This window comes from Rhinoraja longicauda, chromosome 11 (assembly GCF_053455715.1).
Source record: "Rhinoraja longicauda isolate Sanriku21f chromosome 11, sRhiLon1.1, whole genome shotgun sequence".
NCBI classification, from domain to species: Eukaryota; Metazoa; Chordata; class Chondrichthyes; order Rajiformes; family Arhynchobatidae; genus Rhinoraja; species Rhinoraja longicauda.
Window position 1 is genome coordinate 34,523,187 of NC_135963.1, and position 72,089 is coordinate 34,595,275.

General features: G+C 44.0%; 2 protein-coding genes across 2 annotated transcripts; one reads left to right on the forward strand and one right to left on the reverse strand.

The window, feature by feature from the left end:
• The first annotated feature begins 2,023 nt into the window (after positions 1 to 2,023).
• Positions 2,024 to 36,669, forward strand: LOC144597790 (guanine nucleotide-binding protein G(I)/G(S)/G(O) subunit gamma-12-like). The gene is made up of 3 exons (XM_078407385.1): positions 2,024 to 2,175; positions 27,450 to 27,557; positions 31,350 to 36,669. Exons 2-3 carry the CDS (start codon positions 27,477 to 27,479, stop codon positions 31,473 to 31,475), a joined length of 207 nt encoding a protein of 68 aa, XP_078263511.1. The 5' UTR covers positions 2,024 to 2,175; positions 27,450 to 27,476; the 3' UTR covers positions 31,476 to 36,669.
• A 14,971-nt stretch (positions 36,670 to 51,640) lies between these two features.
• Positions 51,641 to 53,512, reverse strand: LOC144597792 (growth arrest and DNA damage-inducible protein GADD45 alpha-like). Its single transcript, XM_078407388.1, has 4 exons — positions 53,402 to 53,512; positions 53,025 to 53,126; positions 52,692 to 52,905; positions 51,641 to 52,270 (listed from the first exon to the last, which is right to left on the reverse strand). Exons 1-4 carry the CDS (start codon positions 53,440 to 53,442, stop codon positions 52,160 to 52,162), a joined length of 468 nt encoding a protein of 155 aa, XP_078263514.1. The 5' UTR covers positions 53,443 to 53,512; the 3' UTR covers positions 51,641 to 52,159.
• Positions 53,513 to 72,089: the final 18,577 nt, after the last annotated feature.

A 72,089-nucleotide genomic window follows, 5' to 3' on the forward strand; every position in this document is an offset into this window, starting at 1 on the left:
AGAGATGCTGCCTGACCTGGTGATTTACTCCACCACTCTGTCTATTTGAATTGTATTCATGCTTTTGTACCACGTCAGGCAGCATTGGTCATTTTAGTGGCTGCCAAGGGTTTTTAACTAATCAATTCACCAATTCAAATTTTCTTGGTTCTAAGTATAAAGTTAAATGTCGTTTCAATTATATTGTGGATACAGTAGAGTTCTATTGTTTGCAAATGCCTAATCTCTGCTTCCATGACTTTTTAAAATAAAACAAAAAGAGATACAGCTCATGGAGGTGAAATTAAAATTAACAGAGAAAGCAAAGAACAGTTCATTAAATATTTTCAATTGGCCTGATACAGAGTGAATATCTAGTGCAAATATTCAATCAATAACATCCAAAGTTTAAAGATCACGAAGCAGCAACTCTTCAAGAAATAGCTATAAATGTCAACTGTCAACTTTTCCAAGAAGTTGAACAAAAATAATTGTTTGCAAACATTTTATATATGAAGAAATCGCAGAGAGTTGTGAACATGCTTTAATCCCCTGTCTATATGTATTGTATTGTACTGCACTGTCTAATTGTATTGTGCTGTGTCGTATGGACTGCACTGTCAACCCCTGTCTATATGTTTTGCATTTGTATTGCACTGTGGCCCCCCGAGGCATTCTGTTTCGTCCCATTCGTTGCATGGTCTATAAGGAGTGGAATGACAAATAAATTATCTATCTATCTATTGTCTATCTAACACTGCCTAGTCTAGCACACAGAATCTGCTTATTAAAATGGCGCTGAAATTTACCCATGACCTACTACGGTTTTTAGAGTCGAGTGGTCCATCTTGCTCCTCTATTATCTTTGGTTGTAAACTGCCCAAGTGAAATAGTTCCTTCCTTTCTACACATTTCATCTGCAGTTCCTTCCTACACGTTTCTGGACACTCACATTTCGGAGGATCTCACATGGTCCACGAACACTGCGGCACTGGTCAAGAAAGCGCAGCAACAACTGTTCTACCTGAGAACACTGAAAAAGTCTGGTCTGCCCCAACAGCTGCTGACGACCTTCTACCGCTGCACCATAGAGAGCATCCTAACGCATGGCATCCCTGTGTGGTATCTCAGCTGCACGGAGGCAGAGAGGAGAGCTCTTCAGCGGGTAGTCCATAGAGCTCAGAAGACTATCGGAACACAGCTACCAACCTTGGAGGGCATCTACAACACACGATGCCTCAGAAAAGCCACCAGCATTCACAAAGACTCCTCACACCCCTGCAACAGTCTGTTCGAACTTCTACTATCGGGCAGACGCTACAAGGCCGCCTACGCCCGCACCTCCAGACTCAGGAACAGCTTCATCCCCAGGGCCATAGCTGCTGTGAACCGGTCCTGCTGAGCCGGATGGACACATCGCACAGCGAACCCGCACAGCGAACCGGCTTTCTCCATCGCTGCTCCCACCCTCTGGAACTCATTACCCCAAACCGTCAGAGACTCCTCCTCACTCACCACATTCAAAACATCACTGAAGTCTCACTTGTTCAACACCGCCGTCAATCATTGACCGTCGCTCCACCTTATTCTTCCTTTTGTGTTCGTTTATTTATTTATCTTTATGTTATATCTAATATGTAAAGCATCTTTGGGTTTCTAGAAAAGCGCTATATAAATGTAATGCATTATTATTATTATTATTATTATTATTATTATTATTATTATCTACTTGAACTTCATACTGTTTTAAAACTGTTTCTAATTTTGTTTCACTGGGTTGTCTAAATTTATACTGATTAGCTAATTAATTTATTGCATCGTATGGAAGGCGCATTCCCAATCTCGTTGTACCCCTGTACCATGACAATAAAGATGTATTGCATTGTATTGTACGCAGTCATTCTCTTGGTTCTCCGTCGGGGGGCGCTGATAGGCTGGCGTTCATCGCTTCGTGCCTGTCAGTCCTCCGGAGGAGTTCCCGGCTATCCCGGCAGGCCGCGCGGTTGGGCGTCGCGTTGGGAGCGAGGCTGGGGCCGGGGTGAGAGGTCGGCAGCGCTGACGTTGACGCTGAGCGGCGAACGTCAACTGACTGGTGTTCCTGACAAAACACCGAGAGTGAAGGCGGCTGCGACGACGGCGGCGCGAGAGTCGGAAGCGGCCGGCGGACAACTTCACATAAAAAGCATTTCGGCGGAGGTAGGTTTTTATACTTTCCTGCCATCCTTGAAAAGCAGGATTTGTGACTAGTTGGAGGGCCGAGCGTTGGGTTGTGACACAGCTTGGAATTACTCACCTCGGGCGGCGCGGATCCCCGGGGTCGCAGCGGGGGAGTCCAGGCTGAGGACGGAACAGACGTCGCCCCGGCCGCTCACTACTTCCGACATAACTCCGTTCCTTTATTTAACGTGGATTTTCAGCTCAAATAAAATTAGAATCGACTTAAATAACATCCGATGAGCTAATTCTCTGCGTAGTTACATATTTTGGATGTGAATAATCGTGCTTCAATTTTCGCGTGATTGCTGCGATAATGCGAGGTGCATTTGCATTAAAACACTGAGAGATACTTCCCATTAATATTGCTGGTTTCACTTCTTACGATAAACTTTCGTTTGTGCTGCCTGCGCACAAGACACACGTGATCTAGTTTGCTATGGATTAATTTTGGGGCGTTTAATTCCGGTTTCTTACAAAGTTGTTGAGCTGAAAACGCGTTTGACAGACTACAAATCGATATCTAATTGTTTCTCAGGGTGATTATTTTAAATAAGATATAGTATTACGGGTTTACTTTTTTTTTAAAATTTGCTGTTGCTTGGTAAATGTAAGACATGTAATGTATCTTTGATTATTACTCCTTTACCAGTTTAGTTTACTATTGTCACATGTATTGAGGTACAGTGAAAAGCTTTTGTTCGTATGCAATCCACTCAAAGAAAAGACTACACATTACATGAATGTATCAAGCCATCCATGGTATTTATTCACAAAATGCTGGAGTAACTCAGCAGGTCAGGCCGCATCTCGGGAGAGAAGGAATGGGTGACGTTTCGGGTCGAGACCCTTCTTCAGTCTGAAGAAGGGTTTCGACCCGAAACGTCACCCATTCCTTCTCTCCCGAGATGTTGCCTGACCTGCTGAGTTACTCCAACATTTTGTGAATAAATACCTTCGATTTGTACCAGCATCTGCAGTTCTTTTCTTAAGCCATCCATGGTGCACATTTAGTACAGGATTGGGGGATTGCACATAAGGTCAAAGGGCGTGATGCACGACTCACTCAAGCCATCTGGAGTACATGGCAGCTTCCGGCATACACTTGTAACGCGTGCAACATGTATGTTCTTACCTTAAAAACTGCTAAAATGGTAAATATTTGTGCTGTAAAAAATTGTGAGGCGGCAGGAGATGGGTGCTTGAAGCGAGCGCCGGTTGGAGGTGGAGGAGCGATCACTGGTGGCGAGGATGGAGATGTAGAGGGAAAAAGCTGGAGAAGAAGCTGGAGGATCCGGCGGAGGAAGAGGAACAGGGAGAAGGGCTACAAAACCTGCGGACGCAAGAAGCAGCTGGGAAGATGTCTGGCCAGCTGGCGGGAGAAGGAAAACGCGGCCGGGAAGGGAGGCAGGAGAGCAGGGCCGAGAAACAGAGGGCCACCGACTGGTCGGTGGGGGGGCGAAGAGGAGGAGGAGGAGAAAATGGGGTTGAGCGAGCTGGGAGAGGAGCAGTGGGAAGAACCTGAGCTGAGGGGCCTGGAGGGTCTGCAGGGGCAGAAGCAGTGAGTGCTGGACGTCGGCGACCCACCGGGGCCTGAGGGCAAAGAGCCCAGCGAGCTGTGCTCGATGGCCTTGGAGGAGGTGGTTGAAGAGGAGGAGGAGCGGAGTGCCGAGCCCGAGGAGGAGGAAGAGGCGGGGAGAGGTTGATCGGCAGCCTGGCTGACGGAGAGGGCGACCGGGGAGGGCTGGAGAGCTAACAGGAACGGCGAGGGTCCGAAAAGCCGCGGGAGGCAAGGCGCGGAACAGGGGAGAGGTGGCGGGACACTCGGAGCACCGGGAGGGAGCCGGAGACGTGCTGATGGGAGAAGGCCAACCGGAGGGTGCGGGGGAAGCCGAGCTGCAGCAAAGTGCAGCCGCAACATTCAACTGTAACACCCTCTCCCCTGTTCCGCGCCTTTGGAAGTCGTTCCAAACGTAAAATAGAAGAGAAAGACTAAGTAAATATCCCAACTCTTCAATGCATTGATGCTGCGACAGAAAACGGGCCCGCTGTACTGCCAGCCACAGTAAGTGCTTACCTGAAGTTCACCACTTGCACTCCAGATGGTGTGGCGTGGCAACAGTATGGGTCAGGGGTCGTGACATCACCTGCCATGCAACCCCATAACATTGAAGTCTGACAAAGTCTGAGTAAAGATAATTCAGAGGTCTCCAAAGAGGTAGGTGAGAGATCAGGACTGTACCGTAGTTGATGAGAGGACCATTCAGTTGCCTGATAACAGCTAGGAAGAAACTGTTCCTGAATCTGGAGATATGCATTTTCAAACTTCTGCATCTCTTGCCTGATGGGAGAGAGGAGGATAGGGAGTGACTGAGGTGAGACTGGACCTTGATTATGCTGGCGATCTTGTCAAGGCAATGTGAAGTGTAGATGGAGTCAATGGGAGGGATGCTTGTTTATTTTTTTGTAGATACACAATATTGTATTAAGTTGATTAGACTTGGGGAAATGACATTTTACAAATAAAACTTTGAACGTATTGCCTGAAGCTTATTGCTAAACATTTTTTAGTCATACATTAGCATACATTAGCAAAAATGCTGATGGCTTATTTAAGCATTTATTTTGAGGTTTGGACAATTACACTAAAATAAGAAACTATAACAAGACATGCTTTGGTTTAAATGCTTTTACAATTCTTAACATTAATTTTTGATAATTCATTTGCAAAAAAACACAAAAGGTTTTGATCCTTTGTATCATTCCATAGTTACCTAAGCCTGTAGGCAGCTTCTCTTTGTCATTGTTTGTTTTTTGTTTGATAAATAGCATTTTAACTATTTTATTTCATACATTTCAGAAATGTATGAACTTTAGTTGTATGAAATGTTAGAACTTTATTTTAGTTACAACTTACCTATCATCACTGCTAAATGTTTAACCAAATTGAAAAGAGCAGAATAAAAAATATCACAAGTTGATATTTTTCCTTTAAGGTCATCTGGAATGTAAAGAATATCACTGTCGTGTGAGTCGGGAGGCTAAAACAAAGTTGATTCACATTGTGAATCATAACAGATGTTTAAATATTTATTAAAATTTAGTTAGTTTAATAAAGAACATTTGAAAAAAGCCTTAGGATTAAGTTTTGCCAGTGGTGTAGATATAATGCAGACCTGGTTTCCAACCTTGATTTTTTTTCAAGCACCAGGAAATCCATATTTCCCAGAGGTAATCCACACATGTAAGTAAATCTCCTCTTCAGAGCACTCAGCAAGAAATCAGCAAATGCAATTTTAAAATTGTCAGATACTACTACATTTTTTAAAGTGATAGAGACAACACCCAAATGAAGCAGTGGTAGAAATGCTATCCATTTTCTTTCCCTTGATCTCCAGTGCCACCATCTTAATTGTTTTTTGTGCGGTAAATGGCCAGAGGTATAGGGAAATTCCAGGGAGTGTTAATGCCATCTGCTTTAATCATGTATCATGAAGGGCTTATGTTAGTGCTGCATAATTATAGGATTACTGCATTTGTCGTTTTAGTGCTATTTGGGCAATGCAGGCTTTCAGCTCATTTTACTAATTAGACCACCATTCCTTTGCCCAAACTGCAATTCGTGCTTGAGAAAACCCAGTACATGTAGTGCATCCTTTATTAGATTTAAATGACACTCTGAATTTGTAGACATTTTTTAGGCCTGAACCTGCTGTTTGAAAATAGTTACACAAAAAGGTTTAAGTTGTAGATGGCCATATAAAGAGTGTTCAACTGTTTAAACCATGGACTGGCATGTATTGGCACACTTCAGTTCCACTCCAAGTCTTTGTCCTTTCTCTCTTTTTCCTCAACAGTTAAATTTAGTCATAGAGAGCAATTTAGACACATTGGTTCCACTTATTCCTTTAATACCTGAGCATTTTGAAAGTTGGGTTGGGTGGGCATTGTAATGGTAGGGCATGCATCATGCCAAGTGACAGTGTAAAATGCTTGCAACAATGATTTTATAAGTATTTGTAATTTGAAAAAAATCCCATTTTAATTCCTTTGTACAAAAAAAAATTCCAGGCACCATCCTGATCGAGGATCTTGTGAGAGTTTTCCTTGCAACCTTTTCAAGTAAAGTGGACTGAATGTCTTTTGTTAAACTTTTATTTTTGGATCCTGAGATGAGGTACTGTGCCAAATAATGCCAACCACCATCGGCCAGCGTCCCCCATGACAATGGGGTTTCAGTATCTATGAAACAAATTGTTTTTAGTCTGAGCAAATTAACTTTATAATATAATTCAAGCTTTAAACTGTTATTAAACACTTTTTTTCATTTTGTTCTGCTGGAACCGTGTCCTATTTTTGATACTATTGACAAGAGTATTCCTATATTTTATTAGCTGCCCTTACGTCTTCCAGCCATTCTTCAGTCCAATAAGCACATGCTTTTAAATGGATGCAGCAACCAACTTGTTTTGCTACGTGGTGAGAGATGGGTACGATAAAGAGAATATCTGCTATTTCATGTGGCCAGAGTTACTGTGAGTTGTGTCTAGTTGTCAAATGGGTTAATGGGGACAGGGTGATTATACTTTGTGTTATGTGTTGCTGAGAGCAGGACTGAGAGACCTGTCAGCAGGTCAGGCTGCACTAAAGGAGACGGAAAAAATTAAGGCAATGACATGGATGGATGGTCATTTCTGGTGCAGACAGATTAAATGAGTTACCTTAAGTTGAAAATTCAATATTGAATCTGTAAGGCTGCAATTTGGCCGGATGGAAAATGAGGTATTGTTTCTTAAGTTTGCGATGGGCTTCATTTTAACAGTGGAGAAGGCTGCAGACAAATTTGTCAGAATGTGGTTGGGTTGGAGAATTAATGTATGTAGAAACATAGAAAATAGGTGCAGGAGGAGGCCATTTGGTCCTTCGAGCCAGCACCGCCATTCATTGTGATCATGGCTGATCATTCACAATCAGTAACCAGTGCCTGCCTTCTCGCCATATCCCTTAATTCCACTAGCCCGCAGAGCTCCATCTCACTCTCTTTTAAATTCATCCAGTGAATTGGACTCTACCGCCTTCTGTGGCAGAGAATTCCACAAATTCACAACTCTGGGTGAAAACGTTTTTTTCTCACCTCAGTTTTAAATGGCCTCCCCTTTATTCTAAGACTGGTTCTGGACTCCCCCAACATTGGCAAACATTTTTCCTGCATCTTGCTTGTCCAGTCCTTTTATAATTTTATGTTTCTATAAGATCCCCTCTCATCCTTCTAAATTCCAGTGAATTCAAGCCCAATCTTTCCTCATATGACAGTCCCGCCATCCCAGGCATTAACCTCGTGAACCTATGCTGCACCGCCTCAATAGCAAGGATGTCCTTCCTCAAATTAGGAGACCAAAACTGCACACAATACTCCAGATGTGGTCTCACCAGGGCCCAATACAACTGCTGAAGAACTTCTTTACTCCTATACTCAAATCCTCTCATTATGACGGCCAACATGCCGTTAGCTTTCTTCACTGCCTGCTGTACCTGCATGTTTACTTTCAGTGACAGGTGTACAAGGACACCCAGGCCTCATTGTACTTCCCTTTTACCTAATTTGACACCATTGAGATAATAATCTGCCTCCTTGTGTTTGTCGCCAAAGTGGATAAACCTTACATTTATCAACATTATACTGCATCTGCCCACTCAATCAACCTGTCCAAGTCACCCTACAACCTCCAAATGACTATATATATATTTATAAAACCAAAACTCAGATCTTGTATTTATGTACGTATGTGTGTGTGTATATATACATTTTTTTCTGAGATTTGTCATAGGTACGTCAAAACAGTAAACGATAGCGTCACAATTTTAGCACCACCTTAATCACCATTGTCCTGACGACTTTATAACTGTTTTATTTAAATTGGTCTTATATTTGTAAAGTTTAAAGTTAAAAAATTACCTTTCTAACCGATTTCTTAAAGGTCCACAGCGTGTGACGTCACAATGGGTCACGTACTTTAATTGCACCCGCCCATCGAGCAGTGCGGCACCTGAGACGAGAAAGAAGATGGGGACGGGGCCAGTAGCTCTCTCTCCCCCCGGCCCCGGGAGAGACTCCGAGCAGGAGGGAGATGGTCGTCCACCCCGTCGACTGATCCTTCCCCTCCGTCTCCTCGAGCGCCCGCTTCAACCGACGGCGTCGTCGTGTCCCCGCTCCCGCCTGGGCCAAGCGTGACGAGAGCATCGGGAGAGGGGGGAGGAGGAAGGGGGTGGAGTGGGTGAATGAGGATGGAGTGGGTGAGGGGGGATGGGAGGAGGAGAAGGGGGGATGGAGTGGGTGAGGGGGAGGAGGAATGGAGTGGGTGGGGGGGAAGGATGAGGGGGAAAGGAGAGGGATTGGAGTGGGTGAGGGAGGGAGGGAGGGGTGGGGGGGAAGGAGGAGGGTGATTGAGTGGGTGCAGGGGGGTGGAGTGGGTGGGGGAGGGGGAAGGAGTGGGGGAGGGGTATGGAGTGGGTGAGGGGGGATGGTGTGGGTAAGGAGGGTGGGGAGGAGGAGGGGGGTGGAGTGGGTGAGGAGGAAGGGGGATGGAGTGGGTGGGGGTCAGGAGGATGGGGATGGAGTGAGGGAGGAAGGGGGCAGTGTAGTGGGGGAGATGGACTGGGTGAGAGAGAGGGGGGATTGACGGGGAGGGAGGGGGCTTGGAGTGGGGGGGATAGAAAGGGTGAGGGAGGGGGGGATGGAGTAGGTAAGAGAGGAGGTATGGAGCTGGTGAGGGAGGGGGGCGAAGGGAGGGGGTGGAGTGGGTGAGAGAAGGGTGTATGGAGTGGGTGAGTTGGGGGCGTGGAGTGGGTGAGGGGGAATGAAGTGGGTGACGGGGAGGGGATGACGAGAGCATCAGCGGAGGGGGTTGGGGGGGAGGAGGAGATGGGGGATGGAGTGGGAGGAGGAGGGGGGGGTGGAGTGGGTAAGGAGGGAGGAGGGGCGTGGAGTGGGGGAGAGATGGAGTAGGTCAACTCCGGCACGTACTCAGTTGGGGAGGGTTGCCAAGTTGTCTTCAGCTCCAACCACGCGCTCGATGCCCGATTGGGGGGTGGGGAGGGGGAAGTAGGGGTGGGGTAGGCAGGCATTGAGTGGGGGGGGGAGGAGGGAAATTGCATGGGGAGGGTGAGGGAGCAAATCCGTTAGGGAGCTAAACCAATACAGGAGAGGCTTTGAGTCCGTGGCTCGCTCTCGCTGCAGCGCTGGCGCCGGCGCCACGGGGCCAAAATCAGTGACACCCTGTCCCCTTCCCTGTCCCCCTCTACGAGGAATGGGACCAACGGGTCCACTTGGTCTACTATATTACTAAAACTCTCATCTTGAGGGTATGTGGACATATTTGTTGTGGAAATACAGCCAAAACGGTACACGATAACACAACAATTTTAGGCCCACCTTACTCACCATTGTCCTGGGGTTCAAATGTTTGTTATGTTTTAAACGTTTTTCACTTTTTAAACTTTAAAAATCACTTTCTAAAGTTTAAAAAATCACTTTTCCGTTCCCCTGGCGGTCAGCCATGTTCAATGTCACAATGGGAAACCAACAGGCCCACATGTACATCACAATGGGAACCCAACGCGTCCGTGCCTGCGCAGTTGGGGCCCGTTGATCTGATACTTACTTAAGATGGCCGCCGGATCCATGCATGCGCAGAACAAACGGATCTGCACCTGCGCAGTTGGGACCCATTGATCTAATACTTACGTAAGATGGCCACCAGATCCACGCGTGCACAGAACCCAACAGGTCCGCGCCCGTGCAGTTGGGGCCCAATGATGTTGGGGAGGGGGGGGGGGGGAGGGTAGGGTCGAAGACCAATGCAGGAGAGGTTTGGGGGAGTTTTGAGGGGGGGGTCTAGTGGGAGAGGGGGGCGGGATGGTGGGGGGAGGGGAGGGTGCTGGACCAATACAGGAGAGGTTTGGGGGAGTTTTAAGGGGGGAGGAGAGGGTGCTGGACCAATGCAGGAAACGTTTGGGCCCAACGAGTCCACTTGGTCTCGTATATAGTAAATAGTTGCGGCCCCAACACCAAGCCTTGCGGCACTCCATTCGCCACTGCCTGCCATTCTGAAAAGTACCTGTGTATTCCTACTCTTTGCTTCCTGTCTGCCAACCTATTCTCCTACCCCCAAAACCATGTGCTCTAATTTTGCCCACTAATCTCCTGTGTGGGACCATATCAAAGACTTTCTGAAGTCCAGGAAACTCGTCTGGAGAGCCTCATGACAGTGGTAGGGAAACTCATGTCAGTGATAGGGAAACTTTTGGAGAGAATTCTTTGTGATTGGATTTGCTCCCTTTTGAAAGAGAATGGGCTAATTAGGGACAGTCAGCATGTCTTTGTAAGTGGCAGGCTGTACCTCACTAACTTGATTGAGTTTTTTGAGATGATAAAGGAGATTGATGAAGGTAGGGCAGTGGATGTTGTGTACATGGATTTTAGAAAGGCTTTTTATAAGGTCTGTCATGGTAGGCTGAAGATTAAGATGTACCGGGTTCACAATGACTTGGTCATATGTATTTAGAACTGGTTTAGTCGTAGAAGACAGTTGTGATGGAAGATAGATATTCTGGCTGGAAGTCTGTGACCAGTGGCATTCCACAGGGATCTGTGCTGGGACCACTGCTGTTTGTGATATGTATAAATGACTCAGATGTACACGTAGATGGGTTGGTAAGTAAGTTTGCTGCCAACATAAAATTTGCAGACATTGAGGAAGGCAGTTGGAATATACAGCAGTATGAATAGAGAAATGGCAGATGGAGTTTAACCCGAGCAAGTCAAACTGTTGCACTTTGGGAGGTTGAATATAAGGAGAGAGTATATAGTTAATGGCAAGACCCTTAACAGCATTGGTATGCAAAGGGATCTTGGAGTCCAAGTTCATAGAGCTCAAAGTGGCAACACATGTTAATAGAGTGGTAAAGAAGGCATATGATGCCTGCATTACTAGGGGCATTGAGTACAAGTCAGGAAGTCATGATACAGCTCTATAGGACTTTGATTAGGCTGCATTCGGATTATTGCGTCCCATTACAGGAAAGATGTGAAAGCTTTGGAGAGGGGGCAGAGGATTTTACCAACATGCTGCCTGGATTAGAGGGCTTCAGCTACAGGGGCAGATTGGATAGACTTCAGTTGTTTTCTCTGAAACATCAGTTAAGGGGAGACTTGGTACAAGGATATATATTATGATGGGTATGGATAAAGTAGACAGTCAGAGCCTTTTTCCCAGGGTGGAAATGGGCATAGTTATAAGTTGGGTGGGGGAAAGTTTAATGGAGATGTGCAGGGCAAGTTTTTTTACAAAGGGTGGTGGGGTCCTGGAATGCTTTGCCTGGGGTGGTAGTGCAGGCATATACAATATTGGCGTGTAAGAGTCTTCTGGATAGGCACATGGATATGCGAACAAGAGGAGTTGAGTATAGGAGCAAAGAGGTCCTTCTGCAGTTGTACAGGGCCCTGGTGAGACCGCACCTGGAGTACTGTGTGCAGTTTTGGTCTCCAAATTTGAGGAAGGATATTCTTGCTTTGGGGGCGTGCAGCGTAGGTTTACTAGGTTAATTCCCGGAATGGCGGGACCATCATTTGTTGAAAGACTGGAGCGACTAGGCTTGTATACACTGGAATTTAGAAGGATGAGAGGGGATCTTATTGAAACATATAAGATTATTAAGGGGTTGGACATGTTAGAGGCAGGAAACATGTTCCCAATTTGGGGGAGTCCAGAACCAGGGGCCACCGTTTAAGAATAAGGGGTTGGCCATTTAGAACGGAGATGAGGAAAAACTTTTTCAGTCGGAGAGTTGTAAATCTGTGGAATTCTCTACCTCAGAAGGCAGTGGAGGCCAATTCTCTGAATGCATTCAAGAGAGAGCTAGATAGAGCTCTTAAGGATAGCGGAGTCGGGGGGTATGGGGAGAATGCAGGAATGGGGTACTGATTGAGAATGATCAGCCATGATCACATTGAATGGTGGTGATGGCTCGAAGGGCCGAATGGCCTACTCCTGCACATATTGTCTATTGTCTAAAGCAGAACCATGTGTGGAATAAAATTTGAATAATCTGCAATCCCATTAGGTTTACTAGGTTAATTCCCGGAATGGCGGGACTGTCATATGTTGAAAGACTGGAGCGACACGGCTTGTATACACTGGAATTTAGAAGGATGGGAGGAGATCTTATCAAAACGTATAAGATTATTAAGGGGTTGGACACGTTCGAGGCAGGAAACATGTTCCCAATGTTGGGGGAGTCCAGAACAAGGGGCCACAGTTTAAGAATAAGGGGTTGGTCCATTTAGAACTGAGATGAGGAAAAACTTTTTCAGTCAGAGTTGTGAATCTGTGGAATTCTCTGCCTCAGAAGGCAGTTGAGGCCAATTCTCTGAATGCATTCAAGAGAGAGCTAGATAGAGCTCTTAAGGATAGCGGAGTCAGGGGGTATGGGGAGAAGGCAGGAACAGGGTACTGATTGAGAATGATCAGCCATGAATGGCGGTGCTGGCTCGAAGGGCCGAATGGCCTCCTCCTGCACCTATTGTCTATTGACATTGTGGGCCAAAGCACTTGTTACTGTGCTGTACTGTTCCATGTTGAAATATTTTTAACTGCAACTCTCAGATCTGCTCCTCTTCTATCGCTTCCCACTGAGTCACTCTGAACTCTTGCACGTTCTTTAGCAATTGAAGCAATCAAGCAACTCACTACCTGCCACGCTTTGTCATTCCCCTCCACTCTTCCAGCTTTCTTCCCCCCCCCCCCCCCCCCCCCCCCATGATCAATCTGAAGAAGAGTCCGACCGGCTCAAAGTCAGCTGTTCAAGGTCTACGGGGATTTGCCTTGGCCCACTGGGTTACTCCAGTATTTTGCATCTAAATTATGCATATGAACCATTGTTTATATTTGATCCGTGTGCAAGACTTCAGGTCGAAGAGAACGACCGTGCTAGGAAGTGTTTTTTTGACATTAAGTGCAAGAAAAAAAAATCACATTATGCTCAAAAACACAAGAAGTTTGTACTTCTACGAATGACCTAAATTTGGCAATAATGTGAGCATGAGATAATGTTTTGGTCTGTTCTCATTATTTGGTGCCTAGATTAACTTTTTCTCCGTGTTGTGCAACAGTAATAAGGAATGGCTTCATTATGCAGTACTGTTTGAATATGATGTGTTCATTTTTAATCCTCAAAGCTCTAAACTAAATGTCACAGTAAACCTCAATTGCTTGATTCAACACAGGGTGAAGGATGAGATTTCTCAATCTCCACGACAATCTTCCTTATCCTCTCCTAAAATTAGTTGTCTCCAAAATCTTGCCTCTGCTATCATATCCTCTTGTGTAAATTCATGGTTATTCCTCAATCTTCTTGTCTCAATTGTTAACCCTCAAAATGTAGTCCCTTACCAGTTTATCAGTAATGACTGCCAGCATTTCGCTGAAACCTACATTAAGATCCAAATAATCCATCTAAATCTGTGTTTTTTGGTTGTCTGGTTTGTGTGGTTTTAAAAGCCAAACTCATAATTTGGTTTTACTGACCTGATAGCAGAAATAATTTGGTCTTTGAAATTAGTAAACCGTTTTTGCTGCATGTGTATTTGTCATCCAGCTGATTCTTCTCGACACGTGTTCGGAAGCAACATGCGACTTGTTCATTTGCATGGCACTGTTGAATTTTATTTGAAGTTGCATTTTTTTCCCAGTTATTAAGTTAAACTATGTTCTCATTATCCCGTTCTTATATAAATACTAATCCTTTACTGTTGAGAGTTTTAGATTACTGGTGCATTTAGTAGTTAGTGCAAATCTTGTGGGTGTACTATTTGTCATGGTTAGATGCTATCAATACACTGAAATCCTGTTTACAATTTATTGCAGTTGATAACATGGAGAATAATCACACTTCAAAAGCAGAAATTTTAGGATTTGTTGACATTTGTGATTGAATTGGCATTACACAATTTGCTTACAACTATTGTATCTGCATTATTCTGAAAAATGAACTCTTATTCCAAAAAGGTAAAAAATAAATTGGATGGTATTCTGGATCTGTTCCATCCAGTGAATGATTGCCTAATAACTATAGTAGGATTGTTAGTCCTGACTTTATTTGTTCACCTAAATCTGTTGATGGATAAAACAAAGTTCCCACTTTGGGTTAGGAATCATGCTTCCTTGCTGTAATCCACATGAAACTCCAGCCCCACACTACATCAGTGAATCAATTATGAGGACAATAAATGGAGTGTCAGCCATGCTCACATCCTCAGAATAAATAAAAGCTTTGGTGCTGGTTGTGTATACTTAAAACATTTGGATATTTTTCCTCTGTGTTCAGTATTACCCTCTTCTCTTATGCAAAACTGTATTTATCAACGGTTAACATTATTTGGTGTTATAATTCTTCAAGGAATGGGTGACGTTTCTCTGTGAGGAAGGGTCTCAACCTGAAAAGTCATCCATTCCTTCTCTCCAGATATGCTGCCTGTCCCTTTGAGTTCTCCAGTATTTTGTCTTTCTTTGATTTAAGCCAGCATCTGCAGTTCCTTCCTACACATGCTGATGAAAGGTCTTTAACCTGAAATGTTAACTGTTTCTCTTTCCATAGTTGTTGCCTAACCAGCTAAGTGTTTCCAGCATTTTCTATAGACAATAGGTGCTGGAGGAGGCCATTCGGCCCTTCGAGCCAGCACCGCCATTCAATGTGATCATGGCTGATCATTCTCAACCAGTACCCCGTTCCTGCCTTCTCCCCATACCCCCTGACTCTGCTATCCTTAAGAGCTCTATCCAGCCTATTTGGCTTTAAATAGGTTCTTTGATTAACACCTGTGGTGTGTGTGTGAAATGAGCTGCCAGGTGAGATAGTTGAGGCAGGTATTATAACAACATTTAAAAGGCATTTAGACAGGTAGATGGATAGGAAAGGTTTAGAGGGATACTAGACCAAGTGGACCCGCTGGGCCCAAACATCTCCTGCATTGGTGCAGTACCCTTTCCTCCCCCCTGCCCCCTCACCCCTTCCCCCCCCCCCCCCCTGCCCCCTCACCCCTCCCCCCCTCACCCCTTCCCCCCCACCCCTGTCCCCTCCCCCCTGCCCTTTCCTGCCCCCTTCCCCCTCAAACCCCCTTATCCCCCCCCTCCCTCCCTAAGAGATAGATTTAAACTTTAAAATGTGAATAACTTTAAAAATATAACACCGATTTCAATGAAACTTCTTCCATTAGCACCAAAGGGTTGATGGTGAGTAAGGTGGGCCTAAAATTGTCGTACTATCGTGTACTGTTTTGGCTGTAGTCAGGAACAAACAAACAAGAGTTTTAGTATATAGATAGATGGGCCAAATGTGGGCAGATGGATAAATGTAGATGGGGCATCTTGGTCGGCATGGACAAATTGCGCTGGGGTGCCTTTGCCGTGCTGTATGACTCACCAATTTGTCAAGATTTGTATGTGTACAGATTTGACTTCGTTTCTAATCGCATAAAATGAAGAGGATATCCCTATATCTATTTTAGATCAAAATAAATGAATTGCTTCTTCCTCTGGTTGCCATAAATCGCCCTACTTAATGGTATTAAATTCAGCATTGTACACACAATTTTCTAGTCTTTCATTGGAGTAAACAGTGTACATTGAGAAAAGCCAAGGACCATCAGCAGATATTTGGAGGTCATCTAATTATTCAATTTCCTTGCGACTGAATACTAATCCATGTCTTGAGACTATTTGTGATTCCATTTTTACTCGGCGACATAGAATCGTTTAGCATGGAAATTTGGATGAGATTGTTCTGGGGAAGATTAGTAAGTTTGCAGATGACGCTAAAGGGTGTGGTATTGCAGATAGCAAAGATGGTTATCAGAAATTGCAGCAGAATTTTGATTGATTGGGCAGGTGGGCTAAGAAATGGTTGATGGAGTTTAATACAGAGAAGTGCAAGGTGTTGCATTTTGGGAAGTCTAACCAGGGCAGGACCAAAGATACTAGAGGAGCAAGATAGACCACTCGACCCTAAAAACCGTAGTATGGCATGGCTCCAATTTAGTAGGCAGAAACTTGCAGAAACATTTAAAAAGAAAAATAACAAAAATCTATGAATTGATAGATGAGATATATTCTGCATTTTAATGGTGGCATCATACATACTGTTCCCCCAAAACACGGATTACAGTGCAAGAGGCATAGCGAACGGTAGGTTTTGCCTCCTATAATGGGGGCCGTTACGCTCCTTTCGTACTACACATCAGTATAGGCGACTTTAACGGTGGTCCATCTTGTTCCTCTAGTATCTTTGGGCAGGACCAACACAGTGAATGGCAAGACTCTGGAGATTGTTGTGGAGCTGAGGGATTTAGGAATGCAGGTACATAATTCCTTGGAAGTGGTATCACAGGTAGTTGGGATGGTCAAGACAACTTTTGGCACATTGGTCTTCATCAGTCAGTATTGAATGTAGAACTTAGAAGGTCATCTTACAGTTGTACAATACATTAGCGAGGCCACATTTGGAGTATAGTGTTCAGTTATGGTCACTATTATAGGAAAGCTGTTAAGCTGGAAAGGGTGCAGAAAAGATTTACGAGGATGTTGCCATGACTCGAGGGTCTGAGTTATAGAGAGAGGTTGAGCAGGCTAGGTGCAGGAGAATGAAACGTGATCTTATAGAGGTGTATAAGATCATGAGAGGAGGAGATGGGGAAATGCACGATCTTTTACATGGAGTAGGCGAATCAAGAACCAGAGTACATGTTTAAGATGGGGGGGGGGGGTTTAATAGGAACCTGAAGGGCAACTTTCTTTTACGCAAAGGGTGATGGGTGTATAGAAGGAGGTAGTTGATGCAGGTACTATCACTTCATTTAAAAAATATTTGGACAGGTACCTGTATAGGATAGGTTTAGAGGAATAATGGCCAGATGCAGGCGTGGCATTAGTGTAGATGGGGCATATTGGTCGGCATGGGGAAGATGGGCCGAAAGGTCTGTTTCTACGCTGTATGACTCAGATTCTATTTGTCCTTTTCTACAAATTTCACTGTAAAGGCTTCACTCAGTGGATTGACATTTACATATTGATTGGTAGTAATTGCCAAACACTCACTGTGACAGGAAATTAATTTTTATATCTGAAGTCTCACCATTTCAGAAAACTTACTGCTTTTTTGAGGGCTTAATATTTCACAATCTCCACTCCAATTTTCTCCACCACCTACTTCATGTTCTCATGAGCTTCACTCAGCCCTTTTCCAAATCTCTTAACAGTGTAAGTGTTTTTTTTCTGAAATTGTACAATTCACTGGCCACTAGATGATGCTGATTGACTGGATAATTTTCCTACAATGTACAATGCTGATTGTAGATTTCATTCCTACCATGTCAATTGAGTAACATTTTGTATTTGAATAACAGAAAACATAGAAACATAGAAAATAGGTGCAGGAGGAGGCCATTCGGCCCTTCGAGCCAGCACCGCCATTCATTGTGATCATGGCTGATCATCCACAATCAGTAACGTGTGCCCAACTTCTCCCCATATCCCTTGATTCCACTACCCCCTAGAGCTCTATCTAACTCTCTCTTAAATTCATCCAGTGATTTGGCCCCCACTGCCCTGTGTGGCAGAGAATTCCACATATTCATAACTCTGGGTGAAAAAGTTCTTTCTCACCTCAGTTTTAAATGGCCTCCCCTTTATTCTAAGGCTGTAGCACCTGGTTCTGGACACCCTCAACATTGGGAACATTTTTCCTGCATCTAGCTTGTCCAGTCCTTTTATAATTTTATATGTCTCTATAAGATCCCCTCTCATCCTTCTAAACTCCAGTGAATACAAGCTTAGTCTTTTCAATCTTTCCTCATATGACAGCCCCGCCATCCCAGGGATCAATTTCATGAACCTACGCAGCACTGCCTCAATTATAAGGATGTCCTTCCTCAAATTAGGAGACCAAAACTGTACACAATACTCCAAATGTGGTCTTACCAGGGCCCTATACAACTGCAGAAGAACCTCTTTATTCTTATACTGAAATCCTCTCGTTATGAAGGCCAACATGCCATTAGCTTTCTTCACTGCCTGCTGTACCTGCATGCCAACTTTCAGTGACTGGTGTACAAGGACACCCAGGTCTCGCTGCACTTCTCCCTTACCTAACCTGACACCATTGAGATAATACTCTGCCTCCTTGTTTTTGCCGCCAGAGTGGATAACCTCACTTTTATCTACATTATACTGCATCTGCCATGCATCTGCCCACTCACTCAACCTGTCCAAGTCACCATGCAACCTCCTAACATCCTCTTCGCAATTCACACTGCCACCCAGCTTTGTGTCATCTGCAAACTTGCTAGTGCTACTTCTAATTCCTTCGTCCAAATCATTAATATATATGGTAAACAGTTGCGGCCCCAACACCGAGCCCTGCGGCACTCCACTCGCCACTGCCTGCCATTCTGAAAAGGTCCCGTTTACTCCTACTCTTTGCTTCCTGTCTGCCAACCAATTCTTTATCCATGTCAACACCCTACCCCCAATACCATGTGCTCTAATTTTGCTCACCAATCTCCCGTGTGGGACCTTTTCAAAGGCTTTCTGAAAGTCTAGATACATTACATCCACTGACTCCCCTTCATCCATTTTACTTGTCACATCCTCAAAAAATTCCAGAAGATTAGTCAAGCATGATTTCCCTTTCATAAATCTTGGACTTATCCTTTTCCTTTTACTGCTATCCAAATACCTCGTTAATAATTGACTCCAGCATCTTCCCCACCACCGATGTCAGGCTAAGTGGTCTGTAATTCCCCGTTTTCTCTCCCGCTCCTTTCTTGAAAAGTGGGATAACATTAGTTATCCTCCAATCATAGAAACATAGAAAATAGGTGCAGGAGTAGGCCATTCGGCCCTTCGAGCCTGTCCATTCAATATGATCATGGCTGATCATCCAACTCAGTATCCCGTACCTGCCTTCTCTCCATACCCCCTGATCCCTTTAGCTACAAGGGCCACATCTAACTCCCTCTTAAATATAGCCAATGAATTGGCCTCAACTACCTTCTGTGGCAGAGAATTCCACAGATTCACCACTCTCTGTGTGAAAACAAACTTTTCATCTCGGTCCTAAAAGACTTCCCCCTTATCCTTAAACTGTGACCCCTTGTTCTGGACTTCCCCAACATCGGGAACAATCTTCCTGCATCTAACCTGTCCAACCCCTTAAGAATTTTGTAAGTTTCTATAAGATCCCCCCTCAATCTTCTAAATTCCACAGGAACTGATCCTTAATCTATTGAACATTGGAAAATGATTACCAATGCATCCACTATTTCTAGAGCCACCTCCCTGAGTACCCTAGGATGCAAACCGTCAGGCCCTGGGGATTTATCATCCTTCAGTCCCATCAGTCTACCCAAAACTATTTCTCGCCTAATGCCAATTTCTTTCAGTTCCTCTATCCCTCTAGATCCTCTGTCCTCTAGTACATCTGGGAGATTGTTTGTGTCTTCCTTAGTGAAGATGGATCCGAAGTACCTGTTCAATTCTTCTGCCATTTCCTTGTTACCCATAATAATTTCACCCGTGTCTGCCTTCAAGGGATCCACATTTGACTTTGCTACTTTTTTTCTCTTAACATATCTAAAGAAGCTTTTACGGTCCTTCTTTATATTCTTGGCCAGCTTCCCCTCGTACGTCATCTTTTCAGCCCGTATTGCCCGTTTTGTTACCTTCTGTTGTCCTTTGAAAGTTTCCCAATCCTCTGGCTTCCTGCTACTCTTTGCTGTGTTATACATCTTTTCTTTTAGTTTTATTCCATCCCTAACTTCCCTTGTCAGCCATGGTTGCCTCCTACTCCCCATAGAATCTTTATTTTGCTTTGGAATTAAATGATCCTGCATCTTCTGGATTATACCCAGAAATTCCTGCCATTGCTGTTCCACTGTCATTCCCGCTAGGGTCCCTTTCCAATCGACCTTGGCCAGCTCCACTCTCATGCCTTCATAGCCCCTTTTGTTCAACTGCAACACTGACACTGGTTTTACGTTTGTGAATCGATGCTGTAAAAATATGCAAACTAATTCAAAGCTGCACCATTAAAGTACTTTTTCTTGATCTTGTTAATGTCTGTAATACGATGCCATTTGTTTTAAAATCTCTACTCTAGAACGTTTTCGGTTTCTAGACTGTTTGGGTGGAGAATCTTCCATATGTGGACCATGATGTTTCTGAATTAAAATCTATCCTAGTTTCTGTTTACATATTTTTAGATACATAATAATAAAGACAAATTTTTGATATTGTTTGACATCCTGTAATATTCAACAAATCAGTCTGAAGAAGGGTCTCGACCTGAAATGTCACTCATTCCTTCTCTCCAGAGATGCTGTCCCGCTGAGTTACTCCAGCATTTTGTGTCAATCTTTGATTTAAACCACCATCTGCAGTTCCCTCCTACTCATCCCCTTAAGTGATATATTGAACATATTTAAAATACGGAGCCTTTAGCAGCATCCCAGAGAGGTTCCTTGGCATCTAGGAAATTGACAAGACTAACAAATTCTAGTGTCAGAGTTCTAGAGTAACTCAGCAGGTCAGGCAGCACCTCTGGAGGACATGGCTGGGCAACATTTTGGGTTGGGGCTCTCGTTCAGACCTATTGTAGTAGGGGGGAGGGGAGAAAGCTGGAAAAGAATTGCAGGGAAGCATAAAACCAGACACGTGATAGGTAGGTAAAGGTGACGGGCAGATGGATGAACAAAGGCTAGAAACGAAAGTAAGTCAAAAGAGTGGCCAAAGGTGCCGAAAGGGTGTCAGATAAGGAGAGGAGTGAAATGTAAACCCAGAGGGAATGATATAGGTGGGAGGAGGGGTGGATGAAGAAAACCAGGGGGTTTGAGATTGGGATGCACACTGGAGTGCAGGGCACAAGAAAGGAGGTGGAAGAGGTGTTACCAGGATGGTGTGTTGCCTCCCTGGTGCCAGTTGCAGGATGTCTTGGTTCCCTGAAAGTGGTGTCACAAGTGAGGAACTCTATTGGCATGTTGGTCGTCTTTAGCCAGTTAATTAAGTAGAGTAGTTGGGCTATTCATATTACAGTGTGCAAGACAACGGCAAGGCATCATTTAGAGTATTGTGTTCAGTTTTTTGTCATCCTGTCATAGAGTGGGTGTTATTGTTGGAAAGAGCACATTTGCCATTTGCCCAACCTGTCCAAGTCCTTCTGCGGATTCCCTGCTTTCTCAACGCTTCCTGCCCCTCTGCCTATGTTGATGCCACCCACAAAGCCATCAATTCCATCATCCAGATCACTAACATATAACGTGAAAATAGTGGACCCAGCGCCGAACATCACTGACAGCTAAACAGAAGATACCTCCTTTAATTCCCATTTTTTGTTGTCTGCCAGTCAGCCAATCTTCTATCCATGCTAATACCTTGCCTCTAATACCATTGGCTCTTATCTTGTTTAGCAACCTCAGATGTGGCACCATGTTGAAAGGGTTTTTTTGGTCAAAGGGGAAAAAACATGAACCAAATATTTATGCATATTTATATTTGATGTATACACAATTGCACCAGAAAAGCAAGCCACATGAAAACAAGCTATGTTTTCATACATTATCCCTAATCAATTGCACAGTTGTTCAGCAGCCTGAAGGTTTTACTGTTGTTAAAAGGTAATCAATGTATATAGTGAACATATAGAAAATCGTGACCATTATTGAAGCAAATTGCTTATGTTTCAGATATTGCCAAGAACAGACAAATGAATAGACTAATACAGAATAACATCTGTGGATATAATAATAATAATAATAATGCATTACATTTATATAGCGCTTTTCAAACACTCAAAGACGCTTTACAGGGATTTCTAGAACATAGAGAAGTGAATAAATAGATAAATAAGTAAACGAACAGTGAGACAGAAGGTGAGGTGACCTTCAGTGGTTGAAGGCAGTGCTGAAGAGGTGAGACTTCAGTGATGTTTTGAATGTGGTGAGTGAGGAGGAGTCTCTGACGGTTTGGGGTAGTGAGTTCCATAGGGTGGGAGCAGCCATGGAGAAAGCCCTGTCCCCCCAGGATCTGAGTTTGGTCCGGATGGGGGGGGACAGGAGATTGGCAGCAGCAGAGCGGAGGGTGCAGGTGGGAGTGTGCCTGTGGAGGAGGTCAGTCAGGTAGGATGGGGCCAGGTTATGGAGGGCTTTGTAGGTCATGAGGAGGATTTTGTATTGGATTCTCTGGGGGATGGGGAGCCAGTGGAGTTTGTAAAGGACGGGGGTGATATGGTCACGGATCGGGGAGTGGGTGAGTAGTCGGGCAGCGGAGTTTTGAATGTATTGAAGTTTACTGATGATTTTTGAGGGTGAGCCATAGGTGACGGGAGGTGATGAAGGCGTGGATGAGGGTTTCTGCAGCTGTGAAGGAGAGGGATGGACGGAGACGGGCAATGTTTTTGAGGTGGAAGAAGGCTGTCTTTTTGATGTGTTTGTCGAAGGAGAGGGTTTGATCAAAGATGATTCCAAGATTCCGGATGTGAGGGGAGGTGGATACTGGGAGATCATCAATATTGAGGATGAAGTTTTGGGTGGATTTGGTGAGCGTTTTTGGACCAATGATGATGATTTCAGATTTGTTAAAGTTGAGTTTGAGGAAATTTGATTGAAGCCAAGATTTTATTTCAGAGATGCAGTTTGTCAGTGTAGAGTGTGTGCTGGTGGAGATTGACTTGGTGGAGATGAGGAGCTGGATATCATCGGCGAAGCAGTGGAAGTTGAGACCATGACGGCGGATTAATTGACCAAGGGGGAACAGGTAGAGGATGAAGAGGAGGGGGCCAAGGACTGAGCCTTGGGGGACACCTTGGGGGAGGGGAGCGGTGGGGGATTTACAGTTGTTAATGGAGATGAACTGGTGCCTGTCAGAGAGGTAAGATTTGAACCAGGATAGGGCTGTGCCGGTGATGTTAAAGGAGGTTTCAAGTCGGGTGAGGAGAATGGAGTGATTTATGGTGTCAAAGGCTGCGCTGAGGTCAAGTAGGATGAGGATGTTGAGGTTGCCAGCGTCGGAGGAGAGGAAAAGGTCGTTTGTGATTTTGAGGAGCGCAGTTTCAGTACAGTGGTTGGAGCGGAATCCGGATTGGAAAGTTTCATACAGGTTATTGGTAGAGAGGTGGTATTTGAGTTGGGAAGCTACAGCACGTTCCAAAACTTTGGACAGAAATGGTAGGTTGGAGATTGGTCTGAAGTTGTTTGGGGTGTCAGGGTTGAGACCAGGTTTTTTCAGAATGGGGGTGACAGCAGCGATTTTGAGGGATGGCGGGACGATGCCAGTGGACAGGGAGGAGTTTATTGTTGCAGTGATAAGTGGAGAGAGAGAGCAGGAAGGGCAGGCCTTGACAAAGCTGGAGGGGATGGGGTCCAGAGAGCAGGTGGCAGTTTTTATTCCTGTGAAGAGGTCAGAGAGGTCGGTGGTGGAGACTGGGGAGAACTGAGGCAGGGGTTGACAGGATAAGGGGGGGTGGTTTGAGGGGGAGCAGGTGCGTTGGTGGTTAAGGTGCTGTAGATGCTGTCTATTTTGCTTTGGAAGAATGAAAGGAAAGTGGTGCATTTGTCAACTGTGAATGATTGGGAGATGGTGTCCAGGGGGCTGAGGAGTTTGTTTATTGTAGAGAAGAGTGCTTTTGGGTTTCCGGAGCCAGAGTGAATTATTTGAGAGTAGTAGGTGGAGTGGGCGCGGGAGAGGGCATCTTTGTAGTGCTGCAGGTGGTCTTTGTAGGCTTGGGAGTGAATTGTGAGACCTGTTTTGTTGCGGAGTCTTTCAAGTTGGCGGGCATGAGTTTTCATCATGCGGAGTTCGGGGGTAAACCAGGGAGCAGAGTGGGTGAAGGAAACTGTTTTGGTTTTTATAGGTGCAAGCTGGTCGAGGCAGGAGGAGAGAGTGTGGTTGTAGTAGTCAGTGAGGTCAGAGGGGCTGTGGAGGTCAACGAAGGGAGAGGCGGACATTATTTCAGAGAGGGAGGATGAGAGCGAGGTAGGTGAAACAGTTCAGTTTACGGAAGTTGATTTTGCGTTTTTGCCTTGGAGCTGGGGTGGGAATGTTGACGGACATGGTGATGGCTAAGTGATCAGAGAGGGTGGGGTCGGAGCCAGAGAGGTGATGTAGATTTAGTCCAGTGGAGCAGACAAGGTCCAGAATGTGCCCACGGTTATACACTTTTAAAGCCTTTTATGACATTAACCCTAGTTGTTACCTTTGATCATATATTTTAGTTTCTCTCGCTCAGAGATTATATTTGGCAAAATTCTATTACATCTTTGTTATCTCTCACATGCAAATTATAATCCTTTTAGCAGTCATGTTTTTGTTTGTGTAACAAAAGTACAAGTTCATCAGCTGTACCTTTGAATATTTGCATAACTGATTATGTAATAATTTTTTTAAGTGGTTTAAAACAAAGAAACTGCCTGCAGATGATACACTCCCTCCTGCCCCACCCATTTTCTTTTTTTTTTTGCTCACTTTTGTTGGTATTAAGTTCCACACCAGGCATCCGAAAACTTGTTTGTTTTCTTTCGCGGATGAGCTGAAAATGAAACCATCCAAGAGCTGTTCAAGGACAACACTTGACATGCCTGATATTCACACACACACACACACACACACATATATATTTTCAAGCAGGGATCAATGGATAGCTTTCAACAAAAGAACAGGAGGGGTGTGGGGAGAGTGGGTACAGATATGAATCTGCACCTATTTTCCAAATGTCCGATTACCTTTCCAACAGTGATCTTTGGATCCAAGGCATAATAGAGAGAGAGAGAGAGAGAGAGAGAGAGGTGAGTCACAGCTACTGATGGCAATTTGTAATTAATACTTAGAGATAATTGGAACAGAAAATTAAAATGTTTTTATAAATTACAATTTACAATTACAGACTCCAGAGGAGAACAAATTCCAAGCATCAGCATCTTTGCTTATGAATTCAGGGGCATTTGCTTCATGAAGGAGTCGAGCAGACTAAGCAACACTATAAAGAGCTAGCACAAACACATTGGACCAAATAGCTTCTGCTGTGCAATGCTTTTATGATATACCTATCTAAGGGAGGGGTTAGGACAAGGACATCATGAATTAAGTAGAGTTAGTCGGCTGTCTAAATTGAGTACAAAACAGACTGCTGGAGGAACTTTGGTCAATCAACAACTGTGGAGGGAAATGAATAGGTGACTTTTCAGTTCAGGGCCCTTGACAGTTTAGTTTGGGGCCCATGAAATTTTGTTTGGGACCATGTGTGTCCCCATTTTCATCCACAGATGCTGCCTGACCCTCTGAGTTCCTCCAGCAGTCTGTTTTGTGCTCAAGGATTTAACTTTGCAGTCTTGTGTGTCTCTTGTCTAATGGGGCTTATTTTACATTGTTTTAATTCCTCAAAAAATGGCTGCTGTACCCAATGGTTTTATCTTTGTACCACAATCTGGGCCCATCCCTATTTTATAACATAAGTAATCTGAAAGGACGGCACAGTGGTGCAGTTGGTAAAGCTGCTGCATCATAGCACCAGAGACCCAGGTTCAATCCTGACTTCGGGTGCTGTGTGTGTGGAGTTTGCACGTTATCTCTGTGATCATGTGGGTTTCCTCTGGGTGCTCTAGTTTCCTCCCATGTCTCAATGATGTGCAAGTTGAGGTTAATTGGTTTCTGCATATTGTTCCGAGTGTGTTGGGAGTGGATGTGTAAGTGGGATAACAGAACTAGTGTATATGGATGATTGATAGTCAGTGTGGACTTGTTGGGCCGAAGGGCCTGTTTCCATGCTGTATCTCCAAATTAAATTTAACTAAACCAATCTGGGATGCTAAAGTTAATCATCCAGTTTTGCTCTGTGTAGGATTAACTGACTGCACAACACAGGAAAACAAACTTCAGAACCTGAATGTCTTTTTTTTTCCTTCATTGCACACATGAAATATTAGTTTTGCCTACTTAAATACTCTTTGGTCCCAGGACAAAACCCTCCATAACTCAACTGGTCACCCACCTCCAGCCTGATTATTGTCCTTGTACTACAGCCTACTACCTCAATCAGTAAGCCAGTTCTGAATGCATATGGCGTCCGAGACCGGGTGTAATTCTCACTAAAGGAACTATGTATGGGGAGTTCATTGCTTCTACTCTGGGGCTGTAGAGAGCATCCTGTCCGGCAACATTACAGTCTGGTTTGGGAACAGCTCTGCCCAGGACAGGATGGCCCTGCAGAGAGTAGTGCGTTCGGCAGAACGCACCATGGGAACTACACTCGTCCCCCTGCAGGACCTATACATCAGGAGGTGCAGATCCAGAGCAAGCAAGATCATGAGGGACCCCTGCCACCCCAGTAACGGACTGTTCCAGATGCTACGGTCAGGCAAACGCCTCCGCTGTCACGCTGTGAAAACGGAGAGGATGAGACGGAGCTTCTTCCCACAGGCCATCAGGACTGTCAACTTTGATAACCCCAGAGACTAAATTTTTGTCGACACTTTTTGTGCTATGTTTAGTAACTTATTAACTTTATTTATATGCTGTAACTGTAATTATTTTTGTGCACAACCCGCAGGCATTGCCACTTTCATTTCACTGCACATCGAGTATGTGTATGTGACAAATAAATTTGACTTGACTTGACTTGACTTGACTTTGTATGTTCTCCCTGTAACTGCGCGAGTTTTCTCTGGGTGCTCAGGACTTCGGTGCTGGGTTGAAACTGCCCCCTGCAGCCAGGGTTCTGGAACTCCAGCCCGGCTTGAGCCGCAGATCCGTTCCTATAGCCGACTTCGCGGGCCGCTATCTTGAATCCCTGGTGGCCTAGGTGGACCATTCTGATACCGTTGGACTCCTCTCGGATATCGTGGCCTCTGTTGGTCTAGCAAAACAGATAATTCAGAAAGCCTTTGGAACCAAACTGGATCTGCAAGACAATTTAAACTTTTTAAATATATTTGATCAATATCGTTATATCCATTGGAATTCAAACACTTTTAAATTTGATACAGGTGCAATGAAAATATACACTGTATGCCTTTCAACCAAAAAATTAAAAATTGGGAATTAATGTTGGTTTAATTTTCCTTGTTTATTTTGCAAGATTTAATTTTTGTTTCTAATAGTTCGTTATGCTTTTACTTTCTCACTTTAAATACCTCACTGTAGCTCTTTTTGTTGCAGGTATTGGCTTTGAAAACACCATAAAAAATGGCTAGCACAAACAATATAGCACAAGCAACGAGGACAGTTCAGCAGCTTAAAAAAGAGTCCAATATTGAAAGGATAAAGGTAAGTAATTAGAACTTTCAGACCAAACGTTTTATTGCTGTAAATGCAAATTCACGTCTTTTAAGTTTGGTTATTTTCAAACAAATGAAACAGATGTAATAAATTGTGGCATTCCAATTGTATATCAAGTTAGATGTTTGAACAAGCCTCCCAAGAACTTTGTTCACGTTTGAACTGCATATTCTATTAGATTGCAGGTTTCACAAAAATGTTAAGGATCTGGGCAATTGAGCTAATAGTTTTATTATGCCTTGTTTGGAAAACTAATGCACAGTGTAATTTGCTAAAATAATGGCTCTTTTGTTTGAGATACAGTATATTTTTCATCATTTTGTGCAAACATTGTCCTTTCGATTCCCAGTTATGCCACCATTACATTGTCCCTTTAATCTAAATGTCCACTTTTAAGTGAATTTGGACAATGAACATCAGAAAATTGATCTGCCTTAGACAGCATCTCAGTTAAACCCAGCTCTCACTGCTTTGTCCCCTCGGGAAGCAGGCAATGAAACAATCAGCTGCTTCAATTGTGAATAGCTAATAACAGTAACTGGGAATAAAAAAACTTTTGGATTCCAGAATTCTATTTGATTTGAAGGCTGTGCAGTGGCATTGTTAAGACATGCAGTGTTAAGACCTGCGCAAGATAACCACTTATGAGGTGTTTGCGCAGTAATCAACCAGAACCAGAATTTTTTTTTCCCATCTGCACCTTGCTGTTGAAAGTAATAATAAAAATCAGCCGGAGTTCACCTCTGAAAGGAATCTGTTATTTTAGAGTTAGAGGAATTACACTGGTGTTCTGTGGCTGCAGCAATTAACAACTTGCAAATGATAATAACAGTGGTGCCAGACAAGTAGTGTACTCAGTGTTGTGGAGGCAATAATTAGAGTTGCCGTCTGAAATTTACATCTATTTTGTGGTAAATTTAGCATTTTAATGACATGGTAATTTATAAGTGAGGAGATTATAATTCCTGTTATCAGGCCACTGAAAGATCACTTGACACGAGTTCCCTTGCCCTTTCTAACATTGGCCTCACAATTCTGTGTCAATCTTGTCCTTGTGAGTTTCCTGCTAAAATTGTTTGTTAAAGTGAGATTAAATATGCTTTAAAAAAAAATTGAAATCTCTTCTATTTAGATCTTTTATTGCTTCGCAGCTTTTCTGACAGCCGTATCTCCATTTCACAAATTCTTTTATTTGACATGATATTCCTTTTATTCTATGTTTGGAAAAATTGCCGCATGCTTTTACATTGTCGCATGCTATTCCGTCTCATTTTTAAGGAAAATAAAAAAATACTGAATTGAAAGTTCATGTCATGTAACTATAGATCATATTCCATGTTCATAGTTGGTCAAAATATTACATATCACAATCTGCAAGGAATAGAACACAGAACAGCACAGGAATAGGCCATTCAGCCCACAATATTTGTGCTGAACATGATGCCTAGATGAATTGATCTCATCTGCCTCTACGTGATCCATATCCCTCCATTCCCTGCACTTCCATGTGCCTATCTAAAAACCTCTTAAATGCCACTATTGTATGTGCCTCCACTCCCATTCCTGGCAAACCATGCGTTTTCTCTGGGTGCTCCAGTTTCCTCCCACACTCCAAAGACGTGCAGATTTGTAGGTTAATTGGCTTTGGAATAATTGTAAATTGTCCATAGTGCACAGGATAGTGCTAGTGTATGGGGTGATCGCTGATCGGCACGGACTCGTTGGGTCGAAAGGCCTGTTTCCGCGCTATATCTCTGAAGCCCAAAGTCTAAAACAATTCAAATCTATCCAACCTCTCCCTGTAGCTGAAATCCTGCCATTCAGGCAGCATTCTGGTAATAAGCTTCCAAAAGATACAATTTAGAGAAGATAATTGCATGGGAACCTGCAAAAATAAATTTCAGATGCAGACTAACCTGTTTTTCATTTCTGGCATTACATGCTTAATTGGCCATAAATGATAACTTGTTTTAAAGGGTCAGGCAGCATCTCTGGAGAAAAGGAATAGAAGGCGTTTCGGGTCGGAACCTTTCTTCAGATTCTGGTATTTTGTGTCTTATCTTTGGCATAAGCATCTGCAGTTCCTTCCTACACTTTTTTTTTTAATGTACTTAAAATATTTTTTTTGACTTTAAGGTTTTTTGAACCAACCAGGAATAAATCTAGACACAAGTAACTGCAGAAAATAAGACACAAAGTGTTGGTGTCACTTAGTGGGTCAGGCAGCATTTCAAAAGAATATGGATAGGTGATGTTTCTGGTCGGAACCCTTCTTTGGACTTATTGTAGTGGGTGGTGGGAAGGGGATGAAAATTAGGTGGGGGTGGGACAAAGTATGGCAAGTGAGAAGTGGATACAGGCAAGGGGACGTTTGGTTGGATAATGGCCAGAGATGAAAAGACAAAAAGTCGGTGAGAAGTGGGTTCAGGATGGAAGAGGCACAAAATGGGAAGCCAGAAAGGGATAGGGAGAAATGGATGCACATCATCAAGGTGGGGCACAGGGAAGAGAGGGGGGGGGGGGGGGCGGGCTAGTTACCTAAAATTGAAGAATACAGTGGCAGTGCGCATACCATTAGATTGTAAGCCTCCCAAGTGTAATGTGATGAGCTGTTCCTCCATTTTACATGGGGCCTCACTCTGCCAATGGAGGAGGCCCGGGACATAAAGGTCAGTATGGGAATGAGAGGGGGAGTTAAATTAGGTAGCAAATAGAAGATCCAGCAGGCTGAGTGGAGGTGTTCAGCGAAACAGTCGTCTAGTGCACACTAAGGAGCACCAACTACAGTAGATGAGGTTATAGGTGCACAGGAACCTCTGCCTCTCCTGGAAGGACAGCTGTTGTCCCTGGATGGATGTGCGGGAGGAGATATAGGGACAGGTGTACATCTCCAGTGGTTACTGGGGGAGTGGCTGGAAATGGATGAGTGAACCCAGAAGTTGTGAAGGGAGCGGTGACTGCGGACGGCAGAAATGGGTGCAGGTTGCGAAGATGTGCCGTAGTGGGATCTTGTTGAAGGTGGCATAAATATCGGAGAATGGTGTGTTGGAAAGGTAGGCTGGTGGGCTGAAAGGTAAAGACCACGCAAACTCTATCCTTGTTCCATCTGCGGGGGAGATGTGGGTGAGTGATCCATCTGCAAGTGTAGGAGGGAACCCAGGTTTACTTAAGAAAGAGGACACCTCAGATGTCCTAAACTGAAAGGCCTCGTCTTGGGAACAGATGTGGCAGAGGTGGATAAATTGAGATTGGAGGATGGTGTCTTTGCAGGAAGCAGGGTCGGAGGAAGTGCAGTCCAAATAACGGAGGGAATTGATAGATTTGTAATAAACATCAGTTGATAGTCTGTCCCTTGTGATGGTGAGAGAGATCGATGGGGAGAGAGGTGTCAGAAATAGTCCAAGTGAATTTGCAGGCAGGGTAGAAATCAATGATAAAGTTAATGAAAGCACCAAGTTCTGCACAGTTACAGAAGTCCGCCCTAATGCAGTTGTTAATGTAGTGAAGAACCAATTGGGGTATGGTGCCAGTGTACCTTTGGAACAAAGACTGTTTGACGAAACCAACAAAAAGGCAGGCATAACTGCAGCCCATGTGAGTGCCCATGGCTACTTTAATTTAAGATTAAGATTGTTCTCATCCTAAATATCAAAATAACCGCAGAATGGATTGGTCCATTCCAAACACAGTATACACAGAATCCATGTTGTTCTTTAAAGGAATAATTGTAGCAGAATGAAATGTGAAAAATCTGCACTTCTCAGATTTTTTTTGTTACAGGTCTCCAAGGCTTCAGCAGATCTTGTGCGCTACTGTGAAGAACATGCCAAAAACGACCCTCTGCTCATGGGCATCCCAACCTCAGAAAACCCTTTCAAAGACAAGAAGCCTTGCATTATATTATAGTCACGACTTGTGCTTTCGACCTTTTTTTAAAAAACTGACCAATAATAGAACAGGTGTTAATGATGCTATCTTTATGCCCTCTGGTATTCACAAAAATGCAATTTAAATATTTTCCATGTCAATTTTTCACTCTTTTTGCCCATTTCAGAAAATAGAAAAGGGAACATCTTGTGAATTCAACCAAAATTATATGTTTAAAAAATTCTATCTCAATAGAGTAATGAAGATTGAATAATGAAGATAAATAACATGATATGTCTTTATATTTACTGTTTCCCATATTAATGCAAAAGTATGCAGTTTTTAAACTTACAGATGTATTTGTGTACACTTAACTGAGACCAGCATTGTAATTATTAATTTTGAAATGGATCTTTTCCAATTCATTATTATGCCAAATTCTGTCTAAAGTGCCATATCTTCCCGTCACTTCTGATTTGTATGCCTCTGTCTGCCTTTGTTTTTCACCTTGCCATTGATTACAGATTATTCTCTTGCCTCAGCTTGACTCTTGGAAACTTCCTACACAAATCCTCCTCCCATAAACACTGCCTTAAACTCATGGTTTTATGATCTCTCAATTTTTCCTAAATAGGTCAATATCACCTTTATTGTTCAGACCCATCAGTTAAACCACTGATTTAAGATTTCCACAAACTAAATATCATAAAAGCAGCAGAGTTGTTTGATCCGTTCCAAGCAGGGTATACATGTTGTTTGTTTCTATATTCAATGCCTGAAATGTAGGTGTAGTATGTATGGAACCTTTTTGTCAGACAATAACAAAAAAAAGAATGTTTTGTGATCTTGTTTGACTAGTACAGCAAGTAAGTTGTCCATTGTAGTAAGATTACAAATGTCCAGTTTGAGATAAGATTAATCCTTTAAGTAACTGGACTAATTTATGTAAGGAAAAATATTTGCAAACCAGTCAATCTTACCTTTTGCATTTTTGTCATAGATAGTCATACAACATGGAAACTGGCCCTTTGATCCAACTTGCCCATGCCAACCAAGATGCCCCATCTAGACTAGTCCACCTGCCTGCGTTTGGCCCATATCCCTCTAAGCCTTTCCTATCTATGTACTTGGCCAAATATCTTTTAAATGCTGTTATACATCTGCCTCAACTACCTCTTCTGGCAGCTCGTTTCATACCCTCTGTATGAAAAAGGTACTCCTTGGGTTCATATTAAATCTTTCCCCTCTCATCTTAAACCTATGTCCGATGATTCTTGATTCCCTTACCCTGGGTAAAAGACTCTGTACATCAACACCTGCGTGAGATAACCACTTATGAGGTGTTTGCGCAGTAATCAACCAGAACCAGAATTAGTACATTTGCATATTCATTTGATGAACTAGGATCTTTGTTCTTCATTGGTTGCATTCTTCTTGTGGTCACTCTGCATCACCTGTATCTGAATTTGGAAATTGGCAGCATTATTTTAATTTCTAATGTTCAAAGAATTTTGAATATGCAGTATTAACCATGACATTGCTTTAGTTCAATGTAAAAGCAAAATACCATTTTTAAAAGTACTTGCCAAAATGATTATGTAATATCGCATGTGATTTGTTGATGTGTAGATAATTCATCTTACTGAGACGACGACACTATCCATTAAGTTGCTCACATGTAATAACTTTGCTTGTCCACAATGTAGAATGACTGCTTATTATAACAAAGAGCTCCCAGTCTTTGGTTATTTTGAATTTCAGGAGCTAGTCCCTGGTATTTCTGATATTAATTCTGTTTGTGGTAACCCTGCAAAAACTTATGGGTCCATTTTAACCTAGTTTTAAGTCTGCCACCATCTTTTTTTTAAAAGTAGATTTTGACAGCATTAACACCAGAAGCATATGCATTGACAGCATTGAACGTGCCATCTTATGATATTCTGTAATTACAACTGAAAACAATTTTTACGTCAACCATTTGGACTTTTGTCAGCATCTACAAAATAATGGCCAAGATTTCAATTCATTTATGCACCTTGAAAAATAACAAAGCTACCCAATTAGAATGTCACAAATATATTTGCTAATCTATTTATTGCAGCATTGCTTTAGGGATATATTTTGTTTAATAATTCAGCTTTCTTCAATGATAAAATCTCACATATAAATCCAACCCCCCTTTTTCACTTGCGTGTGATATAATACTAAATATTAGTTTGAGAGATTTTCTGCTGATTGCCCATAATGCAGTTTATTATAAAAAAGACACAAAATGCTGGAGTAACTCAACGGGTCAGGCAGCATCCCTAGAGAACATGGATAGGTGAAGTTTTGGGTCGGGACCTTTTGTTGTTAAAGCAGTTTAAAGCAATCTTTAAGATCCATATCTTGAAATGGGTCATTCTGCCGAGTTGCTAAGTTTAGGTTGGAACATGATATTGCTCCCAATAACCAAGTATTTTCTAACTTAATTACCTAAAACCCCAGTTCCATCACCTAATGGAATCTTTGGTGATCTCCTTCAGTACTTCGTGCCATGATATGTCAGTTTTAGTTTCGTTCCGAAACAAAATTGCAGGAGATATCCTGAAACACCAATGGTGCTGTGAAATGGAAGACTAGCATGGTGAAATGCCACAAATATTTACTATGACAATGCCAATAAGTTTCGTTTTTCCTTAATGTGCCTTTATTTAGATCGCACTATTTTTGAGATTAAACAACAGACTTGAGTTTTATTTATACTTTCGATAGCCTTCCAGATCTTGCAGTTAAAAAATCCGAACAATTGAATCTGTGTAATTTTTGTACAAGTTGGCCACCACTGGCACATTAAAACCAAAATGTGCTTATTTTGGCTTCATTCAGTCATTCATGTTAAACTTGTTGCAACAAACAATCAGCTGGAGGATCTCAGCTGGTCGAGCAGCATATTGGAAAGAAATGGTAGACCTTTTCTTTCCCATCCACAGGTACTGCTCAGCCCACCCAATCTTCCTCCAACAAATTGTTTGTTGTTCCAGATCCTAGCATTTGCAGTTTCTTGAACTCCATGTTAAATTTATTTAAGCTTACTAAAAACATTTCTTTTTATACCTTGTCACATTTTATATGTTACATTATCAAAGGGAATTTCACTTCAAATACTACCTATTGTGGCTTTTCATTATGCCTTTTATCATCCCACATAGAATAACTAAAACTCCCGTCCCTTCAGAACTTTTTGGAAATGTTCCATTATTTTACAAATTAAGATGATCATCAAGTTTGTTCTATTTACAGTAAAACTCTCATAATCTGATACCCTCAAGACAGTGCAGAACTAGCAAATATTAGATATTACTCCTATTGGAGATATTACTCCTCGTTGTGCACCAACATATTTAAAATGTCCTGGTAAAATGTATTTTAAATGTCATACAGTAGTATGCATGGTGCATAGGAAATTGAGTCCTGGTGAGTTTAAATGGAGCATGGGAAACAAATAATGAAGGCAGATAAATCATCAGATTTCCAAAAATAATTGGATAATAAATTATTGGACATTTACTTAGGTTGTTTTCCAATTCCATAAACTAAAACTCCAGAAAATACAGAATCAGGATACTGTTATCCAATACTTTCTCAATCCTTTACATTGTATGAAGTGGTCCAAATCACCAAGATGCTCTTCAACTATGAATTATTCAGTTTATCCCCAGTATTTTTTTTTACATTCGGGTTAAGAAGTAATTATTTAACACCTCAGCAAATGTTTCTCCTGTACGTAATTCCTATTTGTCTATCTTCAAAGTGGATAATCTCCCATCTTCACTTTGAATTGAATATATGTGTGGAGGGCAACTTCCTATTTATGCTCAGTGGCCATAATCTAAACTATAGTGCTCTCAAAGCCTCGCTGAAGCCAATTCATTGTCTCTGTTATTTTTTCCATTAACAAACTTCTTGCACAAGAAACCGCTATATAATGACTTTCATATCGGTAAAGTTGAATAAGGGGAACAGTTGTGCAGTGTGTATCTCTGGGTCTGCTGCTGAATAGATCATTAACTTTACTTTTGCACCAAGTGAAAAAATATGTTAAAGAGAAGAAAAAATGTTCAGCTTTTAACGACAGTGATAAGTTGAACTTTCGATGCCTTGGTGTACAGGGAAAGATACAGGAAAGGATTGTATGTAGACTATTTTTACTATTTATAAGCCTCACTTCTTGTTGAATGGAAAGGTTAATGGTCATAAATGCATTGTTGCCTTTATCATTGTGAGATATACATCAATTTAATTGCTTTATTAAAAGCCTCTTTTCATGTTAATTGCAAGAAAATGGGAGAAAGAAAACAGGAGTGCAGTAAATTGGGAGTCTATCCTTTATCTCGGAAATCTGAATTTTAACCCACTTCAGGCTGATGTTTCTGTCTGTATTGGACTAATTGCAATCTGGTTGATGGTGGGTCAAGATCTACAATTTAGCACTAATTTGCCAAACATACTCAATTTTTAAATATAGGGTTTTTTTTACATCTGTTCTAGTACATGGGGAACTTTTTTTAACGTCATGTCCAACCTTGGAACATTTGATTGGAATCGGACTCCAATGAAATAGAATATACCATTTCCCAGTACTAAGTGTCTCTCTCCTTGCTGGCCCACAGAATTAAGATCATCCAAAATGGTATGCATGAATCTACTTGAGTCTGATTAGAATCGTACATGAGGGCTCCATGACACTTAAAGCCTTTTGCCATGACCCACATGCTGCACATTGGTGATGTTTATTTTATGCCTCGGATTTAATATTCATATCATTTTTTGAATAATATAGACTCAAAATAGTAAAAAGTATGTACTGTATTTTGTACTCTTGATTTGGTATTATTCTGATGTGAACTAGGAAGCCTAAGGTATCTTATGTATTCATTTATTCTGTAGTTGCCATTTTGCATTAAACCTAGTTTCTGTATGCTTGATTTAAACTTTGTTTTAAAATTGTTCTTTAGACATACTCATTTTGAAGGATAAAATTCAGTACAACTTTTAATTTTTCTATTTGTGCTATTTGCCAACACTACAGAATATTAGCTCGCAAATAATTGTTCATATTTGTCTTTATTTCCGCAGTTCAAATGTAATTATGAGAAAGGTAATGATAGCATTATACTCTGTGTTGTGAATGTGCTCTGTATCGTTGATGCAATTACTCCATTTATTAATAAACTCTGTATTGTATAACATATATTTGTATTAAGTGCTGTGAAGTGTATTTGAACATTTGTAGGTTATTGGGTCCTACTTGATTGCCTAAGGTGAAAAATAAGTTACGAGCTTTTTTATATCCTTCTGCAATAATCTAGACAGGGTGTTCCACAAAATATCCATAACTGTGGGGGGAAAATCCTCAACTGGCAAAACCGAGTTGACATTTTGCGGTATTGATCTTTCATCACGACTGGAAAAAGTGAGGAAACAAGTGAGTTTTAAACTGTGGTGACGGGGAGATGGGGATAACCAAAGGAAACTCGGGTGGGGCCATGATTGTCAAAGTGACATATGCTGAATGAGGCATGAGGAGAAACTAGATTTAAATTATACCATCTTAAAGTGGATTTGTGCACAGAAAAACTTTGGGGTAGTTGTACACAATTGTTTGAAGGTGGTAAGGTAGGTAACTAGGTCAGTTATTAAATTGCATGTCATGTGGCAAAACAAACAGGCAAAGTTTCCTCAGAAAATGAAGCAGTGTACGCTTGTTTGCTGGAAGACCTCGACCATTTATTTAGTTCACAGCTAAATTTTACCACTTTCCTGTGCTAACTTCATTTCTCCTGATTTCTTTAATATCCAAAAAATGCTTGTACACTACAGAATCACAGTGCACCAGTTGTACTTGTGATGGTGAATGAGGGCTGCTCAAGCTAACTGCAATGTCTATGTATTGTTAAGCCTTGAGTGTTGGTATTGAGTCATTCAGGCTAGTGGAAAATACTGAAAGGTGTTCCTCATTTGTTTGATAAAGGAAGGTAAACAGTAATAGTATTGTTTGAAGTCTCGGGTGGAAAAGTTGAACTAGGGCGGCACGGTGGCATAACGGCAGAGTTAGTGCTTTACAGCGCCAGAGACATGGTTTCGATCCTGACTGCGGGTGCTTGTCTGGACGGTTTGTACGTTCTCCCCTAGACCTGCGTGGGTTTTCTCCGATATCTTCAGTTTCCTTCCACACTTCAAAGACATACAGGTTTGTAGGTTAATTGGCTTGGTATAAAATGTAAAATTGTCCCTAGTGTGTGGTGTTAATGTGTGGGGATTGGCGTAGACTCAGTGGACCGAAGGGCCTGTTTCCCTGGTGTGTCTCTAAACTAAACTTTCTTTTCCTGAATGATTTTTGTAAGTGTTATTTACCATTCCTGAATAGGGCTTGCAGCAATATAAGCAAGCAAGCATATACTGCTTCATTTTCTGAGGAAACTTTGGTGTGCTCTCTAAATGAAGCTCCCTTTGTATTCTGACATTGCTTTTGGTGCTTTGGTTTCCTTTGCATGTTTGAAAAACTGCACATTATGATTTTGGATCATATTCTCTAGTGCAAAGTGTAGTCATTGGTTGTGCATTGCAGTAGCAGCGTGGAAATCTGGCATCAAGGTGGTGGTTGCTAGGAGCTGTTCTATTGTAAATTCATCATGCAGAGGCGGTTTATCAGAATGCTGCCTGGATTAGAAGGTTTCCGCTACAGGGAGAGTTTGGATAGACTTGGATTGTTTTTGCTGAAATGTTGGAGGTTATAGAGAGACTTGATAAAAGTATATAAAATTATGAGAGGCAGAGATAGGGTAGACAGTACCTTTTCACAGGGTGGAAATGACCAATGCTACAGGCATAGTTATACGGTGAGAAGGGAAAGTTTAATGGAGATGTGCGGGGCTTGCCTTTTGGGGGCCTGGAAGGCATTGCCAGGGATGGTGATGGGGACAGATGTGACAGTGGTGTTCGAGGCTTTTAGTGCATGGAAGTACAGGGAGTACGGATCGTGTACAGGCAGATGAGATGACCTGCCCTACATCTCACTTCTAAGAACGTTACTTCAGTTAAGCACCTCTGCTTTGCATGTCTGGTCTGAATAGAAAATGGGAAGCAGACAGCAGCACAAAACAGCAACATTGACAAGCTGTTGCTAGTTCCAAGATTGTGATGAGCAATGTGGATGAGATGTTGCAAAGTACAGAGACCAATATTGGCCAAGAGTGTGGAGACCAGTGTTAGAGGGGAGATGCAGAGAGCAGAGTTATCGTGACATAGAGCTGTACAGCACAGAGACGGAACCTTCGATCCACCTTGTCTTTTCTGAGCAAGTTGGCACATTGGGCTGGACCCATTTGTCTGCATTTGAACCATTGCTCTCTAAACCCTATTCATATCAGTCTCAAAATGTGTTGATGGGGAATTGCAAGTGTTCAGAGAACAATGTTGGAGGGGAATTCCAAGAGCCCTACTCCAGTGTTGGTGGGCAGTTACAATGAAAAGAGTGTTGTCGAAACCAAAATATAATAGAAGTTTAAACAGCAGCACAGCGTTGTCAACTGTCATACACTGCTGCAGCACAAGGTTTCCAACCCAGCAATTTGACACTCCACAATTTTATCATTGTGATACTATGCTTCAAATTTAAAACACTGGTTACAGTGCTTCCTCCAGCCTTTACACCAATTTGAGGAGAGACTAAGCATGGTGGCGGCTGAAGATGTTGGGACAGCTGTTACAACTATAGGTGCAGGGGAAGGTACCTGGGGAGGTGGTAGGAAGCATTAAGTGATCAGGTTTTTTGAGGAGATTTAGTTTAGAGGTACAGCAAGGAAACAAGTTCTTCGGCCCATCAAATCCACGCCGACCATCAATCACCCGTACACTAGTTCTATGTTATCTCACTTTCGCATCCTACACACTAGGAGCAATTTACAGAAGCTAATTAACCTACAAACCTGCATGTCTTTGGAACATGGGAGGAAACATGTGCACCCGGAGAAACCCCAGGTGGTCACAGGGTGAACGTACAAACATCACAAAAACAGCATCCGCAGTTGGGATCGGTGTGGATAAATAAATTCACTGTCCACACTTAGTTGTTAGTTACTCGACGGTTGCCTGATTTTATTCTCTCATGAGGGAGCGTCTCACAGAGGACCAGCATCTGTATGAGTCTCGCCTGACTTGGTTACATTCGGTCAGTCTTTATAGGCAGAGACAAACAACATTCCCGAGTGACACATACTCCGCCTATCTTGTGACGAACAACCTTTTAATGTGTTTTCCTAAGCTGAGTTTGGTTTCTTCAGAAACCGTTAGCCACTCCCTCTAGAAGGCAGTTGTAGTCTTTACTGTGGCTTGCAGCTTTAGCTAAATCAACCGTACTATCTCCGTATGTCTGGCATACAAGAAGAAGTGTCTCATCGGTGTATCTTCTGTAAGCCATGCAATATATTTTTACTCACAATCCCCCCTTTTATACATGTAACATACATTTTATAACAAATTTTCTTCATTTCATCCAGCCGTGGCCCGACACTTCCGTGCCTTGTGCCCACAGCCATCATACACAAGAGTCTTCATAAATTTGTACATTAACCATGTGATCTTCGGGACTTAAGTCCGCCGATGCTTCACCTTCCACATCTGGCCTTATTTCCTTCTCGGAGTCACCTGACTCCTCTTGCCTGAGGGACTCGTACATCATATTTTCCTGCTTGGTCAGTGCTGTCTCAATCAAGCGCTGGGTCAGTCCCCGCATGCAAGGTATAACACAACATCCAAACAATGTCAACAACGTTACGCATACAATAATAGTTGTTATTGTAGAGACAAAGAAATTCTTCCATTTTCCGAACCACCCATCCAAGAACCCGGTTATCGACCCCTGAGTTCTCTGCCATTTCAATGGAAAGGCTGGCGAGACCCGTCAATGCCATAAGGCTCGTTTTATCCAATTGTTCGGCTAATCCTTTAACTGCGTCTCTAGTATAGTTAATAAATCGTTGCTGATTATAAAATAGGTAATTAATCCAATCTACGTTTTTGTTGATCGTAGACCACCAGAAGAACGAGCTCTCCAATCCTGCCGCGATTTGATTTTGTGCTTTAAACTCATCCGGTACCCCTCGGGGTACCCCAATAGCGTCAATATAAATGTGTGTGTCAAACGACCCCTGTACCCTCAGGCTGCGCTTAACCCTTCCCTGGGCCTTAGTTGCGTCGTTCTTCCCAGTTCCTTGGGTGATAATAGTAAATGGCATAACTAGCTGAATCATTGCACACGTCCCCTGCCATCCTGCTGGGAGCTTAGTCCTTAATATTTTCCCCCCACAGTACCACCACACGTCCGCTCGTCCTACGGATTGATTGGCAAACTGGGATATTTTAGTGATGTTTATGGTCTCATTACAGCCCGTCAAATGGCCCAACTCTTGTCCCCCATGTTTGTACCTGTTATAGCATTCGAAGTGCCCCTGTCCCCTAGTTGGGACCACAAAGGGCGGGGCCTGTTGCCCTTGCCCCGTGATAGGTGGAAACAAGTAGTGTAATGCTGTACATGACTCATCACTAGGTTTATCCTTATTCGTATATAACGACAGCATACATTGTACTCCCCCGCTACTTTCTCGCATGTTAAGGGGAAACGCCGTGGGCACCAACCGTGGTTTAGCCGCGGCGCAGGCATAACAGTTTTCCTTTCCCATTGTTCGGGTGGTGTACATCATCCACTTTATCCACTCATTTGTTCCGTCCGTTCCCGTTCCTACCTCTAAATTGGCTCGTAACTGTTCAAACCCTTTAATCTCCACTACTTTAATCGGATGGGCCTGTATTGTGGTGGCCTCCGTTGCTAGTGGCTTGGTGGGCTCTGCCTTATTCATTGGTTGCTCCATTATCTGGAACACTTCCCCATTCTCTTCCCAAAGCACCAGGATGGAATCCCGCTTTATTTCTATAGTGAACTCACAACAGTTATCTACCCCACTTTGGTCAGCGCATACCCAGTATACCCCAGCAGGGTGATTCCACTTCTTCTTCTTCAAGACTTTCACAAAGACCCAATCACCTGGCCTTACCTTCAATTCAAGGTCTTCCTTTCCTGTCTCACCTGGTGCTGGGGGAGCAATAGCAGAGGTTCGGTTATCTAGCCGTTTACGCATATAGTCTGCCAGTGTTGCTTCTTCCATTACCGTTTCTTCTTCCCTCTGCAGCCCAGGGTACGTGTAAGGTCTCCCAAACAGTATCTCATACGGTGAGGGACCCCCCCTTCCCTGGTGTCATCCTCATATTTAACAACACCAAGGGGAGGCAATCCACCCACCCGAACCCTGTCTCGGCCATAGCCTTCCGTAACTTATTCTTCACCGTTCCATTTGTCCGCTCAATCAATCCTGCTGACTGTGGATGGTAGGAGCAGTGTCGTTTACATGCAATGCCCAGTTTGGTAGCCAGGCGATCCACGATTTCATTCACAAAGTGACTGCCGTTGTCACTATACAACGTTTCCGGGACCCCGAAGCGAGGAATGATGTCACACATTAGTGCTTTGGCCACGGTTAGGGCGTCGGCTGTAGAAGTGGGGAAGATCTCAACCCATCGGGAGAAAACATCAATAATCACCAGGCAGTACTTCACCCCTTTGCACATACTCAGTTCAATAAAGTCCATATGCAAAATTTGAAAAGGGTAATTTGGTTGTGGGAGCAGACCGGGCTTCTGGCGGACGGCTCCCTGATGGTTGTACCGACTACAGACATCACAGAGCGCACAATGCCGTTGCGCGTACCCTGTAAACCCATAATGTTGATAATGTTCTTCCACTATCCTTATCATTCCCCCTGACGAGACATGGGTTACCCCATGGCTCGTAATAGCCGCATATCGATAGAGGGACTTGGGAAGAATGGGCAAGCCGTTTGTTGCCGTCCAGATTCCTTGTACATTAGGGGTTGCTCCTTCTCGTCTCCAGCGATCCTTTTCTTTGCTGGGTGCATTTTTCTGCATGTCATGCAAAACTTGTTGGTCCAGTGGCTCCACTGGTTCTAGAACTGCTGTAGTGATCGGTTCCCGAGAGGCAACTTTGGCCGCCTCATCCGCCTTTCGATTTCCTTGTGTCACTGCATCTGTCCCCTTAGTATGGGCTGCACATTTGCAGATTGCGAGGGCTGCTGGTTGTAGAACTGCTTCCAGGAGACGTAGAATTAACTCGTCATGTAGTATCTTCTTGCCTGTTGACGTCACCATGCCCCGGTTCCGCCATTGTGCGGCAAATACATGTACCGTGGAGAAGGCATATGCGCTGTCAGTGTAAATTGTGACCTTCCCTTTTCCCAGTTCGCACGCCTTTGTTAGGGCAATTATTTCTGCGGCCTGGGCTGAGTAGTGTGCTCGGACCCTACCCAGGAGACCTTCTAACTCGGTTTGGAAGATATTACCATTCAGGTTACTCCAGGGGACCAGGACTCCGTCCTGCAGGGGTGTCCATCCTCCTTCAACCAGACACCAATCTCCTCCTACCAGTTGACGCATTACTTGTTCAACTTCACCCAGATTTAACCAGTAACTGTCCACTATAAGACGGAATGCGCGTTGGAAAGGCCCGGAATTCCCTTTAGGCGACGGAATCCCTTCAACGGCCTTTCGTACGTCTTTTGCCGTCCAGGAGCGGTATACGTACAAGGGGACTGCTGCCCCACCGTCTGCTGGCGCATGTGGATTTGGCATTTGTATTAGTGGGTACATTTCACCTCTGTCTGTTTCTTCATCCTCTATCGCCCCAAACATTTTATACACCCTACCTGATCGCAGCCGGGACGTCGTTTTGTCCGATGGATCGTATCCCGTTGCCCCTTTGGAGGGCAAGGGTGGATCTAGGTTTGGCGCTTGGTCCAACTCCTCCTGTCGTCGGTCACCTCCACCGTCCCGACAGTGCGCTGTCAATTCGTATGAAGGTGGCGCGGATGGTGGGACTGGTGGGTATAGTGGCGCAGATGTCGCTATCGGAACAGATGTCTTCGCCGGGGCTGGTGGTCCTGCCGGTGCCGGTGTTCTTCGTCCTTTTACAACACACAAATCACCATCTTCCTTGTTTAGAAAAGCACTTGTTACTTGTGTGCCGGTAGGGGTTCTCCCTTCATCATCTGCCTCTTTTTCCTTTTGCCTTTTCTCTTCCTCTGCCTCTCTCCTTTTATCCTCCCCATCCCGGCGATTCCTTGCCTCCATTAGCCATAACCTTGCTTCATGATATCCCATTCTAGTTTTCATTTCCACATCTCCATTTGCTCTCTTACTTATATACTAATTTGTTACATTCATCTATTTTTAAAGTCCCTTTCCACTGGAACTTTTCCTTCCATAATTTTGTATATCTGCAACATTTCTGGTCCTGCCCAAACATAAACCTCTCATCGCCCGTCAGCGATTCTACCTTTGATTTTGATGACCCCATGTCAAGTCCGACTTGACTGTGTCCCTGACACTTGGGTTGAATAACTCCCTTATTTTAACCGTCCCTCTGTTTCCCTGAAACAGTGTCAAGTCCGACTTGACTGTGTCCCTGACACTTGGTTTAAATAACTCCCTTATTTCAACCGTCCCTGTTTCCCTGAAACAGTGGTCACCCTCCCTATCTCCGGCAGCAGCAGAAGTTTATGTCTGTCCAGTCCCTTCCAGATTTACAACAACCGTCGATTTCTAGATTTACGTTCGTGTGTCCCAGCGCGTCTGATAGCCCAAAAAGCACTTACTTGGAGCGCTCGTTCAGTATTTCTTGGTCTATCACACGACGTGGGGCCCCACGTTGGGCGCCAATTATGTGGATAAATAAATTCACTGTCCACACTTAGTTGTTAGTTACTCGACGGTTGCCTGATTTTATTCTCTCATGAGGGAGCGTCTCACAGAGGACCAGCATCTGTATGAGTCTCGCCTGACTTGGTTACATTCGGTCAGTCTTTATAGGCAGAGACAAACAACATTCCCGAGTGACACATACTCCGCCTATCTTGTGACGAACAACCTTTTAATGTGTTTTCCTAAGCTGAGTTTGGTTTCTTCAGAAACCGTTAGCCACTCCCTCTAGAAGGCAGTTGTAGTCTTTACTGTGGCTTGCAGCTTTAGCTAAATCAACCGTACTATCTCCGTATGTCTGGCATACAAGAAGTATCTCATCGGTGTATCTTCTGTAAGCCATGCAACATATTTTTACTCACAATCGGACCCGGGTTTCTGGCACTATGAGGCATCATCTCTACCACTGCGCCACCCAGGTGACGAAGGTTGGACAGTGGATGATGTACATGGATTTAAGTATGGCATTTGATAAAGTCACCCATGGTAGGCTGATCATTAAAATTAAGATGCACAGGATTAACAGTGACTTGATCATATGGATTGTGGTGGAAGAACAATATTCAGAATGGATGTTTGTGACCAGTGGAGTTCTGCAGGGATCTGTGCTCCGACCTCTGTAGTGTGTGATATGTATAAATGATTTGGATGTAAACATAGATGGGTTGGTCAGTAAATTTGCGTATGAAACCAAGATTGGTGAGGTTGTGGATTATGAGGGTGTCGATGAATACAGCAGGGTACGACATATACAGACTGTCAAAGTATACAGCAGGATATAGAGCAGCTGCGAAAATGGGTGGAGAAAAGGCAGATGGAGTTTAATCTGAGCAAATGTGAGGTGTTGCACTTTAGGAGGTCAAATGTAAGGGGGGGGGATATGCAATTAATGGCATGGCCCTTAACAGCATTTATGTACAGAGAGAGCTGAGAAAAAGTGCTATACAATTTGATTTCAAATTAGAAGCACTGTTCCATGGGCTATTACTGAGCTTTGTTGAAACAAAGTTGAAGATTGCGAGGTCAGAGGGGGAGTTGAGATGGAGAAATAACAGCTCGGGGTCAGAGCTGTAGACTGATTGAAGGTGGTTCATAAGGTTACAGAATACAGAGCTTTATTTGTCATTCGGTACCGAGGTACCGAACGAAATTACGTTACCAGCAGTCACACAAAAAAAAAGAAACACAAGACACATAACCCCAACACAAACATCCATCACAGTGACTCCAAACACCCCCTCACTGTGATGGAGGCAACAAAACTTCCGCTCTCTTTCCCACGCCCAAGTCCCCGCGGCCAAGCCGCACCGGGCGCTGAAACATCCCGCGGCCGAGCCGGGCGATGGAAGGCCCCGCGGCCGTACTGTGCGCAGCTAAGTCCCGCGGCCGAGCCGCGCCGGGCGATGGAAGGCCCCGCGGCCGAGCCGCACCAGCGATGTAAAGTCCCGCGGCCGAGCCGCACCAGCGATGTAAAGTCCTGTGGCCGAGCCGCGCCGGGCGATGTTAGGTTATTACACAATCAGCATTTCCCCAGAATGGATGGATTACATCCTGAGCAGCAATACAATTTGGTGAATACAACAAACCCACTGCCTCAAACATAGAATATTTGTATCCTAGATAATGGGAAGGAAGGAGGTTAAAGGGGAATTGTTATAAATATTGCTGTCCTATATTTAAAATGGGAGGAGGGGAATCCAGAAATTCACCCCCACAATTTACTTCATAAAGCGGTTTTGCCGAGTGACACAGTTAATTCAGAGACAAGGGTCCTGTACTTAAAGAAAGGTAACTTTGATGGTATGAGATGGGAATTGGCCAGGATAGACTGGCAAATGATACTTAAAGAGTTGACGGTGGATATGCAATGGCAAAGATTTAAAGATCGCATGGATGAATAACAACAATTGTGCATCCCTGTCTGACATAAAAATAAAACCGGGAAGTTCGGCTCAACTGTGGCTAACGAGGGAAATTAGGGGTAGTGTTAAGGAAAAGGCATATAAATTGGCCAGAGGAATCAGCAAACCGGAGAATTGGGTAAATTTAGAATTCAACATAGGACAAAGGGGTTAATTATGAGAGGGAAAATAGAGCATGAAAGAAAGCTTGTGGGGAATATAAAAACTGACTGTAAAAGCATTTTTAGATATGTGAACAGGAAACAATAAGTGAAGACAAATGTAGGTCCATTAAAGTCAGAAACATGTGAATTTATAATGGAAAACAAGGAAATGGCAGAACAGTTAAACAAGTACTTTGGTTCTGTCACTAAGGAAGGCACAAACAATCTCCCAAAAATACTAGGGAACAGGATCTAGTGTGACGGAGGAACTGAAGGAAATTCACATTAGTCATGAAATGGCGTTGGGTAAACTGCTGGGATGGAAAGCAGATAAATCCCCAGGGCTTGATGGTCTGCATCCCAGAGTATTCATGGAGGTGGACCTAGAAATCGTGGATGTATTGGTGATCATTTTCCAATATTCTCTCGACTGGATCAGTTCCTGTGGACCAGAGGGTAGCAAATGTAACCCCACTTTTTAAGAAAGGAGGAAAAGAGAAAACAAGGAATTATAGATGAGTTAGCCTGATGTCGGTAGTGGGGAAGATGCTTGAGTTGATTATTGTGCAAATAGTGTGCAAAATTAGAGCACAGGTATTGGGGATAGGGTATTGACATGGATAGAGAACTGGTTGGCAGACAGGAAGCAAAGAGTAGGAATTAACGGGTCCTTTTCAGAATGGCAGGCAGTGACTAGTGGGGTGCCGCAAGGCTCGATGCTTGGACCCGGTTATTTACAATATATATTAATGATTTAGACAAAGAAATTAAATGTAACATCTCCAAGTTTGCGGATGGCACAAGGCTGGGTGGCAGTGTGAGCTGCGAGGAGGATGCTATGAGGCTGCAGTGTGACTTGGATAGGTTGTATGAGTGGGCAGATGCATGGCAGATGTGGTAAAATGTGGATACATGTGAGATTATTCACTTTGGTGGCAAGAACAAGAAGGCAGATTCTTATCTGAATGGTGTCAGATTAGGAAAAGGGGAGGTGCAACGAGACCTTAGACATCAGTCACTGAAAGTAAGCATGCAGATACAGCAGGCGGTGAAGAAAGCTAATGGCATGTTGGCCTTCATAGCGAGAGGATTTGAGTATAGGAGCAAGGAGGTCCTACTGCAATTGTGCAGGGCCCTAGTGAGACCGCACCTGGAATATGGAGTGCAGTTTGGTTTCCAAATTTGAGGAAGGACATTCTTGTGCCGTGTAGTTTCACCAGGTTAATTCCCAGGATGGCGGGACTGACATACGATGAAAGAATGGATCGACTGGGCTTTATTCACTGGAATTTAGGATGAGAGAGGATCTTATAGAAACATACAATTCTTAAGGGATTGGACTGGCTAGATGCAGGAAACATGTTCTCCATGTTGGGGGAAGTCCAGAACCAGGGGTCACAGTTTAAGAATAAGGGGTAGGCCATTTAAAACTGAGATGAGGAAAAACATTTTCAGTCAGAGAGTTGAGAATCTGGAATTCACTGCCACAGAAGGCAGTGGAGGCCAATTCACTGGATGTATTCACGAGGGAGTTTGAGCTATCTCTTGGGGCTAACGGAATCTAGGGATATGGGGAGAAAGCAGGAACCGGGTACTGATTCTGGATCACCAGCCACATTCATATTGATTGGCGTGCTGGCTCGAAGGGCCGAATGGCCTACTCCTACACCTATTTTTTATGTTCTAAAGCATTTCTATTGCGGTACTAAAGTAAGAACACTGAGACAATCAATGCTTCGGGTGTTCATGAAGCATGATTTGCCATAGAAACGGGTATTGATTATATTCATCATGAGGATTAATAGCTTCATTGAAAATCCTCCTCTTTTAAGGTAGGCACTAGCAAATTTATGTTTATAACCAGTTCTTATAGTAATAATTGAAATCCTTGTATATATTTCCAATCATTTTCTGAGGATGTTAAAAAATTGTCTTACGTTAATGAATTAATTTTGTGGTAACTGTTTCAGTTTAGAGAAACCTAAATTCAAATTTGAACAGCAGCCTAAAGTTGAATGTTGGAATAGTTCTGAATGGTCATGAGCTTGAGTCACTCATTGTGCCAAGTCCTACTTGAAAAATTACTGGTTAGGAAAGCAGCAAGAAAGCTGTCATCATCTGTGAAGCTATGATTCAGGAAGAATGAGCACTATCAAATGGAGCAGAAAAAAATGAAAAGTGCGGTATTTCTCAGGATTTCTTGGTTGTGAAGGTCTTTAAAACGTCCTGAGGTCAGTAAATGTAGGAATGTCTGTCATGCTACTGGAAACTAGATTTTCATTGCACCTGCACAGTAAGTACCATGCAGCACAGGGCGGCATGGTGGCACAGCAGTAGAGTTGCTGCCTTACAGCACTTACAGCACTGGAGACAGAGTTCGATCCCGACTATGGGTTCTGTCTGTACGGAGTTTGTACATTCTCCACGTGACCGTGATGGTTTTCTCCGAGATCTTTGGTTTCCCCCCCCACTCCAAAGACATATAGGTTTGTAGGTTCATTGGCTTGGTAAAAATGTAAATTGTCCCTTTGTGTGTAGAATTGTGTTAATGTGCAGAAATCACTGGTCGGTGCGGACTCGGTGGGCCGAAGGGCTTGTTTCCGCACTTTATCTCTAATCTAAACTAAACTGCACGTTATTGTACATGACAATAAATTTGACTTGAATTCAAATAATAACCAAAATATATTAACAATCTACAAAATATTACATGTATATATGTGTGCACAACAAAATATAAAAAGTATACTTCCAGTGTAATTCAGGAGTTTTTAAATGCTTATAATTTTTTATGTACTTTGCCAGTGAAATACAGACTACACTTAAACGGAGCACTTTCTTGGGTACTGATATTTGCAAAGTCCATCTTGAATTCATTTACAAATGTAAGTCAAATGGAATGTAGTTTTTTTCTTGAATTACCTTCTGCCTGCCTATCCCTTTCTGAGAGCAATAACTGTGCTAAATTTAAACTCAAGAAGCATGACTCAATGAGAATACATTCCTTTCATTTGTGGCATTGGATTGGAATTCAGATAAAAGGCCAATGGTGTAACTTAATGTGGTATGTACATTCCTGCCCTGAATTAATTTCTTCTGATTAGCAATTTTGCCCTGTATGTGCTCCTTGATGTGGTGCTCACTTACCCTTACTTAACCCATTGTTCCACAAATTTGAACAAATATGACAATTGATTTATCTATACACCATCAAACTGGCTGAACCACTGTGCACTGAAGATCTTGACTGTCAAAACTATTCTCTATTTCGAGATCATCCTCACACGGAAAGATAACCCCAAGCTCTTTACTGCAGATCCTCTTATTTAACCCATTTGCCCTGCCTCTTCCGCTCTCACCTCTAACAAAGATACAGATGGCTTCCTTGCACCATGACTTTCAGCTGCCTTTATCGTTCCTTTTCCTCCCACAAGGACAAGGCTCATTCAGATTCCTGTGCCCTAGCCCAGAGCTTATATTACCTTCTCATTTATTTCCTATTTAAGTTTGTGCCCTCTCCAGCCCATCACTTGATCCATTGATCCTACTCCCACTAAACTACTGACCACCCAACTTTGCAGTCTCTCATAACTTGCAACTCTTTTCTTCACCTTACATCATTAACTCTCAAAAGAGCACCTTGCAAACTACTTTTTTCCCCTCCAAAATCTGTAATTGCACTACAGCGTACAAAATCTTTGTCCATTTTTCCCAAAACTTAAATTTGAATTAGTCTGATCAAAAATTCCACTTTTGCCTAAGTACTGAAAGAGCTCTTAACACAACTATAAATGACATTTGGTCTGATTGAGTTGAAGATAAGCTATTCATTCTGCCTCCAGCCTTTTGACATGTTTCCTGCAATACCTCTCCATTATTGTCTGACTGGAAGGAAACATACTTGTTTTTTTAAATCTATTTAGTCATAGCCAGAGATGCACAATCATTTGCTTCCACCTCCTGTCATTGCACTGTTAACGGTGGGGTTCTCAAGTTCTACTCTTAGATTCCCATCTTCTGTAGTTGCTGAGCAACATCATCCAAAGGCTTGGCATCAGGACATGGAACTCCCTTAACTTCTTTCAAAACTTCCACTGTCTCAAAGCTGTCAGAGTACCTGCCAACATCCAGTCCGAGATAAGCAGAAATTCCCTCCAGGTTCTAGGTTTTCCACTTTTGGCCTCTTGCATATTCTGTATTCTGATTATATCACCACTGAGGGCTGCCCTTTCAAGTACCAATATCCAAAAGTATGGAATTCCTTGCCTAAAGCTCTCCACCTCTGTAACCTTTATAATTATTTTATTTAATGAGTTTTGCGAAAATTTAGGTGCATAATCCTACTTTAGATGCTACATAAATCTTACGTTGGCAATCTAAAGGGTGGCCATAGTGATGCAGCTGGGAGAGTTGCTGCCTCAGAGCACCAGAGACCAGGACGCGATCCTGACCTTGGGTGCTATCTGTGTGGTTTACACATTCTCAATCTGACCATGTGGGTTTCCTCCGGATGCTACGATTTCCTCCCACATCACAAAGAGGGTTAATTGACCACTGTGAATTGTACCTAGTAGGGAGTGGGAGAGAAAGCGGAATAACCTGGAACTAGTGTGAATGGGTGACCGATGGTCGATGTGCACTCAATGGGCCAAAGGGCCTGTTTCCATAATGTATCTCTAAATTATACTTTTTTTTAAAATTAGGTGTAGGAAGTTAAAGCCAAATTTCTCACATCTTTTGATTAGCTTTTGTTATTTCAAATGAAAGGCCATTTAAAATTCAAGGAATGCCTTCAAAAGTGTAATGGTTTTCAGAGATATAGTCGTAATGGGGAAGAAATAGTGCACGTACTTAAGAATTCTATCCTACAAGAGAAAATTGTCACCGCAAGTGTAAACCTACGTACTCTACTTCATTTCAAACTGCTAATAAGCAGCCAGGGAACTCCACCACTTCCTCAGTGCACCTTCCTTTGATCTGGAGGAATGATATAGTTCAAAAATAATTTAAAATATGGTCCAGTGAGAATGGGGTGTACTTGAAACATGAACAATCAGTCCTGTTACACTGTGTGATAACAGTGTCAAATTAAAACAATTCACTGATTAATAAACTAAAATCCAGTTAGTGTAAAATAAGTAGATGGTCAGTGAAAGTGAAATATTTTATTAACTTTTTTTTAAAAACTATCGCTATTCACTTCAACATAATATAAAGTCCAGATATAAATCACGAAATAACTTAATAGTATGAAATTAAATAACAGCAAGAAATTCATACTTGCTTGCAGTTGAAATACTACAAATTTCCTAACATATTAAAAGGACTATGTTTTTAAAAACCTTCCCTTCATATTCTGAACATCTTGTTATCGTTGACCAATAAGGTATTTTCACAACTGAATGAAACCTAACATGTCGATTCGCCATCTGTGCAGCATCCTATTTTGTTTTTAATTTTCTTTCCCGAAATGGAAAGTTGTAATTCGTCCGGAAACTGTGATGCTCTCTGCTCTGAAACCAGCTCACGCTTTGCTTCAGTTCCCGTCTGCTTACTCATTGCCACTGTTCCAGGCACAAACTGAAGCTGAGTCATAGTCCAGCCTTCAGAGAAAACTATTTCACAGAGCCGAACCCCGTTATGTCGACTCGCCCGCCCTCTGCAACAAAAGTCAACCTTAATTTCCCAGCGCCAAGATTTCGGGCGGCTATTCGGAAAATCTCCGGGGATCTCCGCTGGAAGTGAATGGATTTCTTAAATCCAATTTTGTGACTAATCCATCAGAAGATCTTCAACGTTCGGGTAAATTAATAATCGGGACCCATTGGTCCAGGAACCGGCTTTCTTTACAAAAGCAAGAGACTTTGTTCAGTGCTCCGTCTTTCCATGGTGCTGCTTGACTCTGAAATAAAGAAATTGCAAAGACAGCGTCAACAATTGCACCATTTAATTTACTGGCTCTGATTCGTTTCCAAATCCCACACAGTACTTTGACCCAAATTAGTTCATACACGGACATGTCACTCCACTGGGTGAACTATGGCACGCCATCTATTGGTGCAAAACCTTCGAGGGATATTCTGAAGTCGGCTGCATCTGGCCGTGAAGATGACAAACTATATAGGGATCTTCGTAGTAATTTGTTTTGTCAACATCAAGTGGGATTTACGCAAATTACTTTTAATTCGTTGTTGAGAATCAAAGGGGAGAAGTTGCTCATTTCATCTCATTTGATCCTGCACAGCGTTATGATATCAGTAGTCCCTGGCTTGTTTAGTCGCGGCCGTTTGATATATTATTATTGGGAGCAGAGTAACACTCACTGTAACCAATATGCAATGCAGATCTTTGGGTTCGTCTTCCCCCTCCATCCCGCCCAGGATCTCGGCCAAACGGTGCATGTTGTTCACCCTCATGATGTTAATGTCATTTTCGCAGCAAAAAGCTTGTATCAGAGTAAAATGAATTTGCAATGCCACATCCACGTCACCCCCCTCATCCGTGGAAAGCAAACATAAAACAACGTTGTCTGGATCCCTGTTGAAAAGGGAAAATATAAATCAAGCGATTAGACAAAGGCAAATAATCCCTAAAACAAAATATGCGATGAAAAAAAAGAAACGGTGCGTAAGTCCGTTTGTTTTATGGACACTTACGCGTTTAGGAGTTTTGCTGCCTCAAACACTCCGACTGTGATGCAGCCTTGCGCTAACGCGGAGAACAAAACTTCTTCCAGAGCTTTCCCCACCACATCCATCCTGTCACAAAAGTCAACAATTAATCGGGATCGTCAGCGACAATCTGTATTAGACACCACAGAGGAATAATTCTCTGTCACAGTCCGCTCAAACAAATGCAAATTTAGAAAAATCATCAAAAATGATTCAAATGTGAGGAGAAAATTAAAGTTCCTAATCGACGCTCAATGCAAATCAAAGGTCAGCTCTGCGCACAAGCTATCTATCCATCAGTCAAACATAGTTCCACTAACTTTAAAAAATGCAATCGTTGGGCTTTGTAGCATTATTTTTACCTGTCCGTTTTTTGGTCGCCTGTGAGTTCTTCAAAAGTCATTATGTTTGGAAGGGGTTGCGCGGGCTGCCGTTGCTGTCTTTGCTTGCAAAAGATGCACCAAGTCCATGCAAGTTGGTTGCGCTGCGCTGCCTGTGTGAGCGTCGCCAGTTCCTGCACCAGCGCCGGGGGGCGGGGCCACGACCCGGGGCCCGACGTCAGCAGCCCAACCCACCAATCCACTGCTCGCATCTCCCCGCATATTTGCATTGCCGCGACGCCATTGGCTGGTTCGATTTATGCTAATGAGCGCAGAGGTCTGTCCCCGAGCCGCCGGGGACAAAGGGTCAGCCCGGCGGAGGGAGGGAGAGAGGGAGAGAGGGAGAGAGGGAAGGAAGGGCGGGCGCCTGCCTTCACACCGCTCCCTGCATTTGTCAGTCAACTGGGGTTGTCAGTGCTTTTCATTTGCACCTTTGCCCTGTGAAGTTATGCATATAAAACAACCATCTTCCGTGTTTTGTTTTGTGGAAGAAAAGCGTGCCGAATGTATAGACACAATAAACAATAAACAATAAATAAAAGCTGCAAGATTAGACAAACAGTATCACCTCGAATATTAACACCTGGATTTGCACAGATATCGCCATTCCTGTTGGATTGGTTGGTGTCTTGGTACTTATTATTATGACCATATTTCAAAGGTTTAAAAACTGCCTGGAAAGCATTTCGAGACATAATAAAGTCATAAAAGGTACGACAGCAATGCAAGTTTTACCTTCCAACTCGATATTGCTAAATGTTGTCGTAGATGTCTCAAGACTTGCAGTGAGAGCAATAAATGCACTCTGCCAATGTCAGCCACATCCCCGGAACATATTTTTTTAATGTATAAGTATGGTGCTAAAGGATTCACAGTGGATATTTGAAATAGGCATAAAGGAAGTTTAATGTTACAAAACATGTGTGCATAATCAGTGTATGCAAAACATTGGGAAACGGGGACCTGAGTGTAAAAGTCGAAGAATTCCTGAAGATGGCAGCACAGGTGGATAAAGTGGTGAAGAAGGCATGCAGGATGTTTACTTTCGTTTGCTAGAGCATAGGATATTAATAGCAGGGAGGTTATGGCACAACTTTATAAAATATTATTTGGACCACAGCTGGAGTGCATTGCTGCTTGCCACACTTGAGGAAGGACATGATTGCATTGGATAGGGTGCAGAAGATTTTCACCAGGATGTTGCCTGGGAAGGAGCATTGCAGTTATTGCAAGAAATGAGATAGTCTGGGTTTGTTTTCCTTAGAGTTGAGGAAGCTGAGGGAAGATCTGATAGAGGTGTACAAAATTATAAAGGGCATAAATTCGGTAGACAGGAGGAAACCTTTCCCCATAGCAGCGTATTCACAACTAGAGGGAATAGGTTGAAAAGGTAAGAATTTGTAGGGGATTTGTATTTTCATAGCCTGAGGGATTCAGGCTCATCAACAAAATGGTGCAAGAAGTTGATTGTGCTATCAAGCCACATTTCCCAATAAACTGCTCATTAATGCCCAGTGTGGCTGTTGATGTGACCATTCATCTCCAGATCTCATGATGGTTTTGATCTTTAAGACTTTACCTAAATTTCTGTTTTTTAAAAAAGTAATTAAAAAGCATTGGAACTCTGTAGCCTATGTGCCAGAATACACAACTTTAATTCACAGGGTGCAACTGGTAGAGCTGCTACTTCACAGCACCAGAGACCTGGGTTCGATCCTGACTTTGGTGCTGTCTGTGTGGAGATTCCGTGTTCTTCTTATGACCATGTGGGTTTCCTCCAGTTGCTCTGGTTTCCTCCCACATCCCAAAGACCTGCGGGTTTGTAGGTTAATTTGCTTTTTTAATTTGCCCCAAGTCTGTAGGGAATGGATGCGGAAGTGAGATAGCATAGAACTAGTGTGAATAGGTCATCATTGATCTGTGTGGACTCAGTGGGCCGAAGTGCCTGTTTCCATGCTGTATCTTTAAATTCAGTTCTTTCTGCATCTGAAAATACATCCCATCTAGATCATCCACTGTTCTTATTAACTCTTTTAAAGCTATACATGGTTTTATTGCCACATATTTACCCAAATACTGCACAGCCTTCCCACTTAGTCTATCTCAGTTTTTATCCTCACAAGCTCCATCCATAATTACAACTGCTAACAACTAACAAACATGGCACGATTAGCAAGTTTGCTGATGATCAGTGTTGCAGTGCTAATTTTTTAGGTGCCGGAGCTGTCACTGGTGCCGGAGTGGCCACTGTTAAATTCTCCGCTGGTTAAAATTCCCCGCTGTTTATTTTGGCTTTTCTTTACGGAGGTGCCGGAGCGGCACTCCGGAGAGCTCCGGCAGCACTGCACGCCTGCTGTTGATACAAAAGTGGGTGGTTTTGCAGATAGTGAAGATGGTTGTGAAAGATTGCAGCAGGATCTGGATTGGTTGGCCAGGTCAGCTGAGGAATGGTTGATGGAATTTAATACAGAGAAGTGTGAGGTGTTGCATTTTGGGATGTCTAACAAGGACAGGACCTAAATGGGAGGCCTCTGGGGAGTGTTATAGAGCAGAGGGATCCATGTGTGCAGGTGCATGGTTCCTTGAAGGTCGAGTCGCAGATAGATAATGTGGTCAAAAAGGCTTTTGGTATAGAAAGTTGGGAGGTCATGTTGCAGCCCAACATAAGACGTTGGTGGGACTGCATTTAGAATATTGTGTTCAGTCTGGGCACCATGTTATAGGAAAGATATTGTCAAGCTTAAAAGGGTTCAGAGAAGATTTACGTGGATATTGCCAGGTCTAGAGGATGTGAGCTAAAGGGAGAGGTTGAGTAGGCTGGGTCTCTATTCCTTGGAGCACAGGAGGATGACAGGTGATCTTATAGAGGTGTACAAAATCATGAGAGGAATAGATCGGGTAGATGCACACAGTCTCTTGCCCAGAGTAGGGGAATTGAGGACCAGAGGACATAGGTTCAAGGTGAAGTGGAAAAGATTTAATAGGAATCTGAGGGGTAACTTTTTCATACAAATGGTGGTGGGTGTATGGAACAAGCTGCCAGAGGGGGTAGTTGAGGCTGGGACTATCCCAATGTTTAAGAAACAATTAGACAGGTACATTGGTAGGACTGGTTTGGAGCGCAGGCAGGTGGGACTAGTGTAGCTGGGACATGTTGGCCGGTGTGGGCAAGTTGGGCCGAAGAGCCTGTATCCACACTGTATCACTGTGATTCTAATCACAAATGAGAGCTACTAATTCAGCCTCTCAGCTATTTTGGTTATGGACAATATGAGGATGACCATCACTCTAGGTCAAACATAAGATTCAGGCTATTGTTGCAAAAAGGTTTGGGGTTGTTGATGTAGGTGGGGCATGACAATAGACAATAGGTGCAGGAGTAGGCCATTCGGCCCTTCGAGCCAGCACCGCCATTCACTGTGATCATGGCTGATCATCCACAATCAGTACCCCATTCCTGCCTTCTCCCCATATCCCTTGACACCGCTATCTTTAAGAGCTCTTTCTAACTCTCTCTTGAAAGCATCCAGAGAATTGACCTCCACTGCCTTCTGAGGCAGAGAATTCCACAGATTCACAACTCTCTGAGTGAAAAAGTTTTTCCTCATCTCTGTTCTAAATGGCCTACCCCTTATTCTTAAACTGTGGTCCCTGGTTCTGACGACTGGCCCACAATTGAACCTTTGATATCAGGCACTCGGGTTGGTACTGTGACAAAGGGAGCAATAGATTTCACTTGTCACTCCCTATTGTGACAAAGGGAGCAATAGATTTCACTTGCTTGTATGGTATATATTAAATTAAATATATATCGGCTGAGTGAGTGGATTTTGGAGTTGATGCCTTTTTCAAAGTTACTGCCTTCACATATACATTTTAGATCGGGCAGGTGAAACTATTCACCATGCCAAGTGACCCTGGGCTTGCCTCTGGGGAGTGAGAGAGCAATGAAGTGCAGCAACTGCCCAGAGAGCAACACTTCATGGACTTGAGCAATGTCAATGCTTGGAATAGAACTTGTTCCTTTTCCTCTTCTTCTTCTCTAACAGTCCCTCAGCATTCAGGATGACATACTTCCACTCTGGTTTTGTGGGATTTAAGGTAGCTAATGAGATAAATCTGGGAGTGGCAGATTCTTCCACAAATGGGGCATAGGATGTCTGATGAGGCAGACAAGTTGTAGCTTGTGATGTGGTGCATTCTTTCCGTCACTTCCGAGGGTTTTTTGAGTTCCGAATGCATATCCTCAAGTACCATCCTAAATGGTGTCTCTCCACATTCAGTAGACATGGGCCAGAGGTGTCTGGGAGTCAATGGAGATGTTGCATTTTTTCAAGGAGACTTTAAACCTCATCTTTGAATCTTTTCCTCGCTTAGCTTGGTAATCTCATCCCTTGACAGAAATCGGAATAGACTGTCAAAAGTTGTCTTCCAAGATACAGGACTTGCTGCAAACATAGAATAGTACCACACAGGAACAGACCGTTTGTCCAACAATATCCATGTCAAACATGATGCCAAGTTAAACTAATAGTCTCTGTCTTCACGTGATCCATATCCCTCCATTCCCTGTATATCCATGTGCCTATTTAAAAGCCTCTAAATGCAACTTCCGTGTCTGCCCCCTCCATCACCTCCTTCCAGGCACCCACCATCCTTTGTGTCAAAAAACTGCCCCTCACATCTCCTTTAAACTTTGCCCTCTAGTCTTTGACATTTGTACTCTGGGAAAAAGATTCTGACTATCTACCCTTCCCATGCTTTTCATATTGGTTTATACTTATATCAGGTCTTCCTTCAACCTCTGACGCGCCATAGAAAACAATCCGATTGTTCATCAGAAGGCATACAGTATTCTTATCTTCATAGGTTGAGGCATTGAGTATAAGAGACAGGAAGCATTTACATTCTTCCTGCAATAGGGCGACTAGAATTGTACACAATACTCCAAATGCGGCCTCACCAAAGTTTTGTGCAGCTGTAACATGACTTCATGACTCTTATACTCAATGCCTCAACCTATGAAGGTAAGAATACCATATGCTTTCTCTGCCACTCTGTCGACAGGTGTTGCCACTTTGAGTGAGCTATGAACTTGGACCCCAGGATTCCCCTGTACATCAGTGCTGTGAAAGCTCTTGCCATTAACTGTATACTTTCCCTTTACATTCAACCTCCTAAAATACAACACCTTACACTTTCTCGTCCTTAATTGTTGGAGAGGGCAAGCAGGTAGAGGAATTTTCTCTCAAGGATATTGAGTGTAAGGGCCTAACCCCGTAAGCACTTTGATGAAAGCACCATTGAAGGCTTGGTGCACTTTCTCTGAGCAAATGCAAACATGAGCACCATCAAACATGAGCACACATCACCACGGCAGTTCGAACACTGAGGTTTCTGGAATGCACTCAGTGTAGGATGAACAGATTGTTGATGAGATAGAGGATCCTTCCATTATGTTAATTGTGTAGGAAAATAACTGCAGATGCTGGTACAAATCGAAGGTATCACAAAATGCTGGAGTAACTCAGCAGGTCAGGCAGCATCTAGGAGAGAGGGAATGGGTGATGTTTCGGGACGAGACCCTTCTTCAGACTAATGTCAGGGGGGCGGGACAAAGAAAGGATATAGGTGGAGACAGGAAGACAGTGGGAGAACTGGGAAGGGGGAGGGGAAGAGAGGGACAGAGGAACTATCGAAAGTTGGTGCGTAGGAGGGCAGGAGGAATCACAGAGGGGGAGCAGCGAGAGCATGTTGCTAAACTCTCGTCGAAGAGAGGAGGAGAACTTCTTCAAAGTAGACATACCTTGAGGAGAAATCGCAGTGGAGCGGCAAGTTCTGTAGGAAAATAACTGCAGATGCTGGTACAAATCGAAGGTATCACAAAATGCAGGAGTAACTCAGCAGGTCAGGCAGCATCCAGGAGAGGGAATGGGTGACATTTCAGGTCGAGACCTTTCTTCTGATGTTAGGGGGGCGGGACAAAGAAAGGATATAGGTGGACTTCATGCTGATGTCAGGGGGGCGAACGGGACCCCACTACTGGCAACATCTTCCCATCTCCTCCCCTTCCTGCGTTCCGCAGAGACCGTTCCCTCCGTAACTCCCTGGTCCACTTGTCCTTTCCTACCCCCTCCCCAGGCACTTTACCCTGCAACCGCAGGAGGCACAACACCTGTCCCCCCTCGACTCCATCCAAGGACCAAACAGTCTTTCCAGGTGAGACAGAAGTTCACCTGCACCTCCTCCAACCTCATCTATTGTATCCGCTGCTCTAGATGTCAACTTCTCTACATCGGCGAGACCAAACGCAGGCTCGGCGATCGTTTCGCTCAACATCTTCGCTCAGTCCGCCTTAACCAACCTGATCTCCCGGTGGCTGAGCACTTCAACTCCCCCTCCCACTCCCAGTCTGACCTTTCTGTCATGGGCCTCCTCCAGTGCCATAGTGAGGCCCACCGGAAATTGGAGGAATAGCACCTCATATTTCGCTTGGACAGCTTACAGCCCAGCAGTATGAACATTGACTTCTCCAACTTTAGATAGTTCCTCTGTCCCTCTCTTCCCCTCCCCCTTCCCAGTTCTCCCTCTATCTTCCTGTCTCCACCTATATCCTTTCTTTGTCCCGCCCCCTGACATCAGTCTGAAGAAGGGCATCGACCCGAAATGTCACCCATTCCCTCTCTCCTAGAAGCTGCCTGACCTGCTGAGTTACTCCAGCATTTTGTTACTGTTCCATATAGCTACTGTTTCAGTCCTCTCTTCCACCAATCTACCTTCCCCCTTTATTCCCAGTCATCTGTTCCACTCTCTCTCCTCTTCTCCATCCCACTCTCCCCCCTAGCAACTCAATTCCGCTCTCCCCGTTTCCTCCGAAACTCTTTTCGCCACACCTCCCTCCATGCTCCCCCCCCCCCCCCCCCCCCTCCTCCGGACTTTACTTTCCATTTCTATAGGCACTTTCCCTCACACATTCGGCCTTTTCTCAGCCCTTACCTGTCCGTACCTCTCTCTCTCTCTACTATTCTGGCCCATACTCCCAAAATCCTGTGACTCCCTCTCACCCATCCCAAAAGCTCGGGCCCTCTTTATCACCAATCCCCCGGCCTTCTCTCCTCACTTCCTGGGCCCTGTCTCCTCCTTCTACCACCTCCTCTACCCACACCTTGCATGCCTCTCAGCATCCACTACTCCAATACTCCCTACTTCGTCCCTCTTACCCCTCTACCTCCAGTCCCACCTCTACTCATTCCTCCGGCTCTACCTTTTCCACATTCCTCTGGTCCTCCCTGTCTCTACTTCTCTGGCACCCTCGGCTCCCACTCCTCCGCCCCTCTTCTCACAATCCTCCATAATTCTCCCCACGGTGGTGCAGCGGTAGAGTTGCTGCTTTGCAGCGCTTGCAGCACCAGAGACCCAGGTTCTATCCCAATTTGGCATGGAGTTTGTACGTTCTCCCCAAGACTGTGTGGGTTTTCTCCGAGATCTTCGGTTTCCTCCCACACTGCAAAGACATACAGGTTTGTAGGTTAATTGGCTTGGTGTATGTGTAAAGTTGTCCCTGGTGTGTGCGGGGATCGCTGGTCGGTACGGACGGTGGGCTGAAGGGCCTGTTTTCACGCTGTATCTCTAAATGAAACCCCTCCATCACCCACTCTCTTAGAGTCCCGTATTAGCCCCTTGGGCTGCTGTAGGCCCTGACAATATAGGCCCGGACAGTGTAGGCTAAAGGAGCTCGTTAACGTTAACGGAGTTCGGGGAGCGGGGTCGAGTGTGTTCGGGGAGCGGGGCCGAGTGTGTACAGGGAGCGGGGCCCAGTGTGTTCGGGGAGCGGGGGCGAGTGTGTACGGGGAGCGGGGCCGAGTGTGTATGGGGAGCGGGGCTGAGTGTGTTCGGGGAACCGGGCCGAGTGTGTTCGGGGAGCGGGGCCCAGTGTGTTCGGGGAGCGGGGCCCAGTGTGTACGGGGAGCGGGGCCGAGTGTGTACGGGGAGCGGGGCCAAGTGTGTACGGGGAGCGGGGCCCAGTGTGTTCGGGGAGCGACGCCCAGTGTGTTCGGGGAGCGGGGCCGAGTGTGTACGGGGAGCGGGGCCGAGCGTGTACGGGGAGCAGGGCCCAGTGTGTTCGGGGAGCGGGGCCGAGTGTGTACGGGGAGCGGGGCCCAGTGTGTTCGGGGAGCGGGGCCCAGTGTGTTCGGGGAGCGGGGCCGAGTGTGTACGGGGAGCGGGGCCGAGTGTGTACGGGGAGCGGGGCCCAGTGTGTTCGGGGAGCGGGGCCGAGTGTGTACGGGGAGCGGGGCCCAGTGTGTTCGGGGAACCGGGCCGAGTGTGTTCGCGGAGCGGGGCCGAGTGTGTTCATCGAACATAGGTTGCAACCCGCCTCCCGGCCCGGGCGGCCGTCATTGGTGGAGCGGGAGCACGTGGCCACTGGCTTGGTGAGATCATGTGGGGCGTGGGCGGTGACGTCATCTTGTCCCGTATTTAAGGCCCTTTTATAACATATGCTACGGGCCCCGCACTAGATTAATCCGGCCCTGCTCTGAACATTAATGCTCTTAAAGATCCTGACATTAACTGTACACTCCCTCCTTACAGTCAATCTCCCAAAGTACATCACCTCACACATGCTCGGGTTAAACTCCATCTGCCATTTCTCTGTCCATTTCTACAGCTGACCAATATACTGCTGTATCCCTCACAACATTATTCACAACATTATTCTGTTCCAATTTCAGTGACATCAGCAAACATACTAACCAGCCCGTCTACATTTACTTCTATGTCAATACTTCTATTTATACATATCACAAACAGCAGAGGTGCCAGCACAGATCCGTGTGGAAATCCACTGGCCACAGACCTCCAGCCAGAATATCTATCTGCCATCACCCCTCTGTTTAGTTTAGAGATAAAACGTGGAAACAGGCCATTCAGCCCACCAATTCTGCACCGACCGGAGATCACCCGTACATTAGTTCTATCCTACACGCTGGGAACAATTTACAGAAGCCAATTAACCTACAAACCTGTACGATTTTGGTGTGTGGGAGGAAACCAGAGCACTCTTTCATGTACTGTATCACATCATTGATGTTGATCCAAACAACAACCGTGGTATCGTCATCAACTTTAAAGATCGGGTTGGCAGTGTTGACATAATCATGAGTGTAAAGAGAGAGAGATAATTCAGAGACTCCAAGATTTCAGTAAAGATTAAAGACAAGCCAGGTGCAGAATATCAATGTCCTCCTGGAGTATGACAGATTGCTTCATTTCATATCACAATTTCAAGTAAATTATCTCAAATTAGTTTGTGGTTGTATTTGTGTTACTTTATTAAGTGATGCTTGATTTGTTTTTTTAATCAAAAGCTTTTATCAAAAGTTCTGGGTTATGGTGCTCTGTTTAACTGTCTTTTCCTTCCTGGATGGATTCAGGCTGAACTCAGAGGATAGTTTTCCAAAAAATACTTACGTTTATTGTTAAAGCTGGAAAGGATAAAGTAGTATTCTCATTCTTCGTAAGAGGCTAATTCTGAAAGAGACAAATCTTGTCCTTGTGCGCCACCAGCTGGCCAGAAAAGTGTTTCAATTATGTCATCAGAAAAGGTCCTTTAAAAATCGAAAGGAAGTGGAAGAATCTTTAATAGATTTACATACATATATGTATGACGCTAACGAAGCCAGCAACATTTAGAACTTCAGGACAATGGTATTGAAGTTTCAGAATCCTAAACAGTATTTGCTTAGAGGGTGATACTCACTGGCTGTACTAAATTGCCATAAAAACAAACTTAATTTTAATTTTAGAGGTACAGCATGGAAACAGGCCCTTGGGCCCATCAAGTCCATGCTGACCATCGATTACCCATTCACACTAGTTCTATATTATCCCACTTTCTCATCCACTCTCTATTTATTAGTGGCAATTTTACAGAGGCCAATTAACGTACAAATCCATACGTGTTTGGGATGTGGGGGGAAACCAGATCACCCGGAGGAAATCCATGTAGTCACAGGGAAAACATGCAAACTCCATAAAGATAGCATCCAAAGTCAGGATCAAACCCAGGTCTCCAGTGCCATGAGGCAGCAGCTCTACCAGCTGCACCTTGTGCCGCCCTTGTATGCACGTAGAATTCATCAGTCCAGACCTCACTAAGCATTCTACAGTGAATGGATATTTCTCAAGCATTGTTGCTGATGAAAGGTTTGAACAGAACAGGTAATTTACACACAGCAAAAACTCACACACATCATTATGCTAATGACCTTTCATGGTGGTTTATGATTAAATATTGGTGAAACCATCCAGGATAATTCCCCTGATCTTTTTTGAAATTATGCCTGAAGATCTTGCATGTTTTTCTGGAGGACAGAGTAATGACACCAGTTAGAATTCTGTAGTTGAACGATTGCCCCATGGGCATACTCAGTACCTAGTGTGGATCTGAGATTTACCATTGGCATAGATTTAATCTAGGTTAGTCTGAAGTAGCAGATCCTAACCAGGATTAGTTATTTTCATTGTCCCCAGCACCAAAGGCAGGGTGAACAGACAGCTGGTGTTCTACTTCTCGATGAATATATAACAAATGTTGGAAGGTGGTCTTTGGCTAATAATGGGACAGACTTGCTGTTTGTACCATGAAGTTGAAATAGTTCACTGGGTTTTGGGAATATTCTGGAACTGCAACCCACAAACAATCTGGACCATCAACAGAAGGTAATGGCAGGAAATATTCTGAGCCTTTATTTATATTCTATTGGAAATGCTTCTTCTGTAACAGAATCACATTTTAACATAGATCCAAATAAACAATATTTGAGACAGGTTTTGCATTGGTCACCAAGAAGTGGTGATTGTGACCTGGCTGTGAATTTGAAAAGAATCGGAATGCCAGAGAGGAGACGCACAAACGGTGAGTAGATTTTCACCCACTGCACTGAATTGCTTTCTCTACAATCAACAAGGAACCTTTGATCAACTTGCACTTTACCCTGTCCAAAACTGTTACAACTGTTCGTTTCGTTGGGTTGCTGCTGTCTAAATTACCTAAATTAGTGCATCGTATGGGAGGCGCATTCCCAATCTCGTTGTACCCCTGGGTACAATGACAATAAAGATATATTGTATTGTATTGTATTGTATTGTATTGTATTGTATTGAAAGGCAGTATCACAAAATGCTGGAGTAACTCAGCAGTCAGGCAGCATCTCAGGAGAGAAGGAATGGATGACGTTTCGGGTCGAGACCCTTCTTCAGACTGATATCAGGGGAGGGGGCGGGACAAAGATAGGATGTAGTGGGAGACAGGAAGACAGTGGTAGAACGGGGAAGGGGGAGTTGAACAGGAGGGACAGAGGAGCTATCTAAAGTTAGAGAAATCAATGTTTATACCGCTCTGGTGTAAGCTGCCCAAGCGAAATATGAGATGTTGTTGCTCCAATTTGCGGTGGGCCTCACTATGACAATGGAGGAGGCCCATGACAGAAAGGTCAGACTGGTAGTGGGAGGGGGAGTTGAAGTGCTCAGCCACCGGGAGATCAGGTTGGCTAAGGCAGACTGAGCGAAGGTGTTGAGCGAAACAATCGCCGAGCCTGCATTTGGTCTCGCCGATGTAGAGACGTTGACATCTGGAACAGCGGATACAATAGATGAGGTTGGACGAGGTGCAGTTAAACCTCTGCCTCACCTGGAAAGACTGTTTAGGTCCTTGGATGGAGTCGAGGGGGGAGGTAAAGGGTCAGGTGGTGCATCTCCTACAGTTGCAGGGGAAAGTACCTGGGAAGGGGCTGGTTTGGGTGGGAAGGGACGAGTGGACCAGGGAGTTATGGAGGGAACGGTCTCTGCGGAAAGCAGAAAGAGGTGGAGATGGAAAGATGTGGCCAGTAGTGGGATCCCATTAGAGGTGACGGAAAATTTGGAGGAAATGTTGAAAGGCTGTGATAGCTTGATAGCTTAATTACTAATTGTGAAAGGTTTATTATATTATCAATTGATTTATTTCTAAAATTGGAGCATGGTGTATGATTATAAATAAAATTTGTCAGTTCTTTGGATTTTATTCAGGCTTCTAATTCTTCAAATTACTAAAATTACTAAAAGTTTCTAAATTTCCCAAAGTAAGCTACCTCAAACAAAGCTGTTTTTCTCTTCACAACAGCTGCTTGACCTGCTGACTGTTTTCTGCACTTAGTGGTTTTATTTTATGAAAAATAATGTTTAATTTATCTAAATCCTGCTTCATGTTTGTGTTAAATTTCACTAAGAAAAAAACAAGGAACACAGAACAGTAATAATAATAATAATATATTCCTTTATTCATCCCGCACCGGGGAAATTTACAGTGTTACAGTCGCAAAGTGGATAGCAAGAGAGCAAGAGATCATTCATTATAAATGAAAGATACATAAATTGTCATTTGTTTCCGTGTGTTCTTAGCTGTTATTGTTGACTCGTGTGCTGGGAGCAGTGCTGGTTGTGCAGTCTCACAGCAGCGGGAAGGAAGGACCTCCTATATCTTCTTCACGCACTTGGGGTGAAGGAGTCTGTCACTGAAGCAGCTACTCATTGCAGTGACAGTGTCCTGCATGGGGTGGGAGTCGTTGTCCAGCAGCGATGTTAACTTTGCCATCATCCTCCTCTCTCCCACCACCTGCACTGAGTCAATGGTGCAACCCAGGACAGAGCTGGCCTTCCTGACCAGCTTGTCGAGTCTCTTCCCTTCCGCCGCTGAGATGCTGCTGCTCCAGCAGACCACTCCATAGAAGATGGCCGATGCAACCACCGTGTTGTAGAAGGTCCTTAGGAGTGCCCCCTGCACTCCAAAGGACCTGAGTCTCCTTAGCAGATAAAGTCTACTCTGGCCCTTTCTGTATAGCGCATCGGTGTTTTCAGTCCAGTAGTGTTTATTGTTGAGGTAGACACCCAAGTACTTATAAGAATCCACCCTCTCGATGTCCATTCCCTGGATGTTCACCGGTGTCGGGGGGACCTGGCTGTGCCTGCGGAAATCTACCACCATCTCCCTGGTTTTCCCCGCGTTGATCAGGAGGCAGTTCCGCTGGCACCAGTCCACAAACTCCTTGATCAGTTCTCTGTACGCCCTGTCCTCGCGCCCGTGATGAGGCCGACGATGGCAGAGTCATCAGAGAACTTCTGTAGATAGGAGTCTGCAGAGCCGTGCCTGAAGTCTGCAGTGTACAGGGTGAACAAGAATGGAGCTAGCACTGTTCCCTGCGCAACCCCAGTGCTGCAGACCACCATGTCCGAGACCAGGTCCTTTGTCCTCACATACTGGGTGAGGTAGTCCAGAATCCAGGATGTGAGGTGGTGATCCACTCCTGTGCGCTCCAGCTTGTCCCCCAGAAACCCCGGCTGGATGGTGTTGAATGCACTGGAGAAATCAAAGAACATGATTCTCACAGTGCTATCCGGCTTCTCCAGGTGTGAGAGAGCTCTGTGTCGTAGGTAGATGATAGCGTCCTCCACCCCGATGCGAGTCTGGTCGGCGAACTGCAGTGGATCCATTGATGGTCTCACCAGGGGGCGGAGATGGGAGAGGACCAGACTCTCCAGTGTCTTCATCAGGTGTGATGTCAGTGCCACCGGCCTGTAGCTGTTGAGTTCCTTCGGGTGTGGCGTCTTTGGTACCGGTACCACGCAGGATGTTTTCCACTGTGGAACTCTCCCCAGTTTCAGGCTCAGATTGAAGACATGCTCCACTATTCCCGCACAGCTGGTCTGCACAGGACTTGAGGAGCTTCGAGCTGATGCCGTCCGGGGACTAGAGGTAAAAGAGCCATTAGGAGGCAGTGATCACAACATGATAAGTTTTACTCTGCAAATGGAAAGGCAGAAGGGAAAATCAGAAGTGTCGGTTTTACAGTATAGCAAAGGGGATTACAGAGGCATGAGGCAGGAGCTGGCCAAAATTGATTGGAAGGAGGCCCTAGCAGGGAAGACGGTAGAACAGCAATGGCAGGTATTCCTGGGAATAATGCAGAGGTTGCAGGATCAATTTATTCCAAAGAGGTGGAAAGACTCTAAGGGGAGTAAGAGACACCTGTGGCTGACAAGGGAAGTCAGGGACAGCATAAAAATTAAGGAGAGGAAGTATAACATAGCAAAGAAGAGTGGGAAGACAGAGGATTGGGACTCTTTTAAAGAGCAACAAAAGTTAACTAAAAAGGCAATACGGGGAGAAAAGATGAGGTACGAGGGTAAACTAGCCAATAATATAAAGGAGGATAGCAAAAGTTTTTTTAGGTACGTGAAGAGGAAAAAAATAGTCAAGGCAAATGTGGGTCCCTTGAAGACAGAAGCAGGGGAATTTATTATGGGGAACAAAGAAATGGCAGACGAGTTAAACCGTTACTTTGGATCTGTCTTCACTGAGGAAGATACACACAATCTCCCAAATGTTCTAGGGGCCGGAGAACCTAGGGTGATGGAGGAACTGAAGGAAATCCACATTAGGCAGGAAATGGTTTTGGGTAGACTGATGGGACTGAAGGCTGATAAATCCCCAGGGCCTGATGGTCTGCATCTCAGAGTACTTAAGGAGGTGGCTCTAGAAATAGTGGAAGCATTGGAGATCATTTTTCAATGTTCTATAGATTCAGGATCAGTTCCTGTGGATTGGAGGATAGCAAATGTTATCCCACTTTTTAAGAAAGGAGGGAGAGAGAAAACGGGTAATTATAGACCAGTTAGTCTGACGTCAGTGGTGGGGAAGATGCTGGAGTCAATTATAAAAGACGAAATTGCTGAGCATTTGGATAGCAGTAACGGGATCATTCCGAGTCAGCATGGATTTACGAAGGGGAAATCATGCTTGACAAATCTACTGGAATTTTTTGAGGATGTAACTAGGAAAATTGACAAGGGAGAGTCAGTGGATGTGGTGTACCTCGACTTTCAGAAAGCCTTCGACAAGGTCCCACATAGGAGATTAGTGGGCAAAATTAGGGCACATGGTATTGGGGGTAGGGTACTGACATGGATAGAAAATTGGTTGACAGACAGAAAGCAAAGAGTGGGGATAAATGGGTCCCTTTCGGAATGGCAGGCAGTGACCAGTGGGGTACCGCAAGGTTCGGTGCTGGGACCCCAGCTATTTACGATATACATTAATGACTTAGACAAAGGGATTAAAAGTACCATTAGCAAATTTGCAGATGATACTAAGTTGGGGGGTAGTGTGAATTGTGAGGAAGATGCAATAAGGCTGCAGGGTGACTTGGACAGGTTGTGTGAGTGGGCGGATACATGGCAGATGCAGTTTAATGTAGATAAGTGTGAGGTTATTCACTTTGGAAGTAAGAATAGAAAGGCAGATTATTATCTGAATGGTGTCAAGTTAGGAGGAGGGGGAGTTCAACGAGATCTGGGTGTCCTAGTGCATCAGTCAATGAAAGGAAGCATGCAGGTACAGCAGGCAGTGAAGAAAGCCAATGGAATGTTGGCCTTCGTAACAAGAGGAGTTGAGTATAGGAGCAAAGAGGTCCTTCTACAGTTGTACCGGGCCCTGGTGAGACCGCACCTGGAGTACTGTGTGCAGTTTTGGTCTCCAAATTTGAGGAAGGATATTCTTGCTATGGAGGGCGTGCAGCGTAGGTTCACTAGGTTAATTCCCGGAATGGCGGGACTGTCGTATGTTGAAAGGCTGGAGCGATTGGGCTTGTATACACTGGAATTTAGAAGGATGAGGGGGGATCTTATTGAAACATATAAGATAATTAGGGGATTGGACACATTAGAGGCAGATAACATGTTCCCAATGTTGGGGGAGTCCAGAACAAGGGGCCACAGTTTAAGAATAAGGGGTAGGCCATTTAGAACGGAGATGAGGAAGAACTTTTTCAGTCAGAGGGTGGTGAAGGTGTGGAATTCTCTGCCTCAGAAGGCAGTGGAGGCCAGTTCGTTGGATGCTTTCAAGAGAGAGCTGGATAGAGCTCTTAAGGATAGCGGAGTGAGGGGGTATGGGGAGAAGGCAGGAACGGGGTACTGATTGAGAGTGATCAGCCATGATCGCATTGAATGGCGGTGCTGGCTCGAAGGGCTGAATGGCCTACTCCTGCACCTATTGTCTATTGTCTATTGTCTATTGACCAGCCGCCTTCCTCGCATTGATCTTCCTGAGCTCATTTCTCGCCTGGTCTGTGGAGAAAGACAAATTGGAGCACAGGGGCTGGGTGCTCAAGGGTGTGAGAGGAAGAGGGGGTGTGGGGGGGGGGGGGGGGGGGGTGGTGTGGGGGGAGGAGGTGGGGGGGGGGGGTTGGGGCAGGAGAAGCAGAAGCAGAAGCAGTGGGTGGTGACTGTGACCCAAATGCTGTGGCAGGGGAGGTGGGGCAGTGTACTGGACGTGCAGACAAGGGGGTCTGCAGCAGGGGTGACTGGACCGGGGGAGGGGTAGGTGACAGATCGAACCTGTTGAAGAAAAGGTTCAGATTGTTTACCCACTTCTGGTCCCCCTCGGCCCGGGAGTCCGGTTCCTTGTACCCAGAGATGGTTTTGAGGCCTCTCCAGACTCCACTGATGTTGTTCCTCTGCAGCTGGTCCTCCATCTTCTTCCTGTAGCAGTTCTTCCTCTCCCCGATCTTCCTCCTCAGCTCCTTTTGCACAGCCTTCAACTCCTCCTTATTTCCCGACTTAAAGATCCTCTTTTTCTCCTTAAGGAGAACCTTTATATCAGGGTTGACCAGGGTTTGTTGTTGGAGAAACACCGTACAGTCCTGGTGGGTACAGTGTTCTCCACACAGAAGTTAATATAGTCCACACAGTACCACTGTGTCCACTAGTACCACACAGGAACAGGCCCTTCGGCTCACAATGTTTATGCTGAACATGATGCCTAGCTGAACTGATCTCGTCTGACTGCAAATGATCCATATCCCTCTATTCCCTGCACTTTCATCTGCCTTTCTAAAAGCCTCTTAAATACTGCTATCGTATCTCCCTCCACCACCACCACAGGCGATGCGTTCCAGACCCCCACCACCCTTTGTGTAAAATAAAACTCACCCCACATATCTCCATTAAACTTTCCCCCTCTCACTTTATCGTCATAGAGTGTGGAAACAGACCCTTCTGCCCAACGCCCACACTGACTAACATGCCCTGTCTATACCAGTCCTACCTGCCCGCACTTGGCCCATAACCCGCCAAACCTATTATTTCCATGTATCTGTCCAAATGTCTCTTAAACGTGATGATAGTACATGCCTCAACTACCTCCTCCAGAAGCTCATTCCATATATCAATCACCCTTGGTGTAAAAAAGTTACCCTTCAGGTTCCTATTAAATCTTTCCCCCCTTCACCTTAAACTTATATCCTCTGGTTCATGATTCCCCTACATGAGGCAAAAGTCTGCATTTACCTGATCTATTCTTTTCATGATCTTGCACATTGTTACTATGCCCTCTAGTTAAATAATTTTTGTTGGATCATAATTGACCAATCACTTGTTTTCCCTTACATAGATAGTAGTACTGCAAAACATACCAAACTGGAAATGTATGATTAAAGTCAAATCAACATATGTTTTAAACATGCCTGTCATATGTATAGAGCATGAACTGAATAATGGCACTTACATTAAAAGCCCACAGGGAATTTTGTTCCTTAAAGTACCAATTTCTTTTTATAATTTTGAAACTGGTGTAATAGGTCACATCTTGTGGTGTAAAGGAACAGTATGTTGAAAGAGTTAAATGGTTTTACATCCCACAATCTTTTCAGCTGACATGTTAAAAACTTTCCAACGTTACGGGTCATGAGATCCATAAGTTGTTGGGCAGTCCAAAATGACAATTAACCTATATGTCTCAATCCCTTTAAAGAGTTGAAATGAAAGATCCTTGCTGCATGTTAACATTGCAAGCTGCAGAGCAAGTTTAACCTGTGGTAAGACAGCCCCGGGGGAGACTGCGCCAATAGTCGCAAAATGTTGGCAATAGTTCTGAATCCTTGCAGACAATGCCAATCCAATTTGGGGTACAGAATACGTACAGTGCCTGACGTGAACCCGTTTCCTACATGATTAATTGGAGGCATATGTACCCATTTAACCCCTAATAAATTACTGCAGCCTGAACAGATTTCCAGGACATATAGTATAAGAAAATAACTGCAGATGCTGGTACAAATCGAAGGTATTTATTCACAAAATGCTGGAGTAACACAGCAGGTCAGGCAACATCTCCGGAGAGAAGGAATGGGCGACTTCTTCAGACTGATGTCAGGGGGGGAGGGGGGGGGGGATAAAGGAAGGATATAGGTGGAGACAGGAAGACAGTGGGACATTAATTGTTTTCTGCTTAGCCCCATTCCATCCCCCTAAATACATCTTCTCATTGCATTTCTACTGTTGACAGTGCAATATTCTCTTATTATTTGTTTCTATGCTGAACTATGCTTTGTTCCTCCATTTTATTGTGTTCCTGAATATTATCTGATTCTTTTCATCTTTCATGCTGAAGATTTTTCCTTTTTATTGCATTGATAATAATTTGCATATCCTTCTCAGATTATACATGTCTAGATTGATGGCTACTTCTAGTCATACACTTAAGCTGCACACTCAATGACAAAAGGCTTTCACTATCCACCATAGTTTGCCAGAGAATGCCCCCAAATCCTCCTAATAAGTCAATTTTCACATTAGT

Coding starts and splice junctions, on each gene's coding strand:
- LOC144597790 (XM_078407385.1), top strand. CDS start 27,477: ATGGCTAGCACAAACAATATAGCACAAGCAACGAGGACAGTTCAGCAG. Junction 27,558..31,349: donor CCAATATTGAAAGGATAAAG/GTAAGTAATTAG, acceptor TTTTTGTTACAG/GTCTCCAAGGCTTCAGCAGA.
- LOC144597792 (XM_078407388.1), bottom strand. CDS start 53,442: ATGACTTTTGAAGAACTCACAGGCGACCAAAAAACGGACAG. Junction 52,906..53,024: donor GCAGCAAAACTCCTAAACGC/GTAAGTGTCCAT, acceptor CCTTTTCAACAG/GGATCCAGACAACGTTGTTT. Junction 52,271..52,691: donor TGCATTGCATATTGGTTACA/GTGAGTGTTACT, acceptor TCTTTATTTCAG/AGTCAAGCAGCACCATGGAA.